At 53.6% G+C, this 59,857-nt stretch overlaps 3 protein-coding genes across 20 annotated transcripts; all 3 read right to left on the bottom strand.

The window, feature by feature from the left end:
• Positions 1-5,222: 5,222 nt before the first annotated feature.
• Josd2 (Josephin domain containing 2) lies at positions 5,223-8,828 on the bottom strand. 17 transcript variants are annotated; one of them, XM_038313987.2, is made up of 6 exons: positions 8,504-8,828; positions 8,312-8,419; positions 7,768-7,930; positions 6,314-6,439; positions 5,552-5,746; positions 5,223-5,446 (listed from the first exon to the last, which is right to left on the bottom strand). In XM_038313987.2, exons 1-6 carry the CDS (start codon positions 8,571-8,573, stop codon positions 5,347-5,349), a joined length of 762 nt encoding a protein of 253 aa, XP_038169915.1. In that variant the 5' UTR covers positions 8,574-8,828; the 3' UTR covers positions 5,223-5,346. The 17 variants fall into 17 exon arrangements, with proteins under 17 accessions (XP_038169915.1, XP_038169916.1, XP_038169923.1 ...); XM_038313988.2 differs by having other exon boundaries at positions 7,768-7,927; XM_038313995.2 differs by having other exon boundaries at positions 8,312-8,376.
• Positions 8,829-8,964: 136 nt separating this feature from the next.
• On the bottom strand, positions 8,965-11,229 carry Aspdh (aspartate dehydrogenase domain containing). 2 transcript variants are annotated; one of them, XM_038313986.2, is made up of 7 exons: positions 11,083-11,229; positions 10,396-10,540; positions 10,148-10,232; positions 9,895-10,044; positions 9,601-9,821; positions 9,370-9,524; positions 8,965-9,075 (listed from the first exon to the last, which is right to left on the bottom strand). In XM_038313986.2, the coding sequence occupies exons 1-7, from the start codon at positions 11,132-11,134 to the stop codon at positions 9,032-9,034; spliced, it is 852 nt and encodes a 283-aa protein (XP_038169914.1). In that variant the 5' UTR covers positions 11,135-11,229; the 3' UTR covers positions 8,965-9,031. The 2 variants fall into 2 exon arrangements, with proteins under 2 accessions (XP_038169914.1, XP_038169913.1); XM_038313985.1 differs by having other exon boundaries at positions 8,965-9,524.
• Positions 11,230-13,811: 2,582 nt separating this feature from the next.
• Positions 13,812-30,490, bottom strand: Lrrc4b (leucine rich repeat containing 4B). Its single transcript, XM_038314299.1, has 2 exons — positions 30,188-30,490; positions 13,812-15,638 (listed from the first exon to the last, which is right to left on the bottom strand). Exons 1-2 carry the CDS (start codon positions 30,488-30,490, stop codon positions 13,812-13,814), a joined length of 2,130 nt encoding a protein of 709 aa, XP_038170227.1.
• Between the last annotated feature and the right edge of the window lie 29,367 nt (positions 30,491-59,857).

Here is a 59,857-nt window from a genome sequence, read left to right as displayed (position 1 = left end):
AAGAAAGAAGAAGAAGAAGAAGAAGAAGAAAAGAAGAAGAAGAAGAAGAAGAAGAAGAAGAAGAAGAAGAAGAAGAAGAAGAAGAAGAAGAAGAAGAAGAGAAACAGAGGAGGAGAAAATGGAGGAGTATAAGGAGATGAGGGGGAAATAGGAAGAAGCAGAAGAGAAATAGTAGATTAGGGAAATGAGGTGGAAAAAGGAAGCAGAGAAGGAAGAAAGGAAGAGGAGGAGGTGTTGGAACAAGAGAAGGAAGAAGAGAAGAGGAAACGAAGAAATGATGGAGGAAGAGGAGACTATGGAAGAGGGAGTAAGGGAAGAGGGGTGGGAGATTGGGAAGCAGAGGATTAAGAGATGTAATAGGAGGAGAGAGATGGAGGATGAGGAGAAAGCAGAAGGGAGTAGGTGAAGAGGAGGAGGTGGTGAAGGAGAAGTAGGAGATGGCTAAGAAAATATGTAGGAGAAAAGGAAAAATGAGGAGTAGCCGTCAAAGAGGAGGGTGAAGTGAAGAAGCAGAAGGGAGGAGGAAGAGGATAAAGGGAGGAGGTGGAGAAGGAGCAGGAGATAGGAGGAGGAAGAGGATCAGAAGAGATACAGGAGGAAGACTAGGAAGAAGAGGATATGGAAGATTGGGATGAGTAGAAGAAGGAAATGGAGAAGAAATCAGGGAAGATGAAGGAGGAGATAGAGGAAGAGACAGAGAAGAAGTGGAGAAGGGGGAAGTGAAAGATGGAGTAGCAGGAAGAGGAGGGGGAAGACAGAGGGATGAGGAACATCAGAAGACTGGAAGAGGAGGAGATGGAGCAGGAAGAGGAGTAGGAGGAAAAGTGGATGAAGGAGTAGGTGCTGGAGGCGGAGGAAGAAGAGATAAGGAGGAAGAGGAGTAGAAGGGAAGAATAGAGGAAGGGGCATGAGAAAATGGAGGGAGAGAGAGATGAGATGGAGGAGATGCGGGAAGAGAAGATGTAGGAGAAAAAGGAGAAGCAGAAGAATATGGAGAAAGACAGGATGGGAAAGGAGGAAATGGAGGAGAAAGGCCACAGGGGATATGGAAGAGGAGGAGGAAGGAAAGAAGAAGGAGGTACAGGTGGAGAAGGAAATGGAGAGGAAGAAGAAAGAGCTGGAGACGGAGAAGAGAGAGGAAAAAGTTGGAGGAGGAAAAGAAGGAGAAAGAGAAGGAAGGCATGGAGGAAAGGGAGGAGAGAAGGAAACAGAAGGCCTGGGAGGAGGCTTCAGTGCCTGAGTTGGGTGAGACAGGAGAACCCAAGCATCAGGTACTGCATTGTGTGTGCAGCCAGACCATGTGAGCAGAGACAGGAAGAGGTCAAAGGAAGATGGCATGTGACCATGACAGAGACAGAATGAGAATCACATTGGGTGGGGACCCAGGCCAGCTGTAGGGGGGCGCACCCTCTTTCCAGTAGCCTTAGTTTCCTCATTTGTTCTGAACGTGAGTTCTGGTCCCTGCCTTAGCACCCAAAGCATGCCTGCCCCTTCTACCCTAGTTGTACTCTCAAGGGGCACCCCAGCCCTCTGCCTGGAGTGCTTGCAGCTTTCTCTGCAGAGGAGGAGAGAGAGAGCTTGTCACACGTGCTCAATTAGTGCCCTTCGTTTTCCCGGAATAGGGAAGCCAGCAGGCAGCAAATGACAGACAGGAAGAAGGGAAAAAGAAGGAAGTGTTTATTAAAAGCTTAGCTTACTGCTGGTGCCCAGTAAATGTCTGCATTCCCCAGGCAGAGAGAAGCAGGAAGCAGAGACTGGCAGACACCGTGGTCAGTGGGGAGTGAAGGACAGGAGAGAAGGATATAGTAGTACTCGATAAATGTATTCTTTGTCTTGGAAGACAGTACAGAAAACAGAGAAAAGGAGGAGGGGGAGGGAAGAGTGCAGAGATAAGAGAGGGCTAGTGACAGTAGGGGTTCAAAGTGTGTTCATTCCTTCTCCCAGGAACACAGAAAGGGAGGAGGCCAATAAGAGACAACAATGGGTGGGGTGCAGGAGGGAAGGAGACCAGAGTCTGGGGCCTCATACACAGCAGGTGCTCACAAGATTCCTAGTGAGGAGGGGCCAGGCAAACTGGAAGGTGAGAAAGGAAACAGTGGAGGGGACAGTAGAGGGTAGGAAGGGTGAACAAACACCAGGGTGACAGAAGGACTCTGGGGCTCAGGCAGAGACAGGAGGCTGGAGATAGCAGATGCCCCACAAGCTTGGTCCTCTGGGCCACTCCCCCGCCTAAGGCGGAGCTGAAAGCTGCTGACTTCTCTGAAGGAGCTGGAGGCAGGAACCCCCAGCTGTCAGGACAGGAGACAAGGGTGCATTGTCCTGGCGCTGGCACAGCCTGGTCTGAGGGGGAGGGGAGACCGGTCTGCTGGGTGTGGGGTACTGCCTGGCCTCTGCGTCCCATGACCCACTGTCCCCCATCTGTGCTGACCGTCCTCCCTGCCTCTCTGGTCTTGAGTCCCTGCTTTCCACCCTTCTCTCCTGTTGTGTGGGGCAGGAGGGATGACCCTACTGCTGGTACTGAGACCCTCACCCAGGATCTGGGCTGGGTGTGGGTGAGGGCAGAGGGGGAAGGACAGACGGATGCAGAGAAGGGGGAGCCAGGACAGAGCCAGCTTTATTCAGGAGAGAACACAGGGCTTCGGCCCCAGCGGAGAGGGAGGAAGAGACCTGAAAATAGAAGATGGGAAGGAAGAGCTGGGGAACAAGTAGGCAGAGACAGAGATGGAGAATTAGAGAGCGGCAGAGATGGAGAGATGGAGAGAGACAGAGAGATGGAGAGATGGAGAGAGGCAGAGACGGAGAGATGGAGAGAGACGGAGAGATGGAGAGAGAGACGGAGAGATAGAGAGAGGCAGAGAAAGGGAAAGATGAGAGACAAAGGCAGTTATGGAAAGATATACAGAGAGAAGGGAATCAGATCAAGAGAGAAACACATACTGAGGTAATGTGAGAGATGGGGATATTGGGCTGAGAGGCAGAGATGAAAGGAGAGAAAATCAGAGAGACAGATGGAGAAACACAGGCAGAAGGAGAACACAGGGAAAGTCAAATACAGAAATGGAGGCAGGGAAAAACAGAGACAGAGACAGATGAAATGTTGGGGGGCAGAGATAAAGAAACAGGCTGAGAGAGGCACAGGAGAGGATGGAAGCTGTGGAAGGTAGGAGCCGAGTCAGGAGAGGCAAGTGGACAGGTGGAGAGACACCGGGTGCCTTGTGGGCCACCACAGCAGCAGGACCCTCTCACCTGGCCTTGTTGTCTGCGCCCCCAGCCTCAGCCCAAGCCCTGCAATTTAAGGGGCACCATAGGGGCGGGTCCTGTCCCTATCCACACCTTATCTGGCCAGACCCTGGCCTTGCAGCTAAATTGAGCCTCAGCTGTCAGCACAGCCAGGAGCAGCTGGTAAGGCAACTGTAGCACCAACCAACCCTCCCCTTCTACAGCCTGTGCCTCAGGCCCTGGAGGCAGCATGGGGCCCTGTCCATGAGTATCAGGGAACCACCAGCTTCAGAACAGGCCTGCTGAGGCATGTTAGGGCCAAGGGTGCTCTCCTCAGAAGTGGGGTGTCAGTGGGGCACCAAGTCAGCACTAAGGGCAAACAGGATGCACTGTATCGGCGTGCAGGCCTGCACCCTTCCCTCCACAGGCTCCTCATTTCATACCTTATTTGGTCATAGCTGAGGGGGCACCTGGGATGTCACAGCCTGCACCACTCAGGCCGAGAATAGAAACACCCAGGGAGTCCTGGCAGCTGTCCCCTACCCGGGACTAGACAGGCGACAGGTGGGGCGGGGGTGGGGGTGGACAGGAAAGAGGGAGATAGAGGCAGAGAGAAGGTTAAGAGGCCCAGAGATCCAGAGAGACTTCAGAGCCATGGAAAGAGATGGGGAAGTGTGGTGTGCTGGCACACATTTATGATTCCAGCACTTGGTGGCTGAGGCAGGAGGATCGTGGCAAGTGTCTCAAAAATGGGGAAAGGGTGCGCGCAGACACAACACGGGGGTGGTGGTGGAAGTGCTAACTTGGACACATGGAGAAGGACAGAGAGGAGACCGAGGGAGGGGCTAGGAGGCTGGAGAAGACAGAGGCCAGGGGGCAGCAAGGGTGCTGGGCTCCAGGGTGGGGTACTCCAGCAACCCAGTATGTGTCTTCCACATGCTGCCTTGGTTTTTACTTTACAACTTTACCTTTGACCTCAGAAATCTTGGGGACCAGATAGCAGCAGCTTGAGCCTCTGCCTTTTACTAGCATGGTGCCAGGATGTGGCCTTCATCCCCAGATGAATTCATTACCAGGGTAGATCCTGCCCAAGATGGGCTATCATACCCCAATGTGGGCCCTTCCTCACCCGTAATCAATATCCTAGGTCCCTGTGGCCCAGGCCCGTCCCATCAGTGGAGGACAATCTCCTCTTTTGTTTCCTACATGCCCCAGGGCTCAGGGCCAGGTCCTGGCCCTCTCCTCCCCCCCCTATGCTATCACCTCCACTGCTTTTTCAGGGTGCTCCTATCTGGGCCCTCCTGCTGGCTCCAGTCCTCTTCCCCTCTGTCCCAGATAGGCCTGTCTGTCAACACCTCCCCAAATAACTGGTGACGACAGCAGGAGCAGCACTCTGGGTACATCTGGGGCCCTCCAAGTATCGCAGCCTCTTGAGAAGGTCAGCTTGGGTGACTGTGATGGAGACACCCCTCTTCTGCTTCAGTCTGTCCCTCACCTCCTTCAGGGCTGAGCCAGCCAGACCTTTTCAGGCAGTCCAGCACACTCTGGGAAAATAGCAGCTGCCGTGACAATTTCCTGAGGTTGCAGTGAGGAGCCCCCTTCCCCAAGCCCTAGTCACAGCTTCCCACAGCTCATGCTGGCTCTCTCTGGTGGGGGTGTGTGTGTCAGAAATCCTAAAAGGGCTCCACTGGGCTGGCCTCCTGCTTTTTAGGATCATGTGACTTCACTCAGTCACCCTTCAAGTCCAGTTGTTCCGGACGGAGGCTGGTTACAACCAGTCCTATCTACCGCCCAGCCCCCCCCCCCCCCCAACACACACACACCTGGGAAGTCAGGTCCAGGGTCATCTTTGGGAATGACTTCCTCACCGATGTTCTAAACCTTAAAGAGGAGTGATCCCTGCTCCATCTTATGTCCCCCTACTAATTTTGGGAGGTGACATGTCTCTGGTTTCTGTCTCCCTCTGGGCACCGTGATGAGCGCAGTCCCCTGGAACGCAAGCATTGATAGCAAAAGAGCAGATTTATTGAGGCAGCAGCGATTGGGGGGGAGGACTGGGGACTTTGGGGCCGAGTGCAGGCCCCTCCTAGGCACTGGACACTCAGGACTGTAGTAGCAGGCACCGGGTCAGCTTGTGTTCAGCCAGCAGCCGGCCTCCTCCACCTCCTTGGTCACCACCAGTAGCACCTCGCACAGGCCCTGGGCCAGGGCAGCTGCCAGGAAGGCCCTGAAGGGAGACAGGGGAGACAGATCTGGACAGTGCAGGCAGGCCCATCTCCTTGCAGGGGAGTTCCAGCACTGGTCTCAATCTGCCACTTCCTTCACCGCTCACCTGACACCGTCCTCGTCTCCCAGGACTTCAGGTGCCCGAAGCTTTGAGTCCAGGTTATAGTAGACGCCATTCACCTGGCGCAGTGCCACCCAGTGCCGGCGGCGCAGGGGCAGGGACAGCAGCCCCAGTGACACAGGAGAGGGCAGGTTCAGGATCAGGCCCAGCACCTTGGGGAGGGCCAGCTGGCACAGTGGTCTGGGGAGGGGAGGGCACAGCATGGAGCCCCAGAGGCCCTTGGATCCTGCTTCCTCTCCCAGAATGGCCACCCTCCCATCCACTCACCTGTTACTTCCTACCTGCCGAGCCCAGCCTTGGCCTTGTTTAGGCAGGGTCTCGGCATCCTAGGTGTGCCCACTACAGCAGTTCATGGGGTGCTGGGGATGGAACCCCAGCCTCATACATGCTGGGTAAGCTTCTGTCAATGGAGTCCCAGCCCCTCAACTTTTTGTTGTTTGCCCTTTTGAGTCAGGGTCTCCATGCGTAGCCCAGGCTGGCTTCCATTTGGTTTGCCTTGGGTAAACAGGCTGGTCTCACGACTCTTGACCTAATTTTCATCTTTCCCCACCTCAGCCACGAGCCCCTCATGTGGACCTCACAGCACCATTTTGACTGGCACCAAGTTTATCGGTTTAGCCCATCATTCAGTTAGTCCCATCTGCACAGCCACCAGTTTTCCCCGGAAAGAGCCTCCCCCATCTACTTTCAAGCACCCTCTGCTTCATCCCCCACACGCAGGGCAGTGCAGCCCAGTCTAGGCCCTACCTCCTCCTGTCCCACCACACAGCGGCCAGGCCCAGGCCCTGCAGGGCAGCCATGATCACGTTGACATCATAGTTGCCGGTGCCCAGGAGGCTGCGATGGGGGTTCAGCCGGGAGTCTGGGGCTAGCCTGGGGGTAAGGGGGAGCAGAGCCAAAGCTGGAAATTCTGGAAAGGCCTCCACTGTCCCACACAGCAGAAACCCAGAACCTGAGCGTTGACTCTTCTCTCCCGTCAAGCCCTGCACAGCTTATGGGGCCCTAAGTCCTGTTTTCCCTCTCATCCCCAAACCTGTACTCTCAGCCTGGACAGACTTTTCTCTTTTTTCACTCAGAAGCCTTCCCAGTGTCGTGTCTCCCCCAGCCCACCTCCAGGAGCCTTGGGCTGCCTTGCCCCTCTCCTCCTCCCACCTCTCACGACTCCCAAGGGCCCTGGACAAAGTCCCTGCCCTTCCATCCACCCTTCTCTTCATGGCCTCGTTCCAGACTGGCTTCAGATGTCCTTTCTTCTGGGAGAGGAGTCATCAGAGCCCCCGAATGACAATGCTGTTCCTGTCACCAGATCTGAACAGTGCGCCTCTTTCATTTGGTAATTCCCTGCTCTACTCTGTTCACAGCTCTCCCTGGTGCCAGCCTCCTCCAGTGGCAAGTGGGCCTTGCCTGGCCAGCTACCTATCCCCAGCTGTCCCTTGTGCCCAAGCCTCCCCTCTAGCTCTCTCCAGATGTGGCCCTGTTGTTCTGGAGAGCAGTGACACGGAAGGCCCGTAACCCCAGCCCCTCTCTTCATCACATCTGCCTCAGCTCTAGCTGTTCAGCAGGCCCTCGGCATGAAAGAGCTGGCTGCAGGGGAGATGAGGATCTTACAGAGTAATCTACAGATGAATGTCATCGTCTAACATAAATCTACAGTTTGAGGATGCTGGGTGAGCAGCAGTGAGAAGACAGAAGGGCTGCCTCTGCATGTGGGCATGCGTGGCAGGCTGGGGTATCTGTGTGTCTGCAGAAGGACCGTGAGGTGTATAGGTGGGAAGAGGAAGAGAGTTTCTTAAAGTGATGGTAGAAATTCTGAGGGGCACCCAGGTGACCAAGAAAGAGAATATCTTGTGGTAACGGGGAGCAGCCTGTGTAAAAGTTCAGAGACACCACAGCGGGGCCATTTGGGGCCAAAGAGAGCCATGAAGGGTGAAGCTGCAGAGAGGCAGGCAAGGGTTAGAGCACCCAAAGCCTTGGGGTTCAGGCTGAAGGGCCTGGGCTATTCTCTAGGAGTCAGGAACCCACAGAGGGACAGAAGCAGAGGAGGGGCTGTGTATAGGATGGACAGGAGGAGAAACACAGACAGCTGGGGGTAGGCTGTGAGAAGCGGCAGGTGGAGGAGCAGGCAACAGCTCCGGGATCTGGGCCCTGGCCCTGCTAGTGCCTCCCAAGCAGGCACTTCCAGGGCCAGGGCCGGTGGCTGTCACCTCTTGCAGATCTCGTCTGCAGCCTCCTGGCTAAAGAGCCGCTGTTGGAGGACGTTGTTGAGAGCGTGGACGGCGCACAGCTCCAGTCGCTGCCGTTCGTGGTACACTGAGGGTGGGCTTGGCCGCGCTTCCGGGGCCTGAGACATACCCTCCTCGGCTCCTGCTGGGGTGGAACAAGGAGACGGGTGTTAGGGACCCAGGATCTGGATCATCCAGGTGTCCAGACTCCTGTGTCAGTGTCAACGGCCACTGAGATGGGCACTGAGGCCAGCGTGGGAGCACACGAGGTCCCTGACCCTGCTACTTAACATGTCTCCAGAACTAGAAACATCTTCATGCCCCAGTCCTAGGGGAAAAGAATCTTTTCTGCTCACTTGGTAATAGAGACCCATCCCCACTACATGTCTCTAAGCAAAAAGGTACGGATCACCGTAACCTAGCAACGGAGTATCGCCCCTTCTATCCCTAGGAAACAATACTTTTGGTTCCCAAGCAACAGAGGACACCCCACCCCCTTGGTAACCCGGTCCATTTTTCTGATCACCTAGTAATGGAGGACTCCTCCTTTCTCGTCTCTGGGTAACAGGGTCTCTTCTGGTCGCCTGGCAACTGAAGACTTCTCTCGTCAATAACCAGTGCTCTCTCCTGTCACCTGGCAACAAGGCCCTCTCCCAGTCACTAAGCAACAGGAGCCCCCTCTTCCTGTCACCTGGCAATCAGGCATGTTCCCACCCACCTCCGTACGGGACTCTCCGGGCCCTCACCCCGTCAGCCTCTCTGCTCCCCAGGACCGACCGTTTTCGCATTCCCTGGGCAGCCGTCGGGTGGTACCACGCTGACTGGGCAGGCGGGACGGACTACAGCTCCCGGCGACCTGTGCGCTCCGGACTGCGATTCCCAAAGGCCTCCACGGTGCGCCTAAATCGGACGCACAGACCGGAAGTCCACCGGGGACGCGCTGCAGCGCGGAACTACAATTCCCGTCGGTGGACGCAGCCAGTTCTCGTGTACCCCCCAGGGCCACTGCTGCCTAGAGGTTTCTGGGAAATGTAGTAACTATGGCTCTCGCGATAGCTTCCAGGAAGTTGGTTTGTGTGTGTTTGCTCATGAACTCGCAGCTATTGCGTCACACAAGATGTGTTGAGGCGTGATGTAATTTAGGGGAAAGGAACCAAAGAGGCCAGAGAGAATAGCAGGCAGAATTCTGATGTTTACTGAGAATAGTGGTCGAGGTGACAGCAAGGGCAGTGGGGGAGAAGACTTGTCAGCAGAGGTGGATCCCAGGTCTGGAGGGGAGCTGGCAGCAGCCTGTGGGGAGAATGAAAGACTAGAATGACGACACAGACATGCAGGCGGTCATGGCGACCGTGGGCTTTGGAAATCGTAGTGTGGTATAACCCAAAGAGGATACTCAGACAGAGGTGTCGGGTGTGAGTGGAAAGACAAGAGTCTCTGAGACTCAGAGAGAAGTTGAGCTGGGGAGAGGCCCAGAAAGCCTTCGAGTGGAAACAAAGGGTGGGGCAGAAAACTGGGGTGGAACACCAACGTGTTAGTTTTGCAGAATACAAAAACCAAGGGACCCCTGGAGGGGCCTGACCGCACCCAGGAAGCTCTGCCAGAAGGCTGTGACAGTAGCAGAGCCGGTGACAGCGCCAGGCTGGGCTGGGTTCTCCCTGTGGGTGTGCACGGTGAAACTGCGGCCTGTGGGGCCTGGGGGGCCGTTCAGCTCCACGTCCACCACGTGCATGTCTGTGAGGCTGCAGCCGGCAGAGAAGGAAGGGCAATTAGTCCATCTGGCCTGACACAGCTGGGCCACCTACTTCCTTTGCTCACCTAAGGTCAGCCACAAGCACCCCAATGACACCGTCGAAGCCTAGACTGGGGGCAGCCAGGGCAGCGGCTGCCATGGTGTTAGAGTTTCGGGGGGCCAAGGGGCAGAGCCCACGCACAGGACCCTCGTAGAGCACTGTGCGGGGCCCACTGCTGTGTGCTGCAGCCAGGGATCCCTCCAGCCGGAAGCCGTCAGGATGCGTGGCCATGGTGACTCGAAGGCTCTGGAAGCAATGGTAGGGTCAGGAGTCTGAGACTCTTACATGTTCCCTCGGTTGCAGCCAAGATGGTTCTCACCTGGAGGCCTCCGGCTTCATCCAATCTCCTAATGTCTTCAGACCCCCACAGGGCTCCTCGGGCCACAAACACAGTGTGACCCCAGTGGTTTGAAGCCTCCGTGAGCCGCTGCTTTGTGGTCTGGTCAGCCAGAGCTGAGGGAGACCCCACCTTGGATGGTAGAGAGGGGAGGCCAAGACATAGATCACTGCGGTAGGGCAGGATACAGCCGACACAGAGAAGGACTTGCTGAGTGAGGGGTGAGGAGGCTCACCAGGAGGTTAGCGTGGCGCAGGATCTGTACCCCTGATTCGTGGATTATATTTGGATGAGCCACTTCTACCACAAGGTCAGGGTGCCTGGAAGAGGAGACATGGAGGGCCTTGGAGAAGAATCAGGTCTCCTCAGGGTTTGGAGGAAAATGGGATGGTGGGTGTGTTGGAGTTTATGTGCTCTGAGCCGCAGAGAGGGGAGGCAGATAGAAACTTCGGGAAGGCTCCTACTGTGCTGCGGGCCACTGACCTTTCCTCAAGAGCAGTAAGGTCTTGGAGCTGCAGGGCAGGGGGCACGCTCCCTGCCATTCGTCCAGGGTCACGGTTCCATACAAAAACAAGTTCTAGGCCCAGTTCTGATCCCTGAGCCAGAAGGCGGGACACAAGGGATTGTCCTGCAGAGAAGGGGAGGGCTAGAGATCCAAGGAAAGTAGAGACTCCTCCCCCACTCAGGGAGTTGGAGAGAGGGATGGGGAGAGAGAAGGGAAGACAGATATGGGGTGGGGAGACAGAATTCCAGAGAGAGAAAGAGAGCCTGAGAGAGCTACCCCAGAGACCCAGAGAGAGAAAGAACCAAAGAAAGGGAAGGGGGACAGAGACCTAGAGAGACACACAGAGACAAAAACAGAGACCCAGAAAGGGACATAGAGATGAGACCAAGAAAAGAGATAGGAGAGAAAGATACCTCAGAGACCCAGAGAGAAAACAGCGACCTAGAGAGAGGCAGATACTCCAACACACACACACACACACACACACACACACATGCACGCACGCACGGGATAGACAGTAGACAGAACTGGAGAGAGGAACACCCAGTGAGCGGGCAGAAGGCAGGCTTGGCTGGCAGACTGGGGTGAAAGAAGTAGGAACAGAGATGTTTCTGGATTTTAGGGATGGGACCATAAAAGGAGACCCCAGGCTAGTTCTGACTCACCTAGGCGGCCATAACCTACTACCCCTACCCTCTGAGGGCCTCCAGGGACCATTCTGGTGGCTCTGGCCTTGAGCACGGTGATGGTGACAGTGATGTCCTGACGTGGGAGATCTTCAGTGCTAGGCTGCCTCTACCAGGCAGAGGCAGTGAATGATCTTTGGAGTTTGACACTTGACCCTTTCCACTGGAGCCAGAGGGAGGGAGCAGGATGGTGGGGGTGGGGTGCTTCTCTGTGAGCCTTCTGCTCTCCTGTGCTGGCTGGCATGGTGGCTTGGGAGCTAGGCCTGTGTGGCCCCGTGTGCCCACTCCCCACTCCATTGCCTCCTGTGCAGCCCACACTCTTCATCCCTTTTCAGTCCCCCCTCCTTAGGCTGGCCAGCAGGTTGTCATGGAAACTGCATTTTGCTTGGGATAGGGGAAGAACTGGGGACCAGAACCACCAGGCCCCTTGCAGATCTCTCGATCTCTTTTTTGTCCTAAGGCCCAACTGGAAAAGTCTGGCAGGAGTGTCCTGTGATCCTCCGTGCCCTCAGGCCTGGTCAGAGTCCCTGCCCCCACCCCAGTGTCTGATTGCCCTTGAGCTCACCTTAACTGTGCCGTTCACTACTCATCCCCTCCCCCCCCCCACCAGGCCACAGTCTCCTGCCTCTTTGTGTTCCTGGTCCTCTGCCCCCTTCCCTCCCTGTGTCCCATCCATGAAGAAGGGGCCTGCATAGCTGGGGGAGTTCCTAAGTGCTCCCAGGATGAGTCCAGCCACTGCCTGGCAGGCCTGGCATGGGACATAGCAGGCTGCAGCAGGCCAGCTCCCAGCCCCCATAGCCACCTGGTACAGCCGCAGTGTTGTCATGGCAACCAGGATCCTAGCCGAGATGGCTGCGGAGAAGGCAGGAAAAATGGAGAGAGAACCCAAAGTGCATGCGCAACAGTCCTGTCCCGGCCTTCATCAGCACAGAGCTGGACAGGGAGATAGGGCCAGACGCCTGACAGTTGTCAGATAAAGAAGCCACTTAGTGCTGGTGTGCGGTAGCGGACAAGATGCAGTGGGGGTAGAAACATTGGGAAGAGGTGGGGACGGGGAGAAGGGGGCAGGAACACAGGGTGAAAGGAGTTTGGGGGCTCCTGCTCTCCCATCTCTGGTGAAGGTGTGCACCCTAGGGCCTTCAGTGCCCACAGGCCAGGTGTTCATGTGCTGTATGGCTGGCTCTGGCTACCTCTCTGCCTTCCTCGGCCTCCTACTGGGCAGCCCTAGCTCTCTGGAGGCTGAACCTTGGACAGGTGGGCCACTCTGAGGTGCCACTGATATCCCATTCCAGCAGCACCCAGACCTGGCCTAGCTGCATATTTTTCTCCTTGGTGATTGCAGACCCTGCAGGGGACTGCCCTCCATGCACCCTAGTCTGCTTACAATGTGTTTACATGTGGCCCAGGCCTGCTTATTCTGTGTGTGCTCCCCTTGTACAAACTGTCTGCTGACTAGCCAGGGATATGTGTGAAATGGAGGAGCCTCTCCTATGGGGACAGAACCACTTGTTCAAGAGTGTCACCCAGAAAGTTCTGTGGTGGCCCTGACTTTCAGATCATCAGTTGTGGCCTTCCTGAACAGCTGTGTCTACAGATGGTCCCTTAGGGGAGGCTCTGCTGTTGTGCAAGCCCATAAACCGTGATGTATTCCCGCTCTGGGGAGTCACACATGGATGGCCCCAGTAACTGGGAGAGGCTGGGACAGAGCCCAACCCTGCCAGCAGTGTGACCTTGGCCTTGTAGTCCTCAGAACCCCAATATCCCACAGTTCCGTTGTCCCAGGCATCATAGGTCCTTCTGGGTTGTTCTCTCTCTCTCTCTCTCTCTCTCTCTCTCTCTCTCTCTCTCTCTCTCTCTCTCTCTCTCTCTCTCTCTCTCTCTCTGTGTGTGTGTGTGTGTGTGTTTGGGTGGTGGTGGTGGTGGTGGTGGCGGCAGGCACCAGAGTGAGAACGGAAAGACAGCCAGAGATGGAGACAGAGACACATAGGAGAAGGGCGGAGGCCAAGTCCCCAGCACATTCCTGGAAGGGCAGCCAGGAAGATGGAACAGCGCTGCTGTGTGCTGGGTGAGCTGTTCCTCTCTGGGATTTTGGGAATGGAGAGTCCCAGATCTCTAATTTTGGGGTGCCCACTCCCCCTCCTGAGAGGACAGCATCGCTGGTCCCACTCACAGTGGCTTTGTGCTCTGTTTGTTTTCAATACTTTCATGACCAAAAAAAAATTATTTTTTTTTTACTTTTTCCATGTTTTTTTTTAAAGTAATTACAGAGCAGGTAGTGATTGACGCAAACCTCCCTTCAGTATCAAAAGAGTCTGTGGGGCGGGTGGGGCCGACCAGGGCCGCGAGTGGAGCTCGCTGTTGGGGACACTGTCGGAGTTGCCCCCTGGGCTCTGGTGAAGTTGTCTCTTGTGTTTTGAGTGTGGAAGAGTAGGAGGGAAGGACAGGCGTCAAACTGCAAAAAAGAAAGAAAAAAGAAAGAGCCATAAAAGGAGGGTTGGGATGAGGGGAAAGGGTACCCCTCGAAGAAGCTCCTCTCCCCTGGAAGGTGGCGGGCAGGGCAGGTAGGCAGAGGACGCGGCAAGGCGGAGGGCGGGGCCACCTCTCCTGATCTCCAGGTCCTTTCCTGTTGCTGGATGGCGGGTGCCGCCGGGCTGCGCGGCAAGCAGGAGCATCCCCGGCAGGAGTCCTGCGTCCCTGCCTGCCTAGGTTTAGATTTGTGTCTCTTGCACATTCTCCTTGGAGCCACTCTTGAAGAGCAGAGGTTCGTGGATGGAGTTGAGGCCGGGACCCTTGGCCCCGCACCCGCCTCCTGGGTTGCCGCCGTAGTGTGCCTTGAAGGCGGCGGCCACGTAGTGGTGGTGGTTGAGGTGGTCTCGCTCCAGCGCCGGAAGGGCCAGGTGGCTGTCCCCGCCCACGCCCGCGCCTCCGGCTACCGCAGCGGCCGCGGCCACCGACACGGCGGAGGCGGCGGGAAGCTCGTCCTCCACATTGATGATCTCCACAGTGCGCGTGGGCCCGTGGTGCTTGTGCAGCTGGTGCTGCTTGCGCAGCTTGTAGAAGGCCACCAGCATCACAGCGGCCATGAAGGTGATGGCCACGAAGCAGCCAATGATTATTTTGGTGGTCTTCATGACGTCGTCTAGGTCCTTAAGCGCGTTCTCCGTTACATCCGTGATGGGCACCGTGAACGCCTTCTCCGTGGGCCGCGAGGAACGTGGGGCCGGCGCTGTGGTGGACGCCGAGGCCGGGGCTGCGGCATCAGGCCGGCCACCGCCCCACGCTCCGTCAGTCGTGGGCCCCGGGGGTTCCTTTTCTGTACCCCGGGGTTGCTGGGACTCCTCACCCGGCTGTGTTTCCAGCGTCTCCACGGTCACCGTGGTGAAGTAAGTGTAGCCACCCGCGCCCCCGGCACCGGCCCCACCCCCGGGACCCCCGCCCCCAGCCCCCCCTGCAGCCACTGGGTCCACAGCCGACACATTAAGCGTGGCTGAGGCAGTGGTGTTTCCGGCCGAGTTTGTGACCATGCATGTGTACTGGCCCGTGTCCTGCACGGTGACATTGGTGAAGTTGAGCGTGCCGTCGTGCAGGACTGAGATGCGCACGCGGTAGGAACCATGCGTCATGAGCGTGCCGTTAGGTGTCAGCCAGTTGACGGAGGTCATGGATGTGCCTGTGCGGCACTTGAGTTCAGCCGCCATACCCTCGGTGACATTGAGGTCTGTGGGTGGCTCCACGATGACTGGGGCGTAGCAGGTGAAGTGTGACTGGTCCAGCTCACCGATGTAGCGGCCTTTGAGGCCAGCGGGCGCGTGGCAGCGTGCGCAGCATGTGGTGTTGCTGGGTACCGTCTCCTTCAGCCACCAGCTGAGCCACAGCACATCACAGTTGCAGTGCCAAGGGTTGTGGTTGAGGTGGACTCGCTCCAGGCGGTGCAGGGGCGTGAAAAGGTCGTGTGGCAGCGACATCAGGTTGTTGTGGGACAGGTTCAGCTCCTCCAGCGACTTGAGGTCGTCAAAGGCATTTCGCTCGATGGTGGCTACTTGGGCGTGCATCAGCCACAGCTTGCGCAGGCTGGTGAGGCCCTGGAAGGAGCCGGGGCGAATTAGGTCCAGCCGGTTCCCCGACAGCTCCAACTCCTCCAGGCGCACAAGCGCTGTGAGGTTGGGGATGTCCTTGAGGTTGCACATGCCCAGATTGAGGTAGCGCAGGTTCACCAGCCCCTCGAAGGCCGCCTCTGATATGTACTCCAGCCGCTTGAGTTCGCCCAGGTCCAGGCGGCGCAGTGAGGGCACGCGGTTGAAGGCATAGGATGGGATGCTCTCGATGGGGTTGTTGCGCAGCCACAGCTCCCGGAGCTTGGACAGGTACTCGAAGGCCTGTGTGGGCACCGTGGTCAGCCGGTTGTCGAAGAGCTCCAGTGTATTGAGACTAGGCAGCCCATTGAAGGCGCCCACCTCGATCTTGCGCACCAGGTTCTTGCTCAGCTGCAGGATCTCCAGGTGCCGGAGGTGCTTGAATGTGTCTGTGCGGATCACCTGCGGGGAGACTAGTGTCAGTGCGGCTGACAAGCTTGGGAGCAGCAGATCTCTCCAGTTCACAACAGAATGAGACTCAGCAATCAGTATGTGTTGCTAATGACAAGACCTGGGGCCTCCAAGATGCTGGACAGGGGCTCTCTGGCTGAGCAGCATAGTCCTCAATGGGGGACTGTAAGCGGTGATCTACACTGAGCCACGCCCCAGCCCCTCACTGGGGGGTCCTAGGCAGGTACTCTACCATTAACCTTCATCCCCAGCTGTCTTTTTACTTTTTCTTTGGAGACAGGGTTTCATTAAGTTCCTGAGACTGGCCTTAAACTTGATCTTGGTACTCCAGGCTTCTGACTAACGCCTGACTTTCCTCACGTTTCTTCTGTGCCCATGATGCTGTAATTCCACACACTCCTGTCTTTCACCCTTCAACAGTGCAGTAATTCCTCTGCTTCCACATGGAGGAGACTTGCTGGGTGCTGAGCTGGGCGGGCCTCCCTCCCTCGTGTGTTTTTATGAACAGATACGGAAATGGAGGCTGTGGAGGTAATGAACAGCCCCGTCCGGTCCTCTCTCCCAGACCTGCCTCCTCTTCCTGGCTACGGGACCTGCCACCTGACCATTGTCCAAGGTCAATTCCCTCAGGAAGGGAGGAGGCAGAGGCTGTTAGCCACAAGAGACCATGCACAGCCTCAGGCTGTTGGAGTCCTTTGAGCTTTGAGCACTGGCTTCTCCTCACCTCAGGATCCCCACTATTGCTCACATGGGCTTGGAGGGCAGTTCACCCCAGGGAGCACAGTCCTGGTTACTACCCCAAAGCCTTCACTGAAGTGCCACCTGCAGCTCACAGCTCAAGGGCTTCAGCCTTGGAGGCCCTCCCTCAGCGTCTGCACTTTATATATCTCGTCCTCTCCATCCCTAACCCAGTTCTCTCCCCCCTCATCCCCCCACCAAGCCCTGCAAGGGTGTTTAGACCCACAGACCTGTCCCCGCCTTGCTCAGCTTACTACACTATTCTACACCATACAAGCTGCACACATGGAGGACAGGGACACTGATGTCTCAAACTTAAAAAAAAAAAAAGAAAGTCTCATGTAGCCTAGGTTGGCATTGAATTCACAGGGTGTGATAACTTGAATTCCAAATCCTCCTGCCTTCCCTTACCTCATGTAGAGATTACAGGCATTCACCAGCATTTGGTTTATGCAGTGCTGGTGCTGGAACCCTGGGCTTACTGTATGCTAGGCAGGCACCCTGCATCCTACCTAGCCTAACAGGATCCCTGCAACAGCCATGGCGCTGGCTTCAAGCATGGCATCCTCCATTGCCATCACCTTCCTTCCCCTCTATGCTCTCTCTTTTTTTTTTTTTTTTTTTTTGGTTTTTCGAGACAGGGTTTCTCTGTGGCTTTTTGGAGCCTGTCCTGGAACTAGCTCTTGTAGACCAGGCTGGTCTCGAACTCACAGAGATCCGCCTGCCTCTGCCTCCCGAGTGCTGGGATTAAAGGCGTGCGCCACCACCGCCCGGCCCTCTATGCTCTCTTTATCACACGTTCTAGCTCCCCAGAACCACTCACTCCTCCTCCAAGCCTGTGTGTTTGCTGTTCCCTCAGCCTCCAAGTGCTAGCCTAGTTCCTCTCCTGGTCAGCTCCCCAACCCTCCCATGCCCAGGTCAGGGTTTCCTGCTCTGGAGGATATCCTTGCTGAATCCTCCATGGGTGGAAGGTGCCCGTGTGGTTGTGTGGCTCTGGGTTTATGAGAGCAGAGCTTCCCTCTGCAGCAGAATGAGTTTGAAATCATCCCCTCTGAGAACTCCTGTCTGGGACACCCTCTCTTTCTTGGTGCTGGGGAACCCAGGGCCTGGAGGGCTCTCCAGTTCATCTGATCACAGAGCCACACCCCCATCTCCTCACTGTGTTAAGGGGGTGCTCTGCCACCATGCCACATCACATTTCTTGAGCACAGTTCATAGAAATGCTGTGGTTTTAGGGGAGAGAGCGGAGCTTGGCGACTCATGCATATAATTAATTCTAGCACGCAGGAGTCTGAGGCAGGAGGATTATTGTGAGTTTAGGCCACCCTGAGCTATGCAGTGAGACCAAGTCTTAACCCCACCTCACTGTAGCCCTTAAGAAGGAAACCCAGGAACCCCCACTCACTGCGGTAGGTTCAATGGTTGGAACCTGGACTGAGACCTCAAGTGTGGGGGACAGAGAGAGGAGCTGTGGAGGGAAGAGGCTCCTCAGGGAATGCTCCCTGGAACCAAGCCTGGCTGGCACCAAGTCAGAACCACAAACAGAACAAGCATTCACAAGTCTTCCTTTCTTATTGATGGGAGTCACCTGTACTCTTCTTGAGGAGAAACAGCAAGAAAAAAAAGTCTGGGAACAGTTCAGTCGTGTTAGCCATTCAACACACACCATTCACCCCCTTCTTCCTTCTTTGAGAAATAATTATATTGTGTGTAGGAGTGTTTATCTGCATGTGTGTATGTGCACTCATGTTTGTGGTACCCACAGAGGCCAGAAGAGGGCATCAGGTCCTTTGGAACTAGATGCTGGGAACTGAACCTGGCTCTCTGCAGGAGCAGCAAGTGCGTGTGAGTGTGAAGCCATCTCTCCAACCCTCAATCTCCTTTTCTATGTGTACAAAATTGTAGATGATTAGACTTTAAGCTCTCGAGACTTTGTGATTCAAACTGGCCTTGACCTGGAGCCAAGCTGCCATTTTAGCCTCCTGAGTAGCTGGAAATACAGGTGTGTGCTGGAATCACCAGTCCCCATTGGTGGGACTGAGAAATGTTGGGAGATGTGTAAAGCCCACATCTGGGTCAGACAGTGTGGATCCAGAGACCAGGAAATGATGAAGCTTGGACCCAATAATACATGTTTAATTTAGTGAGGGCTGGAGATGTGACCCAGTGTTGGTGAGCCTCCCTAGGGTCCCCCAGTGGGGCTGGGCATGTGGTTCAGTGGTAGAGCCCTTGCCTATCATATGTGAGGTTCCATGTTCAGTGGCCAGATAAAACAGCGACTGTGGCCACAGGAATCAGGTTCTGACTTTTCGACTCGGCAAATCATGATCGATGCTTGTCCTGTGTTTCAGTCTCTGCTTCTTCCCTAGCACCTTCCCTTCAAATAAGTGGCCAGAATTATACAAGGGGCATTTCTGACCTTAGTGACTTAGGTGCACGTGCGCACGCATGCGCGCGCACGCACACACACACACACACACACACACACACACACACAGTGCCATCTGCTGGTCATACTCTGTCTGGGTTTCTGTATCCCTCCTGAAATGCTCTCTCTCTCTGCTTTGTCTATCAGCTTGCTCACCTACTCCAGATGGTTCCACTCATCCCAAGGAGCTTTTACTAGCTCCATCTTATTGGCTGCCTCTGGTTTGATATGCTGTGACCTGTCTGGACTGTGAGCCTTGTGTGGAGACCACGGCAATGAGGTCTGTACTGACAGCGTTCGGTGCAATGCCTGGGTTGCTGAACTGGGTCTGAGGGCAGATGGACCCGGGGAGTAAGGCCCTGGTGATGGGTAACATAGTCAGTTTAATAGAATCTAGCTAGAGTCACCCAGGAGACAAGACTCTGGGTACACCCATGAGGGGGTTTCTAGATTGGGTTCATGAAAGTGGGGGACACCATCCTATGGGCTGGGGGCTCTTGACTGAATACAATGGAGAAACTGAGCTGAGCACCTGTGGACTGGTGCAGTGTGACCAGGTAACACTCCCGCCTCCATGCCTTCATTGACATGCTGGACAGTACCACCTAGATCTGTGAGCCAGAATAAGCCCTTCTTCCCTTAAGTTGCATTTTTCAGATAGTCTGAGATAAAAATAAGAAATGTCATCAATACAGACCCTTGCTAGACAGCACCCAGGTGTGTGAAGTCCCCCGGGACCAAATTCGAGTGTGCTAATGACTGCCATCCCAGCACTTGGGAGCCTGAGGCAGGAGTGTGAGTTACTGTGTAGCCAAGAAAGACTTTGAAGTCCTGATCCTCCTGTCTCCACCTTCCACGTGCTGGGGTTCTAACAGAGTGTCGCCACACCTAGTTGACACAGGGCTGGGGACTGATCTCAGGGCTTCACTCATTCCCAGTCCCACCCTGAAGTCCCTGCCTTTTGGTAGAAAGCTTTTATTGTAACCATGAGCTCACAGGAATCCCTCGCACAGTGCTATCTGATGTCTGCACCCATCCTTTCCCCACCTCCTGCGGGTGGATTGCTTCTCATCTCATTTAACTTTAGAATTCAGGCTGCCTCTCCTCTCTGTGGTTACCTAAAACACTCAGGTGGTTGAATAGGACTGGGCCCGTAGGCTACAGGAAGTGATGCTACTTGAGGGGTTAGGATTCTGTGCCACTTGTGGCCTTGTTGGAGGAAGTGTGTCACCGGGTGGAGGGGGGGGGGCTTTGGGGTTTCAAATGCTCAGACCAGGGCCAGTGTCGTCTCCTCTCTTCCTGCTGATTGGGATGTAGAACTCTCAACTCCTTCTTCTGTACGTCACCATGCTCCCCACCATGATGATAAGGGACAAAACCTCTAAACTGTAAGCCAGCCCCAATTAAATGCTTTCCTTTGTAAGAGCTGCTGTGGCCGTGGTGTCTCTCACAGCATAGAACACTGACTAAGACCCTCTTTTCTTTTTTCTTTTCTTTTCTCTTCTTCTTCTTCTTCTTCTTCTTCTTCTTCTTCTTCTTCTTCTTCTTCTTCTTCTTCTTCTTCTTCTTCTTCCTCCTCCTCCTCCTCCTCCTCCTCCTCCTCCTCCTCCTCCTCTTCTTCTTTCTTCTTTTGCAGACAGCATCTCATCACATAGTCCAGGCTGGCCTCAAAGGTTTCTGCCTTAGTCTCTGTGTGCGCATGCGCGTGTGTGTTTACTCTGTGTGACGGCTCTCAGGGTGCAGATTTCCAGCTGTCACATAGGTCTGATCAGCCGTATCCCAGCCCCTCCCATGCTTGATGCCTCCGCAGGAAGGGAAGCCAGGGTCTAAAGAGTAGAGTCAGTTTGCTTCCTCTCGGAACCAGGCTTGCCCCATGAAGAGCAAACCTCATGTATGGTAGGCCAGCACTCTCCCAACTGAACCACAGCGCCAGCCTCCCTCTGCCCGCCACACTTTTACCTTAAGATGGGGTTGCCATACAGCTCTGGTTGCCCCGGAATCCAGGCAAGCAGAACCATGCTGGCTGACTTATGGATGTCTGAGAGGTTCTGTGTCACTCTGGGCATTCCCTGGGGATGGACGTAAACAGGACGGACACAGTCCTGACCTTGCAGAGCCTGTGGTATCTAATCACCCATTATGCTGGAACTGTGGAGAGATCCACCTGCCTCTGACTCCTGAGTGCTGGGATTAAAGGTATGAGCTACCTACCATACCTGGCTCAAGTGATTTATTTTGAAAAAAAAAATTCTCATGCTGTGCCCGCCATTTGGGTTTTAGTTCATTACAGGCACTGTCAAGTTGACACCAAGAATGGCCATGACGGTAACCTGGTGACATCTCCATCGCCCTATCAGCTGTGTTCCTCTAGAGAAGACAATCACTGACAGACCCCATGGCAATGGACTCGTGCAGCAGGGAGCCCTCATCTCTTGCTCAACATTGCTGCGACACAGGAGGCAGGGAGATGCAGGGTTTGGGGGTGACAGATCCCAGCAAGCCATAGCCATTCTCTTTAGCAACACGTGTGATCCTCGCCTGGCTCCTTGCCAGGGCTGAGGACCGAGTGGGCACTCAAGCTAGGGAGTCTGGCTCCAGCCCCCCTGCAGCCTGGCCTCCTTAGGGCACTGCGCATGTCTGGCAGTCTGTAACCAGTACTGGAGCTGAGTGAATCACACTGTGTTCTGCTGGGGCTTTTAAGGAAACAAACTGCCAGGAGATCCTTTATTAAAAATTTAACTGTGGTAGGAAAATGATTAAGTGGACGCTCATCCTAATACTATTATGATAAATTGTTTTCATACATCCTGAATGTAATGAAGCGGGGGAAAAAGTTGAACAAGCTTACGAAGGTTACAGTTTTTTTTTTCTTAACACATTTTTTTTTAAACTCTTAAAAAATACTGTATTGGAGATACTCAGGCAAGCTTGCTGTCCTGAGTTTGATCTCCAGAACCCACCTAAGAATATGGATGCATTGGTACACATCTGTAGCTTCAACACGGGAGATGAGGCAGGCCGAGTTTTGAGGCTGAATGGCCAGTCAATGTAGCCAAACAGGTGAACTTCAGGTAAAAAGGTGAGAGGGACAAGGGAGACTTGATGCCAACCTCTGCCTCCACACACACACACACACACACGCTACAACACACATACTACACACACTAAACACATTATAACACACAAACGCACACCACAATACAATATACCACACACAATACAATAAACACACACACAGAACACACACAAATACACACAAACCACAAACATACCACACATACACAACATACTATGCACATGCAACATGCCACCCCCCCACATACAACATACCACACCATACACATACACACACCACATACCCACACATACACATACAGCACACACACATACATGCACAATGCCACATACACACCACACATACACATATACACTACACATACAGCACACACACATGCACATATACCACATCACACACACAGCAGACACATACACAACACTGTGCACGCACACACATATACCCACACCACAAACCCACACCTACACATACACAAACACCCCCAGTACACACATGCATCAAAAAAAACCCCAAAAACAAGAACACCCCAGGTGTTTTGATGGCGGCTTTTGTGTTTATCCTTGTCCTTTGATAAGGTGCCTTCTTTTTCCTCAGGGACTTCTTTGGTGGCTATTACATGGCTGAGGCCATGTATGGTACACAATTGGCCACTAAGTCCGCCAGGCCAGAACGGGCTCCTTCCCTCCCGTCATGAACTCTGAGTGTGGGGGAACATGCCGAGAAAGCTGAGCCCTGATTCTCCTTCCTGTTCAGCTTGGTGTCTCTGTGCTCTGGCTGACCTAAGGAAGGACCTGCAGGGGGTGTGTCCCCTCCTCCCTTCCTCTCCGGGCCTGAGGAAGCATGTTGGCACAGATGACTCCCAGCCTGCACTTCATCCATGGAGGTGGAGCCTAAGTCCACCCAAGTGAGGAGTAGGTGACCCTGAAGTGCAGAGGCCTTCGGGTGCTCAGGACACAACAATTCTACATGTTCAGCGTGACAGCTGCATGAGCTGCGATGGGACAGAGGTGTGGGCCACCATGGCCTTGTGTCACGCCATGCGGGTGATGAACAGTGCCACGCTCTACGAGAGCACTCTACCAACTGAGCCAAGCCCCCAAACTTCTCAGTAGCTCTGACAGAGGGACCTGTTATCCTCACTTTGCCCAGGACGAAGCTGAAGTCTGGCTGTTTCCATACTGTGCCCAAGGCTGCGAGTGGCCCCTGTATATCCCTGGACACAGAGCACATGGGGACTGAGGGGTGGAGGAGCTGTGGGAGGAAGAAGGTTCCCGTGTTCAGAAGGTCCTCTCAGTTACAGTGTTTAGAGGGCCAGAGCATGTTGTCTCCTGGTTGTAGTCCCAGAATGCAAAAGGATTATGGGAAGTTGCAGTTCAGCCTGGGCTATAAAAGAACTCTGCCTCATCCCTTCCCTCCAGCAATACACACTGTGCAGGTTTGAGGACCCAAGTTCAGACTCCCAGAACCCACAAAAAGCTGAACAAAGAAGAGCTCAGACCACCACACACTCAGTGGTTCATGACAGAGACCAGCCCCAGACACAGTGGAAGGGAGCTCCAGCTCCAAGTGTGTCCTCTGACTTCCACCTCCACTTGTGCACTGCAGCACTTGGGTGCTTGTAGTCATATGCATGAGCCCGCACACGCGCGTGCGTGTGCACACACACACACACACGTGTACACAAGATGCAACCCCTCTCAAAAATGTGTTTCCAAATTGCCAATGAATTGTTAATATCCTCACTGCATGTACAAAAATGATAAATAAGCCTCTCTCTCTCCACCCACCCTCACACACACACACACACACACACACACACACACACACACCAACAAACAAAGCATACACACAAACCTCGGCCTGGGGAAGACACAGCTGGTAGAGCACTTGCCCAGTTAGCAGGAGTACAGAGTTGCACTCCCAGAACCCACATCAAAAGCCAGGTGTCACCAGTGTCAGCTGTCTGTCGTGTCAGGCTGGGGATCCCAGGAGCTCACCCTGACAGCTGAACACCAAGCCAGCAAGAGACCTCCTCACAGGACATGGTTGCTACCTGAGAAATGGTATCTGAAGCTGTCCTCTGTCCTCCACACATGCATGAGCACACATAGGAACAGGATCTCTCTCTCTCTCTCTCTCTCTCTCTCTCTCTCTCTCTCTCTCTCTCTCTCTCTCTCTCACACACACACACACACACACACACACACACACTCGTCAGGGTAGCTCAGTTGATTGGTGGAGTGTTCACAGAGCCAGAGCATGCACAAACCCCGAGTCCATCCTCAGCACCACATAAATCAGGTGTGGCAACACTTTCCCGTCATCCAGTCTTTGGGAGGTGGAGGCAGGAGGATCAGGAGTTCAAGGCTATCTTCCGCAATCCAGCCTGAGGTAAGTGACGTCTTTCCTCAAGTAAGAAAAAGAAGATGGAGGGGAAGAAAAATCCTAACCCAGCAAATAGCTCAGCTGAAGGAGACAGGTGTGTGGCCCTTCCCCAGGCTCCTCAGACAGCTAGGGAAGGTACCCACCCAGCCGCAGACCCAGTTCCCCTGCCCAGCCTCCTGAGTATTGTGAAGCCGGGCTTGGCATCTGCTCCTGGTTGCAGAAAGTATTGAAGGCTTTCTATGAACAAATAGAAAACAAACCACCATTGGAGAAGTTAAATTCTTCACAAAGAACAACTCAAGAGAGAAGCATGGGTAGTATTTTGTGTGTTCCTTGTGAAATATGTCTTTAAAAGATTTATGTATAGCTGGGTGGTGATGGCACACGCCTTTAATCCCAGCACTTGGGAGGCAGACACAGGCATATTGTGAGTTCGAGGCCAGCCTGGTCTACAGAGGGAGTTCCAGGACAGCCAGGGCTATACAGAGAAACCCTGTCTTGAAAAAAACAAAAGATTTATTTATTTTTATTTTTAGGTGTATGGTGTCTTGCCTGCGTGTATGTATGTATACCACATGTTCAGTGCCCACAAAGGCAAGGAGATGACGTCAAATCCCCCTGGAACTGGAGTTTCATGTGTTTGTGAACTACTCTGTGGGTGCTAGGTCTTGAACCTGGGTACTCTGTAAGAACAATCCTTTAAAAATTTTTAACTAAACCTAGGCGGTGGTGGCACACAACTTTAATCCCAGCACTCAGGAGGCAGAGGCAGGTGGATCTCTGTGAGTTCAAGGCCAGTCTGGTCTACAAAAGCTAGTTCCAAGACAGGCTCCAAAGCTACAGAGAAACCCTGTCTTGAAAAAACAAAAATCAAAATAAACAAAAAATTTTAACTAAAACTTTTTTATGGGTGCTGGAGAGATGGCTCAGCAGTTAAAAGCCCAGGCTGCTCTTCTAGAGGACCCAAGTTTAATTCCTGGCACCTATATGGCAGCTCACAGCTATCTATAATCTCAGTTCTAGGGGATCCAACACCCTCACACAGATGTGAATGTAGGCAAAACACCAATGGACATAAAAAATTTGTATGCATGTGTGCATTTCGCTTGTATGTATGTATTTGTACCATGTGTATGCCTGATGCCCTCAGAGGTCAGAAAAGGACATCAAAGTTGGGAGGTTGTCAGACACTATGTGGGTGCTAGGAACTGAACCCGGGTGCTCTGCAAGAGCAACAAATGCTCCTGACAGCTGGACCATGTCTCCAATACCACTCCCTGTGAAGTTTTAAAACGTTAACCCTAGGGGATCATTTGGAGTTCCTCCTTGTATTTTTCGAAAACTCGGTAGTATTGCTTGAGATGGAGTCTTGCTATGTAGCCTACATTAGCCTGGCAATCCTCCTGCCTCACCCTTCTGAAGCTGGGATGTCAGTTATGTAGCTCCATACCTTGCTAAACATTTGGTGTTATATATGGGGCATTTGGAACTTCCTTAAGACCTCATTAAAAACACCTATGCAGAATCTACAGAGAGTGTGCCAAATCCCCCCACCCCCAGTTGGAGCCACACAATAGCCAAGGTGGGAGCATGGGGTAACTCTCTCCCCAGGTTTTTGTTAGGCCATGTTCAAGGGAGAAGTCTTTGAACCTTCTCTTCCCTCCCTTGGTGGATGGGGGAGGGACAGCTGCACGTAACCTAAGACCAGCAATTCCAACCCTACTCTCCATGGCGCTCTCTCTGCAGAGCCTGGGGACAGTGCATGCATACACGAGGACTATGCTCAAAGCCCAGCACTCACATGAAGAACTAGGTGTGTGGCTCACGCTTGTGATCCCAGGATAGAGAAATGGAGACAGGAGCATCCCTAGGGCTAGCTGGGTAGCTAACCTAGCTAATTTGACGAGTTCCAGGCCCATGAGATATCCTGTCTCAAAAATGAGGTGGACAGCTCCCAGTGGCTAACAGCACACCAACATGCACACACGCACACACACAAAATGAGAAAAGAAGAAAAAGACCTACAACTTTTACAAGAGTCCCCTTCCCCAAGTGTGATTTTTCTAGCAGGGGAGTGGGTATGTGGGCCACCAAGGGCAGTCCTGAAGCAGTTAGGGTGATGAAGGAGACACGCATGGCTGAGGGGACATGGTGACAAAGAACCAGCTCCACAATAGTTGTATTTGCATAAATTACACACACACACAGAGACACACATGCACGCAGACACACAGACACATACATGCATACACAGAGACACGTGCATGCAGACACACAGACACATGCATCAGTAGGAAGGCCGAGACTACCATGATTATATGAGGGTGGTTGTGGGGCAGGAGGGAGATGAGGATGGGGGAAGGGAGGAAGAATGCTGCAGCCCAGCCCAGTGGAGCAGCCCAGCCCGGTGGAGCAGCTTCCGGAGACGAGGAGGGGATGGAGGGGTGGCTGTCCAACCTCTGCTTCCCACACTCTAACTTCTCCAGGGCCTGGTGATCTGTTACTGGGCCAGAGTAACCCTGGGACTGCACGTTCTGTTAAGTGGTGAAGTCCAGCCCAACTTGACAACTGGGTACCAGTGAGAAACTGCTGATTTAAGAAAAATAAAATGCTCTGGATTCCACCCTCAGCACCGCAAATCAACCAACGTAAATAAAATAAAATCAGGTCTGAAGAGCCACTCACTGCCTCTGCCCTGTGGCAGAGGCTTTCCCTGCCACCTACACACACAACCATGGAGTTCAGATTTTAGAGAATGCTGTCAGTACCCTTAGGGTCCCTCCAGTGCCCAGTGGGGTTTGTTTTCACAGGAGGGCGCTGTGGGCACAGGGGCCCTATTCAGTGGAGGGCAGTGCTCTGGGTCGGGGCCCCATCTGCCTCATAACTGCTGAGTGCCTGCTGCTCTGTTCTAGGTGCTGGAGACGCGGCAGGGAATGGCGGAGTGTGCCTGGAAGTTGTGACGGCAGGTGACAAGCCAGTCACCAAGCAACCGTGTGTGCGGTCCCTGCGGATGGTCTGTTGAGTGTGTGTGTGCATGGGGCCAGGTATATGATCAGATAGCACCACTGGGCAGTGCTTCTCTGACCCTGCACTCTGACCCAACAGGCACATACAGAGGATGTATAGAATCAATGGCGAAGGGGAGCTTGGGGCAGCGGGCAGATGTGGCATGGACATCTCCACTTGCAACTGAGAGATGCATGGCCTTATTCCTTTAGCACTTGCTGTCACCATGCTGGTACCCAAGAGCAAGGCAAGCAAGCCTCGGATAGAGCCATACTACCCACCTCCCCAGCCCCTCCGCTGGCTTTTATTGTACAGAATCCCAGCACTTGGGAACCCAGCCATTTACTAGTCTCTTCTTGATGACACGAATACTATGCTTTTATCAGACCACACTGGATACCAGGCCTGTTGGTCCATGCATTTAGTTTCAGCACCTTGAAGATGGCATTCAAGGCCAGCTTGGGATACATAATGAGGATTTCAAAAACCATAAAACAAGCCAAATCTAGTGGCACAGTCCTGACATCTTAGGTTCCCAAATAGGCGAGAGGAGGATGAAAGTCTTGCAGTGTGCCTAGGTCATAGAGTAGGTTCAAGGCCAGCCTGGGCAACTGAATGAAAACCTGTCTCAGATTCATAAGTGAAAAGAAGGCTGGGGTGTGGCCCATTGGTAGAGCACCTGCCTAGAATCCCCCAGTGTGTTTGGGGGGCTCTGAGAAGAACCCAGCCTTGAGGCATTGTAAAACACTGTGGCTCTCACTTCTGAAAAGAAAGCAGGTGGAGGCCACGGTGGGGGGAAAGGGCTTGCTATACAGGCGGGAGGACCACTGTTGGCGCTCCAGCGCCAGCGGGGAAGACAGGCATGGGGTGTACATCTGTACCCCAGCGCTGGGAGGAAGGCTGGAGGATCCCTGAGCTGAGTGATATGTGCCCTCCAGTTCAGAGAAAGCCCACTTCAGAGAAACAATGGTGAGTGATTGTGGAAGACACCTGACACTACACACACACACACACACACACACACATACACACACATACACACACACACATACACACACACACACACACACACACACACACACACACACACACGAAAGCAGAGGACCCCCTGTTAGACAGGCAGGACCCTGAGTATGTGTTGGGATGTCGGCTTGGGAACTCCAGACAGGAAGGAGAGCTATCTGAGCCTGTGGGACTGCGCGTAGCTTTTGTCTCTGTATGTTTATCTAAGTGTATTTTCTCGTTAGGAAAACTAGAAAATTAATTTGTATTCATTCTGTAATAAATAATTAAAAGACACATTTACATAAGCCCAGAAAGGTATGAAAACAAATGTAAACAGGAGTTATTTATATCTGGGTGGTGGGATGTGATGATTTTTTTAAAATATGGTTAATTAAAACAGTTACTTTTTTCTTTTGTTGTATGCTGGTTCGTTGGTTGGATTTGACACATAGTCTCTCCGTGGGCTAGGCTGGCCTGGAACTCACTATGTGGTTCAGGGTGGCTTTCACCTGGCATCATAGGTGCACAGCCCCATCCAAGCCAGCATTACAATTCTTGCTCCTGCCACCTGGAAGGCCGGCCCTTGAGAGCGGCTAGGCTCACAGGACTTTCTGCTTTGGATTTCAGCTTTTAAGGCAGACCACTAGCCAGTGGAATGCAGAGCCCCTAACTGGTGACAGATGAGAGTGTTCTGATTTCTATTACGATGTCTCATCCTTTGATGATGTCCATTCTGTGGCAGGAGGTCTGCCCTAGTGAGGGGCATAGACAGCCCAGCAGTTAGAGGGCAGGCACAGACTGCAAGGGAACAAACTGGCAGAAATAGTGACTTATAGCCATTCAAGGAGGCAGCTGGTGAGGTGGACTTGGAGCACATAGTCACAGCCCCAAAAGCGGTGGTGGTGCTGGGTCTCAAGTTTCTCTGGTTCACCCATCCCTGCTTCCCAGCCACTCAGAAAGGGCCTGTCCCCACCAGCCCTCCCCCAGGGTTTCCATTCTTCCCAGAGTCTGACTCTCCAGGGGAGTTATGTGGGGCCGCTGACCCCTCTGCTGAAGATGGACTGTCTGGGACCTTCTGTGAGGGGGCCCTCCTCTCTTCTAGCACACAGGAGGGTGGAGCAAGAGCGTCACTGCAAGTTGGGGACAATCTGAGCTACAGAGCAGGCTTAAGGTCAGCCTGAGCTATGGAAAGTTTCAAACCAGTTGGAGATAGAGTGAGACCCCAACCTTATCTCAAGCAAGCAAGCAAGCAAAGCAATAATAAGAGAAAAACAAAACCCAAGAAACAACCAACAACAGAGTCCTCACTCGGGTGAGCTTGGTGTCTAATAACAGCTGCAGACATTTGGAAACAGTGGCCAGGGCACTGCTGAGCATCCTGCAGCACTCAGGACAGCTCCACCTCAGCCTGAGGTGGGAGGCAGCTCCCAACAGCCGGCTTGGTTACCAGCACAGCCCCAGCCTCACCGCATGGGGCAGGCTGTGCACCAAAGACAGCTAAAGTCACTTGCAGCCCCTACTAACTACTATGTCAGTGCCAGCCTCGGGCCCTTGGTCCCCATCATTCAATCATCTAGCTCCCCAGGACCCACTTTCTAGAAGAAGGCACCGAGGCTTGATGGGAGTTGCCATCACAGGCCAACAACAGCGAGGGTGAGGTGGTAGGACCTCGCCTGGCCACCTCAAGGCACCCTGTCCTGTGGTGTGAGGGCGTGGCAGGCACCCCAGGAAAATGCACACAGCCTGCGTGGAAATACATCGCAAAGGTGGGCAGGACGACGACGCGAGGAGCTGGTGCGCAGGCGCCAGGAACTCCAGGTTGAGAGGGATCAGGAGGGAGGCAGAGGCTTACACCCTTTGTGCCCTGACCCACGGTCCAACCAGCGATGGAGGCGGACTCACCTGGATGCTGTTCTCTTGCAGGTTCAGGTAGCGGGTGTTGACAGGGATGCTGGCAGGCACCTCCGCCAGCTCCCTCCGTGTGCAGATCACCCTGCTGGCCTGGTTGCTGCAGGAGCAGGCTGCCGGGCAGGAGGTGGCTGGCGGGGACCCTCCTCCAGCAGCTGCGGTCACGGCCACACCGCCCCCACCGGCTCCCAGGGGTGGGGAAAAGAGCCACAGGAGCAGGAGAGCCCCGTGGGGCCAGGACATCCTACCAGGCAGCAGCAGGGGACACAGGGAACCACGGGTGTGGGCTTGCGCCATTCTCAATGTTCATACTCCGAGGGCACGCTGGGGGGCTGTGGGAGGAGAGAAGATGTTGGCCATTAAGTGTCAGGGACTCAGGTTGCTCGAAACTCTGCCAGAAGCCCCCAGCCCTGCCCAGAACCAAAGATACAGGGACCTGGTCTGTCTGTGCTGGGCCCATCTTCTCCTGGGCCATTCTACAGAAAGAATAACTGAGGCCAACAGAGAACATTTGCACCCAAGGTCACTTGATCAGTAAATGGCAAAGTCAGCTAGATTGAATCTTAGATGTTGCCAAGCCTGGGGGTGCAGAGCTGCTTTCTCAGGGGCTCAGGAGGTGAGGCAGGAACACTGAAAGTTCTAGACTAGCCTGAGCTAGAGAGTAAATCCAAGGCCAGCCTGGGCACCACTGTGAGACCTTGTTCAAACCAAAAAGATGACATGAAGCTGAGTGGAGAGCACATTCCCAGTGTCCAAGCCCTTGGCCCCATCCCCAAAGCTTATTTTTTAAAAAATTGTCTTTGCATTGATTTAAGTTAAACAGGTAAGTATGTAGGGATGGAGGGACAGACAGAGGCAAAAGCTCTGCCAGGGTGAAGCGCAAGGCTGACCAACTCCCATCACACCCAGGCACACCCCTGGGAGGCAGCCTCCCACCTCTCTGCCCCTCCCCTAATATCTCCTCCCAGGTGTGACAGCACCAGCCACAGGGCCCAGCTCTGGATTCCCTCCTTCCCACCCCTGTACCATCCGTCACTCCTCTCAGCCCCTGTCCTGTCCTAGACATAGAGGAGAGGTAACCGAGAGAGGTCAGGAGGTGGCTGGGTTCTGGGAGGAGGTGGCCCTGTGGCAGCACAGTTGGAGACCACGGGCAGTCTTAAGATTGCAGGTGCTCCGAGGGAACAGCCTATGGCGGGATCTGTGCCAGCAACTGTCGCAGGATGGAGGCCGAGGGAGCTGACCGAGTGGGAACGGGCAGAAGGGACCTCCATGTTTGTCAGTTGTCACTGCCCCCATCCAACCTGTCCCCTGCTTTCCCTAGCCTCGGGGGGGGGGGGGGGAGGGAGGGACGCAGACTAACCAAATGGCGCGCAGGAAGGACGGTACCTGCAGCCAGCACAGCAGGCGCCCTTTCTATGCATCAGCCGCTCCTGCCTGTGGAAGGCAGAAGCTGCTAGATTGTGTGCCAGGCCATCTCAGGGCCCACTGGGTGGCAGAGGGGGGTTTGCCTCTGCCTTCCAATGTCCCCCTCCACACAGTGTCCCCGAGTGCTCACACACATAGAAAGTCCCGTGAGACAGGAAGGGGGTCCCCATAAACACGATACCCACCCACTCATACAAACAGCAGGGCCAGACACACCCTCGCACATGGCCTCTCCAATCCATGGACACAGGGCTGCCCCCCCACGCAGGTGTGCATGAGTGCGCGCACGCGCACGTACACACACACACACACACACACACACACACACACACACACACATTCCTGCAGCCTCCAAGATTTTAACCCAGATAGAAATATGTGTGCCGCTGTGTGTTTGAGCAAATGTGTGAGGGCAGGAAATGGAGACAGAGATGGAGACAGAAAGACAACGAGAGATAGAGAGAGACAGACAAAAGGACAGGCAAAAACCGGGACAGAGATAGGCAGAGAGAGACCATGACAGAGACTGGACAGAGAGCAGAAACAGAGAATTAGACAAAAAGAGAGACAGATGGAGAGATGGACAGAGAGACTGAGCTGAGATAGCCCGACAGAGACACACGGCCCCCCTGCCTCAGGGCTGGTCACCAGGCCCTGCCTGCACTGGCCTGTCTCAGCAGGAGCTGTGGGGTCTTTGTTCCCACACGTGTGGTCAGTGAGTTTTCTCCTCAGTCCACCCTGGGTCTACTGTCCCCACTTCTTGAGACTCTGCTATGACCAGCCCCTACCCTCTAAGCCAAGGAGCTGGTGCGGTGCTCACTGAGCCCACCATCCCCCAGGCCAGCACCCGGGTCTCCTCCCCCACCGAGACTTCTGCATCAGCTCCCTCCTTCTCCTTCCGCCTCTCCTGCCACCACCTCCTTGCCCTTGTCTCCCTGCTCCTAGAGAAAACACACTGAGGGACACTCACCCTGGTGGCTTGGCTTCCGACGGCCTTCTCTCTGTGCCCCAGGCCCCCCCTCCGCATGTCTGCAGTTACCCCGAGGCCACCCCAGCTTCCTATTGCTTCCCGTTGAGCTTGTGCTGGGGGGGGGCGCAGGGGCTTTTTGGGTCTCCCTGCACCCCCCCCTCGTCTGTCGCCCTTCCCACCCTCTAGGGGAGCCTGGCCTTCTTCTCTTGACCACCACACTAGCAAGCCCTTGCCTCCTCCGGTCCTGTACCCCCACCTAGTCCACCCCCCACAGCAGCTTCCTTTCTCTCCACTCGCAGACCCAGCCGTGGCCCCTCTCCCCAGCACCCCAACTCTGCCTTGCCTCCCCGAGGACCTCCAGACCCCTTGTCTGTCTATCCTCCTCCTCCTCCACTGCCCCGTCACCCTGTCATTGCTGGGAGCCTGGCTCGGTCAGGTTCCTACAGTCTGTCTGTCCTGTCCCTCTCCCAGCTCTGCTTCTCTCCCTTTCTCTGCGATTACGATTTCTAGTCACACGGCAGTGCAGAGCCCAGCTCGTTCCCTCCCCGCCCCCTCCCTCCTTCTTTCTCTCCTTCCAGCGGGGAGGGCGCTCCCTCCCTCTTTCCCTCCACCCTCACTCAACTCCCCCCTCCCGGCTAGCTCAGCCAGGGGGTGGCCTCCCCCTCCCCCGTTAATCAAAGGCTCCGTTATCTAATTAACCCGTTGGTTCTGGGCAGTCAGGGAAGGTCGGGGGAAGCGGGGGAGGAAGGTTGGCGGCTGTGCTGCCAGGGGAGAGGGCTTTGGACTGTGCCAAGCTAGAGCCTCGTGGCACACACACACAGCAGCCTCAGCTGCAGAACCAGGCTGGGCCGCATGGACTCCATGCCACTGGACCAAGATGTCCCTCCTGCATCCTCAGGATCCATCCTGGGTTTAGGCACCCATGGGTCTGCTCTAGGACCCCCACTTCCTCATACAGTCACTGATTCGACCCCATTTCAATATATTACTCAATCTATGCCAGTCAACTTAGGCCCATATTACCACTGCCCTGTCTTTCACTTGGGGCCAGCACTCATTCTTGCCACAAAGAAAGCTACCCCCTGGTGCTCCCCACCCTACCCCACCTCATCTACAGCCTAACCACCACCTCCTGGTGCCCTCTGCAGAACAGGCTGGGAAGCTGCTGCTTATCTGCTTCATGTGTGTCTTCATCTATCCATCCTTCCTTCCACTCTCCACACTACCACCCACCCACCCACTCCCTCATCTGTGGATCCATCCATCCCATCCACACACCACACGCTCCTCACCTGTCCATCATTCCATCCACTCTCTGTATATCTATCCTTCTATCCACCTGTCTATTCCTTCCTCTGTCCATCCATCATCTATCCGTAAAATCACTTATCTCTATATCCATTCATCCATCCCTTTAGCTATCTTTCCATTCTTTATCCATTTATTTGTTCATCCATGCATTTATATCTCTCTAACCATCCCTATATGCGCCTATTCATCTATTTCCCATCCATCCATCCATCCATCCATCCATCCATCCACCCATCCATCCATCCTTTTGTCTCTGCCTGTCTATCGCCCCTCCATTTCCCCATCCTCTATCTAAAACCTGTTTCTGAAGCCCCCACTATGTGCCAGGCACTGAATCACATGCCAACAAATGCTTATGCATGGGTACAAGGCTCAGCAAACGGAAGTAGTGCCACTTAGAGCTCTGGGAAAGGGCTCTGGGCTGGATCCCCGAATCTGCCTTTTCTTCCATCTGGCCTCAGTTTCTGAGTTGTGGTGTCCTCCACTGTGAGGATGCTAACACAGGTGCCAATACAGGTCACCTCCTGGAGTGGCTGCAGCTGGGAAGAGTGGTGTACCAACCATAGGCTTTCCTGTCTCCACACAAGAAAGCTCACGCTACAACTCAGCTCATGCGCAGCTAGCTCCTGAGATGACCACCACCTCGATCTTCCTGGACTTCTGTTGTCCTCCACACTGTGTCGGCTCCACAGGTGGCCAGAGGGACCCTGTTAACACAGCAGCCAGATCCCACCCTGTGCTGCTTAGGGCTCTCCGGCAACTCCTGAATCATACAGATAAAGGTGAAGAGCCCACTCCTCAGTCTGCCTCTGCTCCGATTTCACTAGGAGGGCTGAGCACCAGCCTGGTGGTCAGGGTCGGCTCTGTGGCTGCTCTTCATCCTGCCTGCACCCTCTTCTTCCCCCCTCTGTAAGCTGCCATGTAACCTCTCAGACCACATCTACTGGAAAACGCATTCACCGAGAGTGGCGGCTACATCTGCTTTGGTCTCTGGTTTTGAGACCTGTGACGGAGCCTGGTATGCTCAGCAAGCGCCAGGTGAGAGAAGGGATGGACACGTTGCCATGGACACTTGCTGTGCACATTTTCTGAGGGGTTATATCTCTGCTTCTTGTCATAGACACACCTGCCAATCAGTCCAGGTACACTGTAAGAGCTGCTCAAGTCAGACACACCAGCCCGGGACATCCTTCCCCTTGAGGTCTTCACCTGTCCACAGGAGGTCACTGCCTTTGGCTGAACACCTGTGTCCCATGTCGCCTTCCTTCCCTCCCTGCCACAGTGCCATCTGGTTTGCTAGATCCCAATACATTTCTATGTGACTCTCCAAATAACTTGTAACTAGGGAGTCTTGTCCTTGCTTGGAACCAGAACCTGCCCATGGAGCTCCTTGCTGACCAAACTAGAGCAGTTGGAGCACAGGCTAGCTGCTTTTTCTGAGTGTGCACCAGAGCTAGTTCCAGGCACAGGCTCACAGCACACAGCAGCACCCCCAGGGTTCATTACCGGCACAGACACCACACCCTTCTGCGGTGTTTCTTGAGGAAAAAGCTGTTCTCTGGGCAGCAGCCCTCTCAGAACTGCTGGCATCCCCATTTCATAAACAGAGAAATTGAGGCCCGGATAGGTCTAGACACTGGCTCAACGTTGACTATAAAGTTAAAAAAGAAGCTAGGCACGGAGGCACAGGCTTGTGATCCTAGCTATGCAGAGGCTGAGTAGGAGAATGGCAAGTTCAAGGCCAGCCTGGGCAACTTAATGAGATTCTGCCTTTAAAGAAAAAAAAGAGGGCTGGGGGGCGTAGCTCAGCAGTAAAGTACCTGCCTAGAATTCACCAGCAATGGATTGGGGGTGTGGCTCAGTGGTAGAGCTCCTGCCTAGACTGCAAAAAGTCCAAGGTTCCATTTCAAGTACTGCCAATGCGTGCGCGCGCGCTCACGCGCGCACACACACACACACACACACACATCTGGGATGAAAGTTCCATGGGTAACGTGCTTGTTGAGTTCCGTTGCCAGATCCATGTAAAGAAGTTAGACTTGGTGATGTGTTTGTAACCCCAGGACTGAGAGGGTGGAGCCAGGATCCTTGGGCTTGCAGTCAGCCAGTCTAGCCAAATAGCTGAGTTCCAGACCAGTGAAAGACCTTGCTTGCTTTAAAACAAGGTGTATGAAAAAACAAAACCACAACAAGGTGTATGAGGTTGATGAGGTGGCGTAGTGGGTAAAGCTGCCTGCAACCTGCAGCCTGCAGCTTGCCTGAGAATCTGAGCTTGATGGAGGGGGACAGACTTCTGCAAGCTGTCCTCTGACTGCATTTGTGCGCGCGCGCGCGCGCACACACACACACACACACACACACACACACACACACACTGATAAACAAATGTTTTTTAAAAAAAGGAAAACCAAAAACCAAACCAAAACTATAAAAAACTAAATCCACAGTGCGGATCTGAGGAACACTGAGGCTGACCCCTGGCTTTCACAGGTTCTCTCTCTCTCTCTCTCTCTCTCTCTCTCTCTCTCTCTCTCTCTCTCTCTCTCTCTCTCTCTCTCTCTGTCACACACACACACACACACACACACACACACGGCATCCAGGTTGTCCCAGAGTCCACCTACTTGGCTGGGCTGGCTTACTGACAAGCCCACGGATCCTCCGGGAGTCATAGGATTCCAGAAACCACAGTGGTAAGTCCCACAGAGGTCACTGGGGTATAAGCCAGCCAAGGAGTCAAGCAGTAGCCAGCTACAACCCTCTCCATCCTTTTTAGGCCCAGGGTGCCCAGCACAGCCCGTGGGGGTCAGCCATGGTCCCACTTACGGTCTCAGGTGATACAGACTCGGAGGGTCTGAGACACTGGCTATGGCCAGGCAGGACTGTGACTAGGGACCCTGCCCTGGCCAGGCCTTGAATGGGCAGAGCCTGAGGAACAGAGAAGTCAGACAGCTGAGCAGGATGGAATGGGGCCGAGGACAGAGACTAGAGATGCCTAGAGTCAGGTGCTCAAACAAGGTGCTAAGCCCTCATCGACACTGCTGCCGCCCAGCCCAGCTCAGGGATATGTCTTGGGCACAGTGCCTGAGAGGATTCAGGCAGATGGCAGATCGGAACTTGGGGGCCCAGGAGAGGTGGGGTGAGGAGAAAAGGGAGGCAGAAAGCACCTGTCAGCCACACTCCGGTGCCCAAGTCAGGTGAAGACAAGAGAAGAAACTGCAGTATGGGAACAAGAGGGGTGGAGGTCAGAGCTAAAGGAACACTTCCCCACTCTGACAGGTGGGCGGAGAGGTGGCAAAGCCTGGACTGCAGAACACATCTTCCTAGACAGCAGTCATAAGCAAGGCTGGGGGAGGGGCAGAGGCATAGGCTCAGGGCGGGAGGAAATAAATGCAGACCTGTCCCTCAGCCACTGCGTGTCCCTGTCCCCAGGGCTCTCACAATAGGAGTGAACACACAGCCCTGAGCATTGATGTCCTAGCTGGAGCAAAGGATCCCTGAGAACAGGGCAGAGCAGAGTCCTGGGTGCCCAGGGCCACTCCGGTGTCCCCAACACCGCTAGTGTCCCCAGCACACAGTGATGGCCTGTCTTCCCCTCAGATAACCATGGCAATGGGCCTGGCTTTGCCCTGCCTTCTCCCTGCCTTGGGCTGTGACCTCCCCCAGCTCTGCAGTCTGTTCTGATTTCCTGGTCTCTCATCTGTCTGACTTCTGCGAGTAGGTAACAGGGAGCAGATCCCTGACCTCTACTCTCATGCTGGCATCTGGGTTCACACCACTGAGCACACAGGGCAGAAGTACACCACACTGACTCACATGAGAGTATGAGCCAGGGTGGGGTCAAGAGTGTGCAGGAGTCTCCTCCAGTCAGTTAGGGCTGTCACCACAGAAGCCCAGAGACCCAGGGCACAAGCCAGGAGGCGGTGACAGGAGGGCATGTCAGGTGGAGGGACCCAGGCGTGCAGAGGGACATGGTGTGTGTGTGTTGTTCTGTGGAGCCCAGCTCAGGTGCAGAGGTAATGAAGGAGGTGGAGGTGCTAGCTTCCTTCATCTCAAGCAGGCTACTGGGAACAGTTACAGAAAGGGACAGGTAACTGAGGCCTGGGGGACATCTCTTCTGCCTAGAAGTCAGAGCTGAGGCGACAGGAGGGTGAAGGGCGAAGAGACAGTAAACAGGCAAAACCATCAGAACCAAGAGGCAGAAGAGGTGAGGAACAGGAGAACCATCAGGGATGTGCAAGGGTAGAGACATATCCATAGGCCCAGCCTTTGCTGCACTGGGCAGTTGGGACATATAGCCCAGCAGAGGCAAGAGACTCAGAAAAGGAAGGTGAAGCCTGAGTTTGTTGGTTCAAACCTGACCTTAGCACTCAGGAGATGGAGGCAGGAGGATTTCTCTGAGTTCCAGGCCAATCTTGGTTGTATAGCAAGATCCTGTCTCAACCCTTTAAATAAGAAACAACAAACAAACAAACAAACAGGCTGGGGGTGTGGCTCGGTTGGAGGGCGCTTACCTAGTAATCAGGAGCCAGTCTGTCCCAACTGAGTAAACCACGCGGGGCGCCTCTCATCCTAGCTCGGGAAGGAGAGGCTCAAAGGTCAGGAGTTCAAGGTCATTCTTAGCTCTACAGGGAGTGTAAAGCCAGTGTGGATTGCATGAGACCCTGCCTGAAAATAACAGCAAAAAGAAAAAAATGTGGCAGGCTCTTGCCCTGGGCCGTCATCAATCTGGCCTTGCTGTCCCTCCCCCATTGCCTCTCCTGGGCACAAACGAGCAGTTCCATGTGACAGAGCTGGAGGTTAGGGATGGGGACTCAGCAGCAAGGCAGGAACCTACCAACTAAGGAACAGGGCAACTATAAAAATTCTATCACGGCCCTGTCCCACAGAGTTCTGGGGTAACAGAAATGTCCCAGCTCCATGATGGAACCCAGGGGCCACCAACAACAGCTGGCCACTGTGACTGCAGGCTGAGCTTCAGTTTGAAATTCTCCTGCCTCAGCCTTCTGTGTGCCATAATGATGGGCATATGCTACCACACCCAGCCTGAGTTTGTCATCCTTCTGAGGAGGATTTAAGAGTCAGTGGCCACATGTGGTACCAGGAAAGATGGCTTGGTGTGGCCGACCATGGCAGAAGCCATCTCTATTTCAATTCCCATAGCATGGTGGGACATGGTCTCCTATAGGGCTCTTAGGGGTAGATCTCGTCCTAATAGAAGCCCATGCGGCAGAGCCCAGTTTGCTGTCATTCTGAAGCCTGGTGTGGTCAGTATGTATGTGGACACCCCAACACAAGCGGGTCAATATGTATGAGGACACCCACACACAATCAAGGCTTCCAGACCCCTCTTCCTGTGATAGAGAGGAAATGGTTACACCTGAAACCTGGCAGGAAAGGTCACTGAAGCATGGTTATTGCTGAGGCCTGAGCAGGTGGCCTGGACAGTCTCGAGAAGGCTACTGGACCAGTTTCTGGGTTATGCGCTCGTATTTTCTGTGGAGTGAGGTGCCTAGCAGCTGTGCCCAGCAGCTTACTGTGCTGCTCCATACCTTGTCATCTCAACGTTTGACAAACATGGACAACAGGACTGTCGGGTTTGAGTCAAACTTGTCTCAAAGAGAAAGACAAGACCAGAGACAGCAGTGACAGTCAGGAAAGTCCTGAAGTCATGAGAGCCACAGCAGACTTTTCCAGACACACATGAGCATCCCAACTGCCTGGGGCTCCTCCATGTAGGCTCTAAGGATGAGGGTTCTGTGTTTCCTAAAATGACAGCCAGGGGCCATCAGTATCCCACACCCCCACTATCCACGCCTGTGAGAGGAAGAATGAAGCCCCCACCCCCTGTCCAGGGCAACGGGAGGCTGTGGCTCAGTGTAGACTGTGTTTGAACTTAACCTGCCACCATGTGTCTTTGGAAAGGGGTGGACCAAGGCCTTACCTGTTCACAGGGGACATCCTATTTCTTCAGTGGGCTCCTGATAAAACCTGTTTGTAAATAAACACCTTCCTCCAACTCTCAGACTGTCTCCTGGGAGGGAGAGGGGGTGTGTGGGAGCCCGATGGAGCCCAGACTTAGTCTCTAGCTCCTTAGTGACCCCTCCCTGACAGTCTATAAAGATGACACTGTTTGGTGGACATTCAAGACGACAGGCACAGTGCAGGCCCTCGATGATAGCTTCATTCAAACGTACCATTCATATCTATTTTTTTATTTAGGTTTTTCTGAGACAAGGTCTCACTACGTGACCCAGGCTGACCTGAAGCTCAAGGCAACCTTCCTGCCTTACAGTCTTGGGAAAGTGAAGACTCTCGCTGGGGAGAAACACAAGCTTTCCCTCAATCCGTGACTCAGCCCTTGGCCCGTAGGTAATTCCATTATTTCTGAATGATCAGAACTGTCCATTTGTTGGAGAGTGGATCCCCTGGAACACAGTCCAGGTCTCCTTCCTACAAGAGACCCCCAACACACAGATTGTCAAAGCCCAAATCTCCACCACCACAATCAGCTGGAGCACCCAGCCCTCCCACGGTTTATGGGCATGAGCAAGCATGAGAGACAGAGCCCCAAAGTATGAGACCTTTCTGTTGTTGTTTTAAGCATTGAGGATTGGGGCTGGCGAGGTGGCTTAGCAGGCTTAGCCATACCTGAGGAACTGAGTTCCATCCTGGAGCCCATGAGGTGAAAGGAAAGAAAAGACACACACCAGCTGTCTTTGACCTCTACACGGACAATCCCAGTAGCTAAATACATATAATTGTTAAAAATAATAAAGTATTAAGAGGCTGGAGAAATGGGTTCATTGGTTAAGAGTTATTGCTGCTTTTGAAATGGACCCAGGTTCAGTTCCCAGCACCCCTAGAGCAGTTCCCAGCCATCTGTAAATCAGTTCCTGAGATCTAATGCCCTTTTCTGACTCCTTGGGCACCAGATAGGAATGTGGTACATACATGCAGACAAAACATACACACATGAATCTTTAAAAAGTATTAAGCACTAAGAACTGACCTCAGGGCTTCTTGCCTATAGGCAAGCATTTTACTACTAAGCCACACCTCCAGCTTCACTCACTGGTAGATTCTAGACAGGTATTCCACTGTTGAGTCATGCCTCCACTAGGAGATTTTAGGTAGGCACTCTTACCACTGAGCCACACCCTGCCCCACACTGGGGGATTCTAGGCAGGGGCTCTGCCATGAAGCGACACCCCAGCCCCTAACTAGGGAATTCTAGGCAATGGCTCTACCATGAAGCCAAGCCCTCAGGACCTCTTTTTCTTTCTTTTTTTTTTTTTGTTTGACCTCTGAGCTATGCCCCAGTCCTCTTTTTAATTTTTTTCTGGATTAATTTTTACTGTTTTGTTTTGCCCACATGTATGTCTGTGCACTACACTCATGCTTGGTGCCCAAGGTGGTGGTAAGCCTCAACGTGAGTGCTGGGAATCAAATCCAGGTCCTTTGCAAACACAAGACATGCTCTTAACCACAGTGCCAACTCTGCAGCTCAAAGAAGGGGATATATTTGTTTTGTTTTGGTTTTAGTTTTGGAGACAGGGTTTCTCTTATGCAGCCAGGCTGGCCTCAAACTCAGAGATCTTCCTGCCTCTGTTTCCCACGTGCTGGGATTAAAGGGTGCATCACTGTCTGTTCAGCCCTTCACCCCATTTTTATTATCTTGAGACAGGGTCTTGCTAAGTTGTCTAGACTAGCTTTGAATTTGTCAGCCTCCTCCCTTAGCCTCCCAAGTGGCTGAGATGACCGGTCAGTGGCACAAGGTCAGGGTAAGATTCTTTTTTTTTTTTTTTAAAGGAAATAAATTTTATACATATCCAAGTATGTAGAAATACATACTTGGAGCCTCACAGATTCTGAAGGGACAGGGTAAGATTCTTAATGTCTTTTTAGAAGTCCAAATGTCCACGGCTTTCCCAACTCTGGGCCTCTGATCTGCTGTGTAAAGCAGTGGTTGCTGCTGGACATGGCAGTCTACAGGATGAGGGAGGCCACTGGGAGAAGGTACCTCATGTGTATGGGCTCCAGTTTCTCCTGTCAGACTTGACGTGATGGCAGTGTCTCCCTGCTAGGGTTACTACAAGAAGTGGAGGGAATCCCCATGAATCTTGGCACAGGGCTGGCTCTGGAGGCTGCTATGACTACACCAGGCTCCTGTCCTAGCCAGGCAAGAGCAGGCCAGCTTCCTTCTGCACCTCCCCCAGCGCCCCCATGGAGCTTCCCACTTTCCCCGCAGAGTCTAGACAAGAACTCCCTCAGGGACTAAGCTCACCAAGCTGGGACCTTGCTGCTGCCCCAGCTCCTCACAGCTCTGGGATGGGCTCCTGCCTGCCCTCTACCACAGCCCTCCCTGTCCATCTCTAGGTCTTTGCATCCCTTTCATCCCCACCTACCATGACAACAGTGTGTTTCCAGGCAACAAGGGGCATCCTGCCACTGTAGTTAACTCTCTTGCCATCCTCTGTCTGGCAAACCACCCTAGCTTCAGGACCAGGAAAAGGAAGGCAAAAGGCTTCTTCTCAGCAGGGAGGGAGAATCCTGAAGCTTCAACCTAAGCATATGTTTCCAATAAGGCTCCAGAGAGAACATGGATGAACTAGTACTGGCTGGTCATGGTCACCCCAGCAAAGGGCCCAGCATCTGCCCCCTGACCTAGTGGTGAGACCAAGTGACAATCTTCCGGTGTCCCCAGGACTCCTGTTCTCCAATCCCACTCAAAGATACAGTTGCCACCACCACCCCCCCGCCCGGGAAGCCTAGCATGCCACTGGCGTGAGCTGACACAGGGAATGGGATTGTTGGGTGTGCGGCTGGTGCCCTAGTGACAGTCAGTGGAAGAAGGCAGATCATACATGACATGGTAGCTTCTTGCAGGGCTCCAGGTAGATCCTAACCTTGGGAACCTGCACGTGGGCACTTCTTCAGTTAAGGGACTCTTCCTGTCCTTGGCATAGGAGGTGGCAGCTTCTTTCTCTGCCCCATCACTTCCCTCTCTTGCTCTTTAAACACCTGTATTTTGGGGGATAGAGTCTCACTATATAGTCCTGCCTGGCTTGTCATAGACTGTTGAATGTTGGAATCATACGTGCACCACCCTCCTGACCTCAGGGACAAGTCAGGGACTTGGGAGACCCAGGAAAGGAAGCAGAAGTGGGGGTTGGAACTCCCAGTGCTGGCACCAGAAAAGGCTGACAGGTATCCAGGAAGGTGCCAGCCCCTGGAAAGCACAGATAGATGGAGGCAAGGTGACACCTAAAACCTAGCAGAGAAGACGGGGTGGTCACTGAGAAGATGGGGAGGTCACTGATGCTGGCGGAGGGGGCCCTGGCTGGAAAGCAGAGTCCAAGCCTGAGCCAGGGCACCCATGCAAGAGGCCACAAGAGCGTCCTCTGCAGCAGAGAAGCTTACACGTGGACTCTGATGGTGTGCCTGCACTCTGCCTGCCAGCTCTTAGGGGCCCTTGGAGCCTGAGGTCTCATTTCTACTGTCCTCTGGGGTGACAGATCTTGGCAGAGCTCCCTCCCAGCTTCTGGAGTTTTGAGGGGCACCTGCTGCTGGCTCGGTGACTCTGGTATCTCTCTAGCAGAGACACCCTTCCTTCAATTGCTCCACTGCCACAGTGTGGACAGTGGGGTCACTCATCTCTACCGTTACTGTGGGTGGGGCCAGCTTCAGGGCCTCCTTCTCTGTCTCTGAGAGGAACATGTGCACAGGAGGGCCTCTGCCTTTGTCCTTCCCTCCAGGGCTCTATGAGCACAGGATTCCAAGTATGGGGACTTCTTTCCTGGTGTGTGTGTGATGACTGCACACTTTCCTCTGGGCTGATTTGGACTTCTCTCTGCTTCTGGGTGGCAGAATGCTCTCTAGTTCTAGCAGAGGGGTTCATGGGTCTCAGACTCCCTGAGTCTGTGGTTCTTGGTCTCTTGTGCTGGCTCAGTGGGAATCTGTATCCCTTCCCATCTCCCAACTGAATTTTCCCATAAGGGAAATTAACCCTTTGTGGTGTGTGTGTGTGTGAGAGAGAGAGAGAGAGAGGGAGAGGGAGAGGGAGAGGGAGAGGGAGAGGGAGAGGGAGAGGGAGAGAGAGAGAGAGAGAGAGAGAGAGAGAGAGAGAGAGAGAGAGAGAGAGAGAGAGAGATTCCGTGCAATAAACTTGTTTGTGTGTCTGTATGGAAGTCATTCCTCACTCTGACTCTGACTCCCCATCTCTGTACTCCCTTTTGAATGTCTCCCAACAGTCTCTTTTTGGCTTCCCTCTTCTTCTGTGTGTATTTGAATAATCAGGTGGCGGAGGACCAGAAGGAATCAGAGAAGGCCCAGGGAGAGGAGGCGGCAGGTGGGAAGGGGAAGAGGAAGCCGAGAAGTGCAGCCATGAGCACCGAGAAGATGCTCCAAGGAGGGCAAGGAGGGAGACCCAGAAGGCAAAGGTCTTGGCGGGGAGGAGCCATGGGGAGGGGTGCTGACCGCTGCCTGGATCGGCTACTACCAGCTGCCACTGTAGCCCAGAGTTCCTGTCTGGCGCTGCGCGGCTGGACTTGGGATGTGAGGCGCATAGCAATGGGTGGTGTGGAGGGAGGTGCCGCAGCAGCTCCCAGCTGGGGAGGGGGCGAGGGGCACCCAGGCTCCTCTACTGCCCAGCTGGGGTGCTCCCCGGGAGGATTCCCCAGCCTAGGGAAAGTCACCCGAAGCTGCAGGTCAAGGAAGGGCCAGAGGTGGGAGTTCCTAGGGAGGAAAGGGTGCTCAAAAACATTGAGGGATTCAGAATCTAGCGGGGAGACTGGCTGGTCCCCTGGCCCAAGAGGTGAGTCGGGAGAAACTGAGCACGGAGACCTGGGAGGGATCCTGGACCGAGACTGAGCTTTTGGCCTAGGATTGACAGCTTGAAAGGAGAGGGTTCTGGAGAGAATATGAGGTCTAGGGGTGGGTGGGATCCGAGCACCCTGCCTGTGAGGAGACCGGAAGACAGACTTTTAGGGGAAGAAGGGTCACAGAACGGGGCTTCCAAAAGATCTGGGTTGAGGAGCCAGCCAGCAAGGTTAGAGCTTATGGCAAGTAGAAGAATGGGGCCTAGAGGAGCACAGGCCCAGCTGGGTCTCCAGGAAGGAGGGTGGAGGGACGCTGGTGGGTAGAGGGTCGGAGATGGGCCGGATAAGGGGAAGTTAGAAGGCCTCGGAAGAACAGGTGTGATGGAAGCCAGCAGTGCCTGGGGAGGCCCCCTCGAGAGAGAGAATAGCACCGAGCAAGCAAGGGTCCCAGGGAGACGTGTGCCAGGACCGCAGATTTGAGGACCGATGCCGGTCAAGGAAAAGGGGTTCCAGAGCGGAGGGAGGGGCAGACATGCAGTCAGAGGGAGGGGGATCGTTGATGGGGAGTGGGATCTGAGGCCGCCTCCCTCTCCAATCACCCCCTCTTGGCTTTCCCATGTTCACTTCCCAAACTCCCCGGTTCTCCCCGGTTGCCAAGGCAACCGCTCCTGCCAGGCACGGTCACCAAGGAAACCCCGTGCCCGCCTTTCCCCCTCCCCATCGCCCGCACGCCCCCCGGCGGCCGGGAGGAGGGCGTGGGGGAGCAGACTCCCGCCCCGGGCCGCAGCCGGGCAGCCAGCTGCGGTTGCCCAGCCTGGGGCGCCTGTCCAGGTCCCGGCCCGCATCCCGGGTCTGCATCTCCATCCCATCCGGCCCCATCCTGGATCCGCGTCCCTGTCCATCCCGGCTCCCTGTCTTGCCTCGACCCCGCGCGCTGCGCTTCGACTCACCGCGGGCTCCAGGCTCCCGGCGAGGGGCGGCATGCCCCGCGGGGTCCGCTCGGGGCGCGGGGCCTGGGCCGGGGGCGTCCTCGGGGTCGCGGCTCCGCCCCCGCCCGGCCCGCAGCCCGCCCGCGCTCCGCGCTCGCCGCCTGCCAGCCTGGCCGCCGCCCGCCTCCGCCGCGGCCCCGCCGCTCCCCCCACCCACCCCCCCAGGCCCCGGCCCGGCCCGGCCCCCGCTCGGACGGTGCGGCAGCCGCCGAGAGCAGCCGAGAGTCCCGTGGACGCGAGCGGAATACTGATGCTGGTGGGGAGCGGGAGGAGGAGGGAGGAGAAGGGAGGGCGACGAGGGGAGAGTGGCCGGGGAAGCTGGGGAGGGAGGGCAGAAGAGGCGGCGGGGAAGGGGGAGGGGGCACGGGGAGGGAGAGGGGAGAGGGAGGATGGAGGGAAGGGGAGCCAGAGCCGAGGGGGGGGGAGGGAGCAAAGGAAGAAGGGAGGGAGGAGGAGAGGGAAGGAGGAAGGAGAAGGGAGAGAAAGGGGAGTGGAGAAGAGAAGGGATTCTAGGGGAAGAGGGAAGGGAAGCAGCGGTGTGGTGGAGGGAAAAGGGAGCTGGGGCTCGAACTTGGAGAACTCCAAGACCTCCAAGGAACGGATGGGATGGAGGGGACCTGATGGGCGCTGCGGGGGTGGGGTGGGGAAGAGGGAGGCGGGAAATCTGGAGAGCAGTGGAGGAGACACGGTGTTTGGGGGTGGGGAGGCCGGGAAGGAATGGGGTGGGGGCAGAAGGAAAACCAAAGAAGTATTGGGAGAGGGTCGGGACAAAGTCCGAAGGCTGAGGGTTGAAGCTGGCTGTCACAGAGGCAGAAGGAAGTGGCCTGACAAGGCTGCCAGGAGAGAACTGAGGCAGGAGCAGCGGGTGGGTGGCGCAGAGGCCTGGAGGAGGCACTAGAGCAGGCGAGGCATTGGGAAGCCAGGACAAGGCGGAGCGTTTCTTGAACTCCTCATCTGATGAGAAGGATGGAGACTCAGCTCAGTCTTTATTCTAGGAAGGGCTTTGGAGAGAGTTTTTTTAGGGACGGGGGAGGAGGCCTGTCTTGGGCCAGGCGACCATGAGGGAGGGTCCTGAGCCCCTGCCCCAGACCTCCGCAGTGGCCCTGGGCGCCTGCCGAGTAGAGGCGAAGCCCAGCCCCTCCACACTCTCACCTCCCAGGTGCAGGCAGAGGGTGCTGGGACACACAGGGAGGTGTGAAGCTGGTGCCAGCCTAGGAGAGAGGGGGTGGGGTAGGATGCCTGGGAGAGGTCACAAGGACGTCATTCTTCTCCATCAGTGGATGTTGTCACCTGCTCCCTGCTCCCCCGCCCCTCTCCTCAAAGACTGGGCATTGAGGAAGGGGCTTGGGACAGAGGAACCCAGGAGGAATGAGAAGAGATAGTTTCTTCATTGCCAACCAGATACCCCCCACTCTACCAGTGTTAAAGGTAGGCAGGAGTTTTCCCTATCCTTGATTCCCATCCCCAAGGGGGGAAAATCCTGGCTACTAACTTAGGACAGGGAAGGCAGGAGAGAATGAAGATCCCTTCTCTCAGGCCAGGATCCTTCTCCAAACCCTCAGGGGGTCGAAGCAAGCAGCAGGGGGCTCAAGGCCAGCCCTTGGAGTTGGAAGGAAGGAGTCTCACAGACATTTGCTGAGAGCCCAAACCTGCTTGGGAGTGACCTAGAACTCACAGAGGGGGAGGTCATGGGTGGGTGCCATAGAAACAGCTGTGGTGGGTACTGGGGGACACACACAGGGGAAAACCAAAGAGAGAAGGGCTCAGTCAGAACCAGAGCCTACCTGGTGCCTGGCAGTGCCGACATCTGGTTAGGAGCCTGGATGAGGGATGCTTGGTGAGGCCAAGGGGAACCCTTGACTCCACAGACTCTCGCCTGTCTACTGGGGAGCAGAGCTTCCTGCTTTAGGGTCAACTGCTAGGAATGTGGGCTTGTGGAGGCTGAAGGCCTGCGGTTCCCTGTACACCTATCCAGTATCTGCAAGAGTGTCCTGGGCCCAAGCCAGAGTTCCCAGGGAAGCTTCTGGTTCTGGAATCTCAGGATTGCCTGTCTAGATAGAGGAGAGTGGCTCTCATTGCTAGAGGAGGCATGGGCAAGCCCCTGAACTTGGGCAGCTCACCCTCCAGGGAACAGGACAACTCCAGGCCTCTTCTAGAAGGTGCACAAACCATGACGAAAGCAGCAAGGAGGAAGAAGCTCATGGGGGAGCAAAGCTGAGGAGACTCACAGGCTGAGGAGGTGACCGCATCCAGGCCTGGATGCTGAGGAGGAAGTAGGAGTAGGCAGGAAGGGGCCATCAGATGATAGCAATGGCCGGGGGTGTCTTTCTGAAAGGATGAAAGGATGGAGACAAGAAAGGGCAGGACGAGCAGAGCAACTAGGACAGAGTCTAGACTTCGCAAATGTGATGCCGACTTCAGTGCCACCCAGGTCTGAGGATGGAGTCCGGTTAGACAAGCACAATGCCAACCTCTGTGCCACCAATCCCACCTCAGCTCCACCCTGATGCTTGAGGCTAACCTTCAGCCAAGGCTAGTCTTGATTAGTGGCAACCTTGAAACAGGGTCTCCTGTAGCCCAGGGTAGCCTCAAACTGAGACGTAGAGGAGGATGGCCTTGAATTTCTGATCCTCCTGCTTCCACTTTCTGAAGGCTGAATGACAGCCATGTGCCACCAGACCTGTTGCTGGGCATGGAGCCTAGGGTGGCAAGCGTTCTGGGCGTATGCTCTACTGACTGAGTCATAGCCTCAGTCCTTCACCAACGGCTTCAGCATGGCTTTGGACAGAGAACCTATGTCAGGTGAGTCTTACGGTTGGGGGTTTGAGAAGCCCCTCCCCCCCAAGGCTCATGCTTTGAACACTGGGTCCCCAGCTGGTGGCACTATTTTGATGGCCAGCAGAAGTGGGTCACTGGGGTTGGCCTTTGAAGGTCTGGCTTTCTGTTTCTCAGTCCCTGCCATGTGACTAGCTTCAGACTCCCACCTCAGTGTAGGTATCCTCTCCGAACAGAAAAGACCCTCAAGATCAGCACCCCCATGATGCACTGAAATCCCTCAGCATTAGCCCCCCTCCTCTCCAGGGTGCAATGCAAGTCCCCAACCCCAGCTCCCCCTAGGACTCACTGAAACCCTTGCAAACCATGAGAACCCCACACCCTCGTTGTCTGTCAGGTACTTTTGTTCCTGAACCATTAGAACAGCTATGTAGCAGGAGACAGTGGCAGCGATTCTTCAGGCCACAAACGCTTGAAGATACACACAATCTCAAAACACCAGGCTAGAGGGCTTCCAGAGGACTCAGTGCCTGCATCCTGCATTCGCTCCCAGGCCATGGAAAAGACACTGTGGTAGTGGGTGCAGCAGCAGTCCCAGCACTGAGCAGGACAACAGGAAGATCCTCAGGGCTGGCTGGGCAGCGGGTTCAGCTCTCTAGCCTCTCCACTTGCTGTGAGCCTGGTTTCTTCTAGAGGACTCTGTTCCCAGCACTCACATGGCAGTTTGTAACGTCTCTCACTCCAGAGTCAAGAGATTTTTTTTCTTTGTTTTTCGAAACAGGGTTTCTCTGTAGCTTTGGAGCCTGTTCTGGAACTTGCTCTGTAGACCAGGCTGGCCTCAAATTCACAGAGATCTGCTTGACTCTGCATCCCAAGTGCTGGAATTAAAGGTGTGTGCCACCACTGTCCAGCAGTCTCAAGACATTTAATGCTCTCTCTGCCTCTGAGGGCACCAGGCACTTATGTGGTGCATGTACGTACATACAGGCAAAACACTCATATATAAAATTTAGAAATTAAAAATAAAAGCAAAGAGCAACTGAGAAAGATATTTGACAATGACTTCTGGTTTCCACATGCACATGTACACAACTATAATACACACATACACAAGCATGCACACACACATACACACCTGTGAATATATGTACAAATACCCACACCTACATATATACATACACGCACCTGCATATGCATACACATTCACAAGCCTGTGCACACACACCTGCACCACATATGCACATGAACCTACCTGTACAATACATATCTGCACATACATGTGCACACACATACTTGCATGCATGCACATCTGAAATACACGTGTACATGCATATCCATGCAATAAACACCTGTACATATACATGCCTGCACATACATGTGCACTACACACATCCGCATAAACATATCTGTACATACATACATACAAGTATGTATGTGTGCACACACATATGCATGCACAAACATGTACACATTGTACACACACATGCACACGAACAAAAACACAACAAGGGCAAGGCAGCTCATAATGCCAGCCCTCATGAGGCTGAGGCAGGAGGTCCAGCCTGAGCTATGTATCAGGACCTGTCTCAAAATGCAATATCATAAAGGTATAGGGAGGGAAGGGAAGATGGTTCAGTGGGTAGAGGCTTTTGTCATCAAGCCTGGCGACCTGGGTTTGATTCGTGGAATCAACACGGTGAAGGGAGAGAACTGACTCCTAGACGTGGTCTCTGCCCTTTGTGTGTGCGCGTGTTGCACACACAATAAATAAATGCTCACCGGTGAACAGAAATCACATGACCTGTGAGCCAGTGGCCTGGGACCTTTCCACTGTGAGATCAGGAGGGGCTGCAGCTTTTGCTTCACTTGCTGGGCTGCTGTCCCGCGGGTCTTTGCCAGGTTCTGAGCGGATAGACTTTCTAGGGCTGCCATGCCAGGAGGAGGCTCAACCTCCAATAGAGAGGCCCCAAGACCTCAGCCCTTCCTTACTCCCGCCTCTTAGCACCCACCAAAGGACGTCAAGGATCAGAACTGCTCAGCTGAGCCCTTCCCTAACTCCTGACTTACAGAAAGCTTAAGAGAGAATGAAATGGTTTTGCTGTTTGAAACTGATAAGTCCTGGGGTGATTTGTTATACAGCGGTGGGGTACTACCGTAATGAGGGATAGGAAACACTCTAATTTTATCCTGGCCAATGGGAAGCCATTTTCAGGGAGTGCAAAGTGTGGCTGGAATGAGCTGGCGCACTGCCCTGAACTTGGTTTTCATATGATATTTCCTACAAACCTTGGGGAAGTGGCTGCTTCCTTCTCTAGGGGAGGGCAAATACCAAGTAATCTAAAGAAAACTTCTGCCTTAGTTAGGGTTTCTACAGCTGTGAAAAAAACACCATGACCAAAAAGCAAGTTGGGAGGAAAAGGTTTATTTGGCTGATGCTTTCAGATCATAGTCCAGCATTGTAGGAGGTTGGAACTGGAACCTGGAGGCAGGAGCTGATGCAGAGGCCACGAAGGGGAGCTGTTCACCGACTTGCTCAGCCTGCAGGACCAGCAGCCTTGTCAAAGCAGAAGGGCCTTGATGAGACCCAGACACTGACAACTCAGGGCCTCATGGGCAGCTACACCTCGGAGTGAGGGGAAAACCCAGGACTGCCATAGCAGTGAGTAGCTGAGCCTGAAGGACCCACAATGTCTTCTAGAACACAGTGTGAAACAGGCTCATACCATGGACATCCACAGTGTCTGGCAGTCAGATAATAGCAAACGTGAAAGACAGGAGCATAGCCTTCCATGCGGACCAGCATGCTAGTCAGTGGAGAGCGACCCAGGATGGCCTGGTGTTGGGACTGAGAGGTGTTCTGAGTGTGTAAGGTCTTACAGTGGGGAGCAGTGGTGTGAAAGGAGGAATCTCAGGTGTGGTGAGTGTGCAAGGACCTACAGGGGGCAGGAGTGGTGCAAAAGGGAAAGTCTCAGGCATGGTGAATCTGCAAGGGCCTATGGGAGGCAGCAATGGTGCAAGAAGGGGAATCTCAGAAGCATGGTGAGTGTGCAAGGGCCTACATAGCAGCAGTGGTGGGAGGGGGAATCTCAGAAGCGTGATGAGTATGTAAGAGCCTACAGGGCAGGGCAGCAGCGGTGTGAGAGGGGGAACTCTCAGGCATGGTGAATGTGCAAGGGCCTACAGGGGAAGCAGTGGTGTGAGAGGGGGAATCTCAGGCGCGGTGAGTGTGCAAGACGAGTGTGCAAGGGCCTCCAGGGCGGGCAGCAGCAGTGCGAGTGGGGGAATCTCAGAAATGTAGTGAGTGTGCAAGGGCCTACAGGGGGCAGCAGCAGTGTGAGAGGGAATCTCAGGCATGGTGAGTGTGCAAGGGTCTACAGGGGCAGCAGCAGTGCGAGAACACGTAATGAGCTGCAACGACGAGAGGAAAGTCCTGGCTTCACACACATGTTCATAAAAGCACGCATGCTCACACATACACACATGTTCACACACATGCTTTTGGAAAATAGCAAAGGAAGAAACTGTTTCAAAACCACTTCACAGGCCGGGCAGTGGTGGCGCACGCCTTTAATCCCAGCACTCGGGAGGCAGAGGCAGACAGATCTCTGTGAGTTAGAGACCAGCCTGGTCTACAAGAGCTAGTTCCACGACAGGCTCCAAAGCCACAGAGAAACCCTGTCTCGAAAAACCAAAAAAAAAAAAAAAAAAACCCACTTCACAGGGCACCAGATCCCAACACCCAAACCTGACATCATGAGAAAGGAAATTATAGATCAATATCCCTCATGGGCACAGATGGAAAAAATCCTTATTAAAACACTGGAGATCAAATGGTAATATGTGAAAAGGTTAAGACATTGTGAGTGAGGGATTAGACCCTGAGCAGTGTGTGCTTAACATTCAGGGAGCGATGGGTGCGAGTCAGCACTGAGCACAGGGAAGGGAGGCCCCAGCAGACACGGAAAACCCCCAGAACTGTTCTTACCCAAGGAACACACACAGGAAGCCTGACACCATCTGCAAAACCGGATTCTAGAACAAACATGTAGAAGAAAGGTCAATGGGACAACTTACATTATAGTCATTGGAATTAAACTAGCTGGAGATGAAAAAATTAAGTCCTGGTGAGCTAGCATGAAATGTAAGGAGTGCATAGAAAGTTTTACCAAAGGGCGCCATGCTCACCATGTGCCATGTTCACCACGTGCCATGCTCACCACGTGCCATGTTCACCATGTGCCATGCTCACCACATGCCATGCTCACCACGTGCAATGTTCACCACGTGCCATGTTCACCACGTGCCATGTTCACCACGTGCCATGTTCACCACGTGCCATGCTCACCACGTGCCATGTTCACCACGTGCCATGTTCACCACGTGCCATGCTCACCACGTGCCATGCTCACCACGTGCAATGTTCACCACGTGCCATGCTCACCACGTGCCATGTTCACCACGTTCCATGTTCACCACGTGCCATGTTCACCACGTGCCATGCTCACCACGTGCCATGTTCACCACGTGCCATGCTCACCACGTGCCATGTTCACCACGTGCCATGTTCACCACGTGCCATGTTCACCACGTGCCATGCTCACCACGTGCCATGTTCACCACGTGCCATGCTCACCACGTGCCATGTTCACCACGTGCCATGCTCACCACGTGCCATGTTCACCACGTGCCATGCTTACCACATGCCATGTTCACCATGTGCTATGTTCACGACGTGCCACAACGCCTATTAACAAAGGGCGCCATGTTCACCACGTGCCATGTTCACCACGTGCCATGTTCACCGCTTGCCATTTTCACCACGTGCCATGCACACCCCGTGCCATGTTCACCACTTGCCATAACACCTATTAACAAAGGGCGCTGTGTTCACCACGTGCCATGTTCACCACATGTCATGTTCACCGCGTGCCACAGCACCTAGGGAGTAAGAAGAAACAGATGCCTGCAGGTTGGAAGATATTACCACCTGTGGACTTGGCACAGCACCCAACGCAAGCCCAACATGTTTCTTACAGAAGCCACAGGTTCAGCACAAGTCGATGGAAACCCAAGGGTCTTGAGCAGCCAGGACAACTCGAGAAACAACACCTGACAAACTATTTTATTTCAAACTTAGCAGGAAGCCAAGAGCTGGGGGAGCTTGGCTTTGGTAAGAGGACAGATAGCTGAGTGGAGAGAGAGCTGTATAGACCCATGCTTATAATTCATGATTTGTTCCGAAAGAGACTCAAAGCAGGGCCGGCAAGATGGCTTGGGGAGTGACGGTGCTTGTCGAAATGGTCTACGGGACAGCAGCCCGGGGCGGGAGCCGCATGCACAACTCAAGGTTAACTTTAAGCCCTACGTGAGAGCTTGCTCAAGCCATCAAGCTCAGAGAGTAACATGGGAATTCTACCGTGTGAGAGAAGAGACAGGATGTGGAGGCTGTTCTCAGGCAAGTTAGACTCAGTGAGGTCTGAGAACACTTCGTACAAAAACCACAGTCCATAAAAATTCAAGACCCAGTCCTGAGGTCACATCCTCAACCCAAATGTGGGGGACACTATGCACACAGATCATGAAACAAATTTTCCTTAGTGACAGCATGTGACCATCAAGTCAGTACAAACGAGGGTCAGGACCCTAAAGGGGCATATTCCAAAGAAACCCTAAACTGGTAACAGACACAGAAATGCGGAGAAGTGACGGCACCATGCAGAGCCACGATGATGGGAATGGATGAAGGTGAAACACAGCAGGCCAGGGGGTGGGCATGGAGGAAAGCGTCACAACGTTCCACAAGCCACCAGTGCAGCTCAACAGATGGCCAGCAAACTGTGGTGCCTGAGTACAGGAGGACACAGACCATGGAGTGTAATGAGAAGACGAAGGGACAAGCTGGGCTGTGGAGGGCAAGGGCGTCAACACCACGAGCAGCTCCTAGGGATCAACAACTACAGACGAGCAGTCTGTTCAAAACCAGACAAGACACCCAGACATACATTTCACAGAGAACACGTGAGAGGGATCGCTAAACACTCTGAAGGGTAGCTGAGCTGAGGGCCGAGGGTTAGAGTCCTACCTCTCATGGGTTTTCCCCAGCACTTAAAAAAAAATCAATCAATACATGAAAAGAAAATTTAAATGGTTGTCTGAGTTTCATTTATGATTGAAAGAATAAAATAGGCTGCCAAAAGCAACTTCAGGGAGGAAGGGTTTGCTCAGCTCCCAGGTCCAGGTTACCGTCCACCATTGCAGAGAAGTCAAGGCGGGAAGGAGTGTTCAGCTCACTGTCTCAGCTCAGGTACATAGAGTCTAAGATCCTCCGCCCAGGGAGTGGGGCTGCCCACCGTGAGTGTGTTTCCCACCTCAGTCAACAAAACCAAGACAATCTCCACAGGCATGCACATAGGTCATCCTGATCTAGACAGTCCCAGGTTGTGGCTCCTTTCTCAGATGGTTCTAGGTTGTGTCAAGCTGACAGAAGTCACCATCACAAAGGTGTTCAACATCAGATTGAACCACAAGAAAACTTTTCTCCAAGGCAGATGGACCAATGAAGACAACAACAGCAAATGCTGGAGTGCTCACACACTGCTGTGGGAGTGTGCAAGGGAATGGAGTGCTCACACACTGCTGTGGGAGTGTGCAAGGGAATGGAGTGCTCACACAGCACTGTGGGAGTGTGCAAAGGGACCGGAGTGCTCACACACCACTGTGGGAGTGTGCAAAGGGACCGGAGTGCTGACACGCCGCTGTGGGAATGTGCAAGGGACTGTAGTGCTCACACAGCACTGTGGGAGTGTGCAAAGGGGTGGGTAGGAAGGCTCCTGGAGAAACTAAACACTAGGACCTGGGGGCTTACTCCTAGGTATTTTCCCGGGAAAAATGAAGACACACGTCTTCAAGATCCACAGCGGACTCGGGCAACGACAGCTGGGGTGTGCTTGGCGATGGTCTATTCGTATCAGAGAGTACTATTCAGAAAGAGCGGTCGCTCTGGACATCTGTATAAACCTCTTCCTAGGCTGACACCATCAGAAAGCAGTTCTGATGTTCACCAGAGGAAGGGTGGATGAGGAAACCTGAGGCTTCATTAGCGTCTCTGCGAGAGGAAGGGTTTATCTGCACCTACAGTTTGAGTACAGTCCATCATGATGGGAAAGTCTTTGCGGCAGGAGCATTGAGGTGGCTGGTCACATGGCATCCACACTCGGAAACACAGAGAGATGGTTCCTAGTGCTCACTTAGCTCAATCTCCCCTTTTTATTTAGTCCAGGACCCCAACTCATGAGATCTGCTGCCCACAGTTGGGGTGGGTCTTCCACCTCAATTAGCCCATAGGAACTCCGTCACAGACTTGCCCAGAGGCGTCGCCTCTCCTAGGCGACCTATTGATGAAGGCGAACCATGGCACCTAGAGCAGGAAGAATGATGGCAGACATCACCTGCCACAGCACAACAGACTCCAGACACCGAGCGAGGAGGGTCATCTCAGAAGAGGCCCAACTCAGACTCGGGCTGTACTTAGGACAAACAGTCTGCATGAGCTTGGGAGGGTTCTGCTGACACCCCCTCCACCTACGAAAGCCAGCTGAGGACACAGCTCAGTTGGTAAAGTGCCACGTGGGCATGGGATCTGAGTTCAGATCTGCAGCACAGCACCACACAAAATCTAGGTTGGGGGAGGTGGAGACAGAAAAATCACTGGGACTTGGTGGGCAGCCTGTCTAGCCAATGGCTGAGTTCTAGGTTTAGAGAGGGATGCTGCCTCAAAATACATACACACATAAATAAAGAAACGAGCAAGGCGAGCAGCGGAGGAAAATAGCGGACATTTACCTCTGACCTCCACAGGGCTGAACATATCTGCACACACAAAAATTTTAAAAAAGAAAGAATTTGCTGGACTATACAGCAAGTAAACTGTGTTACTTTCATCTTATTTTAACCTGTGTTTATTTTATTTTAATGTGTGTGAGTGTGTGTATATGTGTGCAATGCCCATGGAGGCTAGAGGAGGCTGTTGAATCCCCTGGGACTAGAGTTACAGATGTTTGTGAACTGTCTTGTGGGTGCTGGGACTTGAACCCAGGTCCTCTGGAAAAGTAGTAACCAGTGCTTTTATACCACTGAGCTCCAGCACCCTGTTTGTGTTTTTCTCTGTGCAAATTATAACATTTTAAAAATGTTTGTGAAATTTGCAGGAAATAGATGGACCTAGAAAGACAATATTAAGTAAGGTGACTGGAAAGAAAGAAAGAAGGAAAAAAAAACCACATTGTCCCTCATTTGGGATCCTGGCCATAGTACAGGCAGGTGTGAGTGTGGGTAAAGCCTAACACTTAGAAAGGACACATGCGCACCCCCTCACACACCACACACCACATACACCATACACACACACACACACCACACACCACACACCACACACACACCACACACCACACACCACACACCACACACCACACACACACCACACCATACACACACACACACACACACACACACACACCACACACACACCACACACCACACACCACACACACACACACACACCATACACACACACCACACCATACACACACATCACACACAACAACCACACCACACACACACACACACACCCCACACACACTCACACCACATACACCATACACACACCACACACGCACCACCACTACACACCACACACACACCACACAATACACAGACACCACACACACCAGACATACACACACACCACACACACACACACACATACCCCACACCACATACACCATACACACACCATACATACACCACACACCACACACACACACACACACCCCACACACACTCACACCACATACACCATACACACACCACACACGCACACACTACACACCACACACACACCACACAATACACAGACACCACACACACCATACATACACACACACCCACACACACCACACACACACACATACCCCACACCACATACACCATACACACACCATACATACACACACCACACACACACACCCCACACACACTCACACCACATACACCAGACACACACCACACACACCACACACACACAACATACCCCACACCACAGTACACCATACACACACCATACACACACACACACACCACACACCACCACACACACACACATACCCCACACCACATACACCATACACACACCATACATACACACACCACACACACACACACCCCACACACACTCACACCACATACACCATACACACACCACACACGCACACACTACACACCACACACACACCACACAATACACAGACACCACACACACCATACATACACACACACCACACACACCACACACACACACATACCCCACACCACATACACCATACACACACCATACATACACACACACCACACACACACATACCCCACACCACATACACCATACACACACCACACACACACAATCACCATACACACACACCACACACACCATACATACACACACACCATACACACCATACACACCACACACCCCACACACCATATACAGCATACACATACCACACACGCACACACACTACACAACACACACACCACACACACCACACACACCACACACACACTACACAACACACACCACACACACACAGACCAGATAGCAAGGGAGGACAGAGCGCAGGTGAGACAATATGGAAACTATTTTCCTTGGCTTTGGGTTCTGGGTTTGCTTTCCCTGGTAGATCTGTGCGTAGTGAAGCAGCAGAACAGTTTCTGCACCCCCAAAGACCCACAAGTGTCCTTCCTCCGAGGTCATGGCTGTGGCAGTTGGACCCTCTCTGGACTCCACTGCCATTGGTGCAGCCAAGTGAACTGTGGCAGATCCCCAGCTCGCCTGTCCCATTACTACACTTGGAAAAGACAACGTGGAGCCGGGCAGCGGTGGCGCACTCCTTTAATCCCAGCACTCGGGAGGCAGAGGCAGGCGGTCTCTGTGACTTCGAGGCCAGCCTGGTCTACAGAGCGAGTTCCAGGACAGCCAGGACCACACTAAGAAACACCCTGTCTCAAAAAACCAAAACCGGGGAAAACCAAAAAAGGATGATGTCTTCCTGGTATATTTGTTTTGGGGATAGAGTTTTGTAATGTGAAAATTTCTTCTTTTTTCTTCTAATTAAAACAATATAAAATCCTTCTGTAATAGTTATTTAATATTTAAACTGTATTGTCATACATAAAATAAACTACTTTTAAAAAAATTCTTCTCTCATACAATACATGCCAACCACAGTCTCCCCTTAAAGTATGGCTTTTAATTTTTTTTTTTTTTTTTTTTGGAACTGGAACTGGCCTGGAACTCAAGAGATCTGCCTGCCTCTGTCTCCCAGTTGCTGGGATTAAAGATGTATACCACAGCAGCCTGGTAAAATATTTTTTCTTAAATAAAAAGGTATACTTTTTCTCTTTCTAGGACTGGGGATAAACTCTTGTTTCTGAAAGGCAGAGGCAGGAGGATCAGGGATGTGAGACTAGCCTGGACTACGTAAGACTTGTCTCAAAACAAACAAACAAACAAAAATAAAAAGGTTTTCTTTTTAAGAGTGTGGGTGAAGAGGTGGCTAAGCCGTAAAAGCACTTGTTCTTAGGGAGGACATGGTCAGTTTCCAGCCCTCACATCAGCTACCAACCACCAGGAACTCCAGTTCCAGGAGATCCAGCGCCCTGTTCTGGCCTTGATGAGAACTGCGCCCACATGTGCTCAGGCACATTTTAAAGAGTGCCCAGCACAGTGGTCTTGGTTTGGAGGCAGGGTCTCTCACTGAACCTGGCGCTCACTGGCCAGCCTGTCTGAAAGGCAATGTTTCCATGGGTGCTGGTGTCTGACCTGGGTCTCCATGCTGGCGAGGCTCCATCTCCCCAGCACCGTGGTGCTCGTGCATGTCACAGAGCGCTGGTCTCCGCCTGTATCCTGGGGCCTGCCTGTTGCAAATGTCCATGCTGATACATCCTACAGAATTTCACTTTAATGCCAGACAATCCTCTACCACGTGACTAGAGCAGGCCAGATAATGAAGTTGTCCCTCTAGCTGGTGTGCCAGTCATTTCATTTTCCTAGCACTGTAAACACTACCACATTGGCTGTCTGTATGCACAGGCTTATGCCTTCCATGTAGACCCCCAGGAGTGGGTGTCGGTACATTTAAGGATGTTGACATTTTTCCTTTGTATGACATGGACTACCATATCGCTCTCTGAAAGGATGGTAACCTCCCCAGTGCTGGGATGACAGTGTGTGTGTGTCCTTCCCCAGTGCTGGGATGACAGTGTGTGTGTGTGTTTGTGTGTGTGTCCCTCCCCAGTGCTGGGATGACAGTGTGTGTGT

Source organism: Arvicola amphibius, chromosome 12 (assembly GCF_903992535.2).
Source record: "Arvicola amphibius chromosome 12, mArvAmp1.2, whole genome shotgun sequence".
Classification (NCBI taxonomy): Eukaryota; Metazoa; Chordata; class Mammalia; order Rodentia; family Cricetidae; genus Arvicola; species Arvicola amphibius.
The sequence above is the reverse complement of the archived record's forward strand: the minus strand, read 5'-3'. Positions and strand labels throughout refer to the sequence as shown.

Bases quoted from the DNA above. Each gene is read 5' to 3' on its own strand.
- Aspdh (XM_038313985.1), bottom strand. From the start codon at position 11,134: ATGGTCCCTGGAGGCCCTCAGAGGGTAGGGGTAGTAGGTTATGGCCGC. The intron at 10,045-10,147 runs GTGAGCCTCCTC...CTACCATCCAAG, and splicing joins TGCGCCACGCTAACCTCCTG to GTGGGGTCTCCCTCAGCTCT. The intron at 9,525-9,600 runs GTGAGCAAAGGA...TGCCGGCTGCAG, and splicing joins GTGCTTGTGGCTGACCTTAG to CCTCACAGACATGCACGTGG.
- Lrrc4b (XM_038314299.1), bottom strand. From the start codon at position 30,490: ATGGCGCAAGCCCACACCCGTGGTTCCCTGTGTCCCCTGCTGCTGCCT. The intron at 15,639-30,187 runs GTGAGTCCGCCT...GTCTCCCCGCAG, and splicing joins TGCAAGAGAACAGCATCCAG to GTGATCCGCACAGACACATT.
- Josd2 (XM_038313987.2), bottom strand. From the start codon at position 8,573: ATGCGAAAACGGTCGGTCCTGGGGAGCAGAGAGGCTGACGGGGTGAGG. The intron at 7,931-8,311 runs GTGATCAGAAAA...GTTCCACCCCAG, and splicing joins GAGGAGTCCTCCATTACTAG to CAGGAGCCGAGGAGGGTATG. The intron at 5,447-5,551 runs GTGAGCGGTGAA...GTCTCCCTTCAG, and splicing joins GGAGACGAGGACGGTGTCAG to GGCCTTCCTGGCAGCTGCCC.